General features: G+C 36.1%; 4 protein-coding genes across 4 annotated transcripts; 3 read left to right on the top strand and 1 right to left on the bottom strand.

Moving 5' to 3' along the window:
• The first annotated feature begins 11,733 nt into the window (after positions 1–11,733).
• Positions 11,734–12,454, top strand: LOC141387319 (uncharacterized). Its single transcript, XM_073956858.1, has 3 exons — positions 11,734–11,798; positions 11,879–12,217; positions 12,286–12,454. The coding sequence occupies exons 1-3, from the start codon at positions 11,739–11,741 to the stop codon at positions 12,439–12,441; spliced, it is 555 nt and encodes a 184-aa protein (XP_073812959.1). The 5' UTR covers positions 11,734–11,738; the 3' UTR covers positions 12,442–12,454.
• Positions 12,455–24,368: 11,914 nt separating this feature from the next.
• Positions 24,369–44,417, bottom strand: LOC141386872 (uncharacterized). Its single transcript, XM_073955773.1, has 4 exons — positions 44,407–44,417; positions 43,988–44,300; positions 43,810–43,918; positions 24,369–24,427 (listed from the first exon to the last, which is right to left on the bottom strand). Exons 1-4 carry the CDS (start codon positions 44,415–44,417, stop codon positions 24,369–24,371), a joined length of 492 nt encoding a protein of 163 aa, XP_073811874.1.
• A 6,157-nt stretch (positions 44,418–50,574) lies between these two features.
• LOC141405823 (uncharacterized) lies at positions 50,575–51,302 on the top strand. Its single transcript, XM_073990562.1, has 3 exons — positions 50,575–50,638; positions 50,718–51,056; positions 51,125–51,302. Exons 1-3 carry the CDS (start codon positions 50,579–50,581, stop codon positions 51,278–51,280), a joined length of 555 nt encoding a protein of 184 aa, XP_073846663.1. The 5' UTR covers positions 50,575–50,578; the 3' UTR covers positions 51,281–51,302.
• Positions 51,303–52,521: 1,219 nt separating this feature from the next.
• On the top strand, positions 52,522–53,223 carry LOC141386871 (uncharacterized). The gene is made up of 3 exons (XM_073955772.1): positions 52,522–52,581; positions 52,651–52,992; positions 53,065–53,223. Exons 1-3 carry the CDS (start codon positions 52,522–52,524, stop codon positions 53,221–53,223), a joined length of 561 nt encoding a protein of 186 aa, XP_073811873.1.
• The last annotated feature ends 18,866 nt before the right edge of the window (positions 53,224–72,089 follow it).

Below are 72,089 nucleotides of genomic sequence, written 5' to 3'. Positions count from 1 at the left end.
TAGGGGGTCTCCGACGAATATTTCGCGGTGTTACATGAATTTTTACCAAAACAAACTTTCCACATAGTGGTGTAGGGTATAAAAACAAACTGGCAATTACCTGAATAAATATTTCGTAATGTAAATCTGAACTTAGTGGTTCAAAGATTCTTAATCACGTGATTGCTTAAGTCTGGAGACTTACCCGAATGGCTTGACGTCATACATATTACTCTCTATTACAGAGATTAATGTTAGCAAAACGGAATTTGGTGATCGCTACCAATATCATGCTTGCATAATCATGAATGGTATCGAGTATACAAAATCTAAATCACAACAAATAGTTAAAACCAAAACAATGTTTTCAATTGACCACGCGTATTCTGCATCGTGATAATAATAATTGCATGTAATTAAAAAATCATCATGTTCAATGCCTAATAGACTGCAGGACGAAGTTCGCCGAGTCCACTAGTAATTATATAAAGTAATAATTAGCTACAATTAGGTGTGTATCAAAGTCCACAAACTATATTTTTTCGAATAGAACATTTTCTTTATTATTTTGATATATCATTAAAGTAAAAATATTCAAGTGGAAATGTTGTGGTTTAAAATTATTTTCGTTTTCTTACTTACCCAACAGTCACTTGAAGTTCAGGTATATTTTGAAGAATTCATGAAGGAACACATATTTCCCACTAAAATCTTACAAATATTTTCTTTATTTGTCAGGGCAAAAAAAAATTTTCGTTTTCCTATAATATTAAAAACTTAATCTGTGAACTCTGTACCGATTGGGTGAAACATTACAAGTGTGATTTACGCAACGTATCTGCAAATGCGTTTGCCTTTAATTTCCTCATTGCTCTAAATCGCCAAATGCCATCGAATATCGATGTGAATATTCTGGTCGATGCTAGACCTGTCGGTGGTCGTAAAGTCGTACAATTTTTAAATGTTAAAATCAAAGCTTGTGATGCTTTGAAAAATATGAAAACGAATCCCTTGGTTATGATATTTCAGCAGAAAATGATACGACACAGCAATTTACCGACAGAGTGTCCAATTAAGAAGGTGATCTCAAAGAATGCTGCTGCAGCTTTTTGTTTGAAGTAAAAAATGTATTTCTTTTCTATTTTCGTTGTAGGATACTCTTTATAACATCTCTGATGTGATAATAGATGACAAGTTTATACCTGGATATACACCCAGCGTGGATTATAATGTAACGATTGCTTTTTATCAGGAAAAAATTTATCTCGGCAAAGTGTTTACGGAGTGTTCGATTAAACGTTTGTAATACACAGAAAAACAAAAGTATGAATTTTTTACTAATTCCGTTCACAATTTTTTTGTCCATAATTTGAACGCACCTCTTTTAAAGTGAATGGACAAATTTTTGTATTTATGTACACAATACTATTTTTGCAAAAGTATGAATGTTTTTCTAAAATACAAAAATAAATTTTCTAGAGTACCGGTTTTTTGTGCTTTGCCTATAAAGATGTTGAGTTTTTTTTTTGGTTCTATTGTTTTTGTCTTTCCTCCCCTCTGTAACGGCAAAAATCGGAGCCCCTATATTTTGCACCACCTTTACTGATTTGAAATTCATTTGTTTTGTTTATATCCAACCGAATTAATAAAGGGATTTATTTTAATTTAAAACCATCTGTCTCTGTCACTATCCCGTTAGCCTCACGTGAGTTTAACTCAGCCATTGGTTGAGATAAACAACAACTCCCATAAAGGGAGTTGCTGAGAGAGAAAGCCAATTTAGATCAAAACAAGTTCCCGTTATTCCTATGGAAAACACGTGGTCTACGACCATATAAAAGGCGGACGATTGTCAAATTGGGTCAGTCAGTGCGAGACCTTCAGTGCGTGAACATCGACCCGCGGCAACTTCGTCGAAGTGAAATTGAAAGTCCTGTAAGCATCCATTTAAGTAATAACATGTAAGTAATACCTTGGGGTATCCTTAAGACTCCGAAGTATTCTTGGAAAATCCTTCGATCCTTGGGATATCCTTCGATCCTTGGAATATCCTTCGATTATCTTTCGATCCTTGAATCCTCACGTATCCTTGCTTGAGTATCTATTAAGGTATCTTGCAATAGTATCCCCCAGTACCCTTGTTGAGTACTTACTAAGGTCTCGTGCAGTAGTATTCCCCAGTATCCTTGCTTGAGTACTTACTAAGGTCTCTTGCAGTAGTATTCCCCAGTATCCTTGCTTGAGTACTTACTAAGGTTCCTTGCAGTAGTATTTCCCAGTATCCTTACTAAGGTCTCCTGCAGTAGTATTCCCCAATATCCTTGCTTGAGTTCTTACTAAGGTCTCTTGCAGTAGTATTCCCCAGTATCCATGCTTGAGTACCTATTAAGGTCTCTTGCAGTAGTATTCCCCTGTAACCTTGCTTGAGTACTTACTAAGGTCTCTTGCAGTAGTATTCCCCAGTATCCATGCTTGAGTACCTATTAAGGTCTCTTGCAGTAGTATTCCCCAGTATCCTTGCTTGAGTACTTACTAGGGTCTCTTGCAGTAGTATCCCTCGTATCCTTGCTTGAGTACTTACTAAGGTATCTTGCAGTAGTATTCCCCAGTATCCTTGCTTGCGTACTTATTAACGTCTCTTTCAGTAGTATTCCCCAGTATCCTTGCTTGAGTAGTTACTAAGGTCCCTTGCAGTAGTATTCCCCAGTATCCTTGCTTGAGTACCTATTAAGGTCTCTTGCGGTAGTACTCCCCAGTATCCTTGCTTGAACTTACTAAGGTCTCTTGCAGTGGTATTCCCCAGTATCCTTGCTTCAGTACTTACTGAGGTCTCTTGCAGTAGTATTCCCCAGTATCCTTGCTTGAGTACTTACTAAGGTCTCTTGCAGTGGTATTCCCCAGTATCCTTGCTTGAGGACTTACTGAGGCCTCTTGCAGTAGTATTCCCCAGTATCCTTGCTTGAGTACTTACTAAGGTCTCTTGCAGTAGTATTCCCCAGTATCCTTGCTTCAATACTTAGCAGTAGTATTGCCCAATATCCTTGTTTGAGTACTTATTAAGGTCTCTTGCGGTGGTATTCTCCCATAACCTGGCTTGAGTACTTATTAAGGTCTCTTGCCGTAACAGTAGTTAGTATCTGTGCATCATCCCTCCATCAATCAGGTCTCAGTAGATGTGACATAGAGTACTTACCCAGGTCTCTCCCACGTAGTTAAGAGTACTTATCTACCCTATCTTGTAGGCGATAGGGAGAAGACCTATGCCCCTATAGTTGGAGCATAAAGTCTTATCTCCATTCTTATGGACGGGGCACAGGATACTCACGTTCCAATCGTCGGGTACGCGTTCTTCCTGCCAGATTGTGCTAACTAGCTGATGCATACACCTTATCAGCGTGTCGCCTCCGGTTTTGAACAGCTCGGCTGGTAGGCCATCAGCTCCTGCTGCCTTATTATTCTTCAGCCGGTTTATTGCTGTCTTTACCTCATCTTGGCCGGGTGGTATACATTCAATACCATCTTCTAGGATTGGATCTGAGGTATCTTCGTCGACTTCGCTACTATTGGATACCAACAGTTTGGAAAAATGCTCTTTCCATTTCCTTAGCACACTATCCGTACCAGTTACTAAATTACCTTGCTGGTCTCTACAGGAGGAGGTGCCTGTACCAAAGCCATCAGTTTGATGTTTCACTCTTTGGTAGAATTTTCGGACTTCATTCTGTCTCCTGTACATCTCGATTTGTTCACACTCCCGCTTTTCCATCTCTCTCTTTTTCGTGCGGAAAAGACGTTTCTCCTTTCCTCTCGATACCTCTTTTTTCTCTTCGGTAGCAGCACGACACTCCTGGTCATACCATGGATTCCTTGGTGGAGGTCTCTGGTATTCAAGTACTGATTTTGCGGCTGTTTGCATGGAGTGGGCAATGTTTTGCCATTGTTCTGATATGTTATCGGGACGAGTAGTGCATTGATCAAGCAGTTGGGCCAGTTGAGTGAAATATGCTGTGGCTATCTGTTGTGATTGCAGCTTACCGATGTCCAAATTCCGTGTTGTGTCTGTTCGCACTTGGTGTGCTACGTTTAATCTGGTACGTACTTTTGCTGCAACAAGGTAGTGGTCCGAGTCTATGTTTGCATCTCGGAACGATCGTACATCCAACACGCTTGATGCATGTCTTCCATCTATCACAACGTGATCAATTTAATTTCTTGTTCTTTGATTTGGCAACAGCCAGGTGCCGTTTTGAATATCGGGATGCGTAAATCTGGTACTGCTAACTACCATGTTTCTTGCAGCTGCAAAGTCTATTAGCCTCATACCATTGTCAGATGTTTCACTGTGGAGAATGAATTTCCCGTCTGTTGAACACTATTCATAAATTTAATGAATTTGTTTTTTTTTCTGTGTATGAATTTGAGGAAAATAATAATAAATTCCAACAACAACAACAAACATTTGATGATTGTTTTCTGGATGGCAAGTTCTAGTTCGGACATTGCAGCATTAGGGTTACAATTTTCTGAACTCTGTCTCGCCAATAATTCCAAAGCAAGGTAATCTTTTGCAATCATCGTCAACACCTAGAGTTCTACTTTTCTACTTTTTCGAATTGTTGGAGGTAAATGTTTACTTCGGTGGATTTCATTTTTTGCAATCATCGTCAACACCTAGAGTTCTACTTTTCTACTTTTTCGAATTGTTGGAGGTAATTGTTTACTTCGGTGGATTTCATTTTTATCTCATTGCATGTAATTTTCATTCACTTCGTGAACCCAGATTAAAAAGCCTTGCAGAATTTATCAACAAAGTGATCAAAACGACTTGGATACAGCGAACTTAGAATACTTATGCACTTTGGTCGTTGCTGGAGAGTTGGTAGTTGGAGCCAAACTAAATGCTAGGCATATTAGCTGGGGAGGTAGGGGATGAAAGTTACAAAGCAATGACCCTGGCCGGCTTTAACATGGCAAATCCCAAGACCTAACTTGGTCTCTCTTTCATTTCAAATGGGCACTGAACTCTCCAAGCTGGCACCTCCAAGCTGAAGTCTTCTGTGGACAACAAAATATCTCTTGAGATGTTCTATGAACAATAAAAGACCTCTAGAGGTCTTTCACGTGACCTCTTTTGACCTGCTGTAGACTAAAAACTGTCTCTTGATGTCTTCTATGAGCTACAGAAGCCGTTTTGATGTCTTCTATGGATTACAGAAGATCTCTTGTGGACTTCTATGTACTAAAGGAGGCCTATAGAGGTTTTCTATGGTCTAGAGAAGACTTCTTTTTACTTCCTTCGTTACAAATAGGTACGAGAGCGAAGTAGTTGAACTAATCTTTCTTTTTGTTTTTATCTTTTGGAGGATAAATTGACATAAAAATAAGTGAATTGCTGCGATATAACCAGGATGAGATTTACGTTTATTTAAGAATGTGACCGCATCTGAATGATGAAGGAACCGAACGTGAAAGATCGAAGTAAGTGTGGAATTAAATTAAGAAAGTAAATTATACAAATGAAAGGAATTATATGCACGGTTCATAAGGAACTATATAAATGCAAGAGCCGAATATAGTTCCAATAGTTCCTCGTCCGGAATCTTTGGAACTAGTTCGTTCCGGAACTACACAACTCTAGAAAAAATCTTTGTGTACAGGAACCAAAATAAAGTCCGAAAATTCTATCAAAGTATCTGTACCATCCACCTGTAGAGACCAGCAATGTAATTTGATAACTGATACAGATAGTGTGCTCAGGATGTGGAAAGAGCATTTTTCAAAACTGTTGGTATCCAATAGTTGGGAAGATGACGATGATACCACAATTCCAATCACTGAAGATGGTATTGAATGTATATCACCCGGCCAAGATGAGGTAAAGACAGTAATAAACCGACTGAAGAATAATAAGGCAGCAAAAAAATTATTTTAAAAATCCTCGCTTGGAGGACTTTAGGTCGTTGGGAAAAATTATTTTAAAAAATCCACGTTTGGATTACTTTGTCACGCTTGGTCGTTGGGAAAATTTTTTTTAAAAATTATGTTAAAAATCCTCGCCTGGGGTACTGTAGTTCGTTGGGAAAAATTATTTTAAAAATTCTCGCTTGGAGGTCTGTAGTTTGGTGGAGGACTCTATTTCGCTGGGAGAAATTATTTTAAAAATTTTCGCTTGGAGGACTGTAGTTCGTTGGGAAAAAATATTTTTAAAATCCACGCTTGGATCGCTTGATCACTCTTGGTCGTTAGGAAAAATTATTTTAAAAATCCTCGCTTGGAGGAATGTCGGTCGTTGGGAAAAATTATTTTAAAAATCTATGCTTGGGTCGCTTGGACACGCTTGGTCGTTTGTAAAAATTATCTTAAAAATGATGGTAAAGATCCTCGCATGGAAGACTGTATGTCGTTGGGAAAAATTATTTTAAAAATCTTCGCTTGTAGGACTGAAGTTCCTTGGGAAAAATGCTTAAAAAATCCAAGCTTGGACGAATGTAGTTCGTTGGAAAAAATGCTTAACAAATCCTTGCTTGGAGGCCTGTTGGTCGTTGGAAAAACTATTCTAAAAATCCTCGCTTGTAGAACTGTAGTTCCTTGGGAAAAAATGCTTAAAAACCGCTGGAAGAAATCCTCGCTTGGAGGCCTGTTGGTCGTTGGAAAAAATGCGTAAAAAAATTCAAGCTAGGGGGACTGTAGGTCGTTGGAATAAAATTACTTAAAAAATCCACGCTTACAGGACTATTGGTCGATGGAAAAAATTACTTAAAAATCCACGCTTGGAGGACTGTAGGTCGTTAGAAAAAATATTTAAAAAATCCACGCTTGGAGGACTGTAGGTCGTTGGAAAAATGTACTTAAAAAATCCACGCTTGGAGGACTTTAGGTCGATGGAAAAAATGACTTAAAAATCCACGATTGGAGCACTGTAGATCGATGGAAAAAATTATTATAAAAAGCCACGATTGGAGCACTGTAGATCGTTAGAAAAAATTATTATAAAAATCCACGATTGGAGCACTGTAGATCGTTAGAAAAAATATTTAAAAAATCCACGCTTGGAGGACTGTAGGTCGTCGGAAAAATTTACTTAAAAAATCCACGCTTGGAGGACTGTAGGTCGATGGAAAAAATTATTATAAAAAGCCACGATTGGAGCACTGTAGATCGTTAGAAAAAATTATTATAAAAATCCACGATTGGAGCACTGTAGATCGTTAGAAAAAATATTTAAAAAATCCACGCTTGGAGGACTGTAGGTCGTCGGAAAAATTTACTTAAAAAATCCACGCTTGGAGGACTTTAGGTCGATGGAAAAAATGACTTAAAAATCCACGATTGGAGCACTGTAGATCGATGGAAAAAATTATTATAAAAAGCCACGATTGGAGCACTGTAGATCGTTAGAAAAAATTATTATAAAAATCCACGATTGGAGCACTGTAGATCGTTAGAAAAAATATTTAAAAAATCCACGCTTGGAGGACTGTAGGTCGTCGGAAAAATTTACTTAAAAAATCCACGCTTGGAGGACTGTAGGTCGATGGAAAAAATTATTATAAAAAGCCACGATTGGAGCACTGTAGATCGTTAGAAAAAATTATTATAAAAATCCACGATTGGAGCACTGTAGATCGTTAGAAAAAATATTTAAAAAATCCACGCTTGGAGGACTGTAGGTCGTTGGAAAAAATTATTTTAAAAATCCTCGTTTGGAGGACTTTGGGTTGTTGGAAAAAGTGACTTAAAAAATTCACTCTTGGAGGACTGTTGGTCGATGGAAAAAATTATTTTAAAAATCCTCGCTTGGAGGACTTTGGGTCGTTGGAAAAAATTACTTAAAAAATCCACGTTTGGAGGACTTTGGGTCGTTGGAAAAAGTGACTTAAAAAATTCACTCTTGGAGGACTGTAGGTCGTTGGAAAAAATATTTTAAAAATCCACGCTAGATGGATTGTAGGTCCATGGAAAAAATTACTTAAAAATTCACTCTTGAAGGACTGTAGGTCCATGGAAAATATTACCTAAGGTACTTGTAACAGTTTTTATATGTTCGTATGTTGGTTTTTCTGCTTAATCTGGCTCTGGGTCTATCTCCAGTTCTAGAAATGTTGCTGTTTCTATGGAATGTAACCACTGATCTACTGGAGGTAATTTAGTAAGTTTGGCAAGGCAGTTGTACCGCATGCTGGGCAGATGTTGTGTCCGGTGTCATAGATCCTTGCCCCATATGAATTCAGACGGCTGCACCATCCCGAGCGTAGTTGAGCCAAAACTACTCTGGTCTACTTCACGTCATGAAACCAGATGGAAAAGTATTTCAGAATTAATCAACGAAGTGGTCGAAAATAAGAGTTAGCAAATTATACAAAAAGAAGTCAACGTGTGACATGTTCTCATTCATTCATTCATTCTCACTGAATTCAGCTCATTATGGGCTCAGTGGACACGAAGCATATGTATAAATTGAAAACTTGATAGAAATATTCTAGAGACGAATTTTGCCAATTAAACAAGCATTTCGTAGGAAATATCATCTATCTATATAAAATTGAAATTTGTTTGTACGTTTGTTGGTTTGTTTGTTTGTGCCTTATAGACTCGAAAACCGCTGAACAGATCTTACTGAAATGTTTAGGGTACATTGCTACATGGCCTGGAATGAAAATAGGCAATATAATTTTTTGAAATTTCGCTTTGATCTGGAGATATAGCATCAAAACCGGAGGTACCTCCAAAAAATTTAGATTTTGTATGCAAATATCTTTAGAACTATTATAGATACAATCTTCAAATTTTGTATGTGTGACGGAATTTAATGTAGAAATAAATTTACCAAATTATATTTAAATCGGTTCAGATTTGGATATAGCTCCCACATACATATATTTTCGGCCGATTTCCTTATTTTATGTACCAAACATGCTATTTATGACCAATTTCAATGAAATTTTTAATGTCTGACGGAATTTGTTCAAGAAATAAATGTGCTAAATTATGTCGAGATTGGTTCAGATTTGGATATAGCTCCCATATACATATATTTTCGGCCGATTTCCTTATTTTATGCACCAAACACTCTATATATGTCCAAATTCGCTGAAATTTAGAATGTGTGATGGATATTGGCCTAGAAATATATGTGCCAATTTATATCGAAATCGGTTCAGATTTTGGATATAGCTCCATATATACTTTCTGCCGATTTCATGTATTTGAGGCACCAAACACGCTATTTATATCCAATTTCAATAAAATTTTGAATGTGTGACTGAACTTGGCCTAGAAATACATGTGCCAAATTATATCGAAATCGGTTCAGATTTGGATGTAGCTCCCATATATATTTTCGGCCGATTTTCCGCATTTGATGCACCAAACACGCCATATATGTTCAAATTCGCTAAAATTTGGAATGTGTTACAGAACTTGGTCTAGAAATAAATGTGCCAAATTATATCGAAATCGGTTCAGATTTGGATATAGCTCCCATATATAGTTTCGGCCGATTTCCTGTATTTTATGCACCAAACACGTTATGTATGTTCAATTTCATTGCAATCTGGAATGTGAGACGGGATTTGGTGTAAAATAAATGTGCAAAATGATATTGAGATCTGTTCAGATCGAAATATAGCTCTCTTATATATTTTTGGCCGATTTCCTGTATTTTATGCACCAAGCACACTATGTATGTCAAATTTCGCCGAAAATTTGGAATGTCTAACGCAGTTTGGTCTAGACATAAATGTGCCAAATTATATCGAAATCGGTTCATATTTGGATATAGCTCCCATATATATATTCGGCCGATTTCCTGCGTTTTGTGCACCAAACACGTTATGTATGTTCAATTTCATTGAAATCTGGAATTTGAGACGGGATTTGGTGTAAAAATAAATGTGCAATATGATATCGAGATCTGTTCAGATCAAAATATAGCTCCCATATATATTTTCATGTTTTTGTTGCGTATCACAATGGTTCAGGAATCGATTTTCCTGGCCAAAAATCTAATTTTTGTTTTGTCAAAGATATTTAATTTCTATATGGGATTTGATAGTAAACATATTGAAACTAAGGAAACCACAAAATTAGGTCAACATATTGGAAGGAGTGGGCGTGGTGTGCCCCTAAAAACGAACATTTTCCCCATTTTTAGGAAATACGTAATTTTTGCAAATTTCTGGAGAAAGATGTAGCTATTTCTCGGAAACTATAACAGATATTGTGTTCATTGTTTTTTTGTAAGCTAGGTAGGATTGTGGTCTTTAAAAATCGTTCCAGCAAATTACCGTAGCGCTTACACAACATGAGCTATTTTATTTTTCCTCAGGTACTAAATTTTATGAAATTCCAAATTTAGTGGACTAGAACTTTTGTAGAACAACATGGAACAAAGTTCCGTTTTCACAGAAAGATGCCCGAGAGTCCTCTTTCAGCCCATATATACTTTTGTTCCCGTCCCGTTCCGTCCGTTTAACACTTTTTTCAATTTATTGAAATTACATGGGTAAAATTGTGTGTTTTTCTATACTGTTTCCATATGAATTACAGCTTTTTGATACCAATTAAAATTTTTTTGAGTATATGAGTTTTTATACGAGTTATATAAGTTGTATAAAATCAGAAGGAGTATTTTTTCATTTTTGAAAAAATTAAAATTTTTTTGTAAAAAAAATTTTTTACAATTTTTTGATAAAAATTTTTTTTCCAAATTTTTTTGAATTTTTTTTTTTTAGTTTTTTGGTAATTTTATTGTCTATTTGTTGGTGTTTGACCATCTTTAATACATAGGAAGATATAAAAACCACATGAACACTCAAATTTTTATGAACAATAGTTTAAAAAACTCAAAAGTTTAACTTTGACCTTGAATTTCTCTGCGATTTCCAGACCGAATTTGGCTGCCTATAATTCGTCTGAAAGCTGATTGTGTTATCTGTCTAAGAAAAAAAGAATTATGAAAATATCCGTTCAAAAGTTACAGAATTTTGACCAGAAAAAAACCATTCTGAACCACTGTGCGTATGTCCAATTTCAATGAAATTTTGAAGATATTTAAAAGTCATCATTATATACACAAGTACTTATAGTTGAGAAAGAATTGACGAAGGCTACAGCTTTAAATATTATATCTTTGAGAGACTTCTTAAGAATAATGTTTTAATATGATATAACTAAGTCAATATTTAGTAAAAATTATGAATACGAGTGGGAGTTATCCTAAGAGTAATTTAAGATATCACAAAATGTTAATATGTATATGACCTGGAAATAATAAGTCCCATTTATAAAATAAATTACAACTATTCTCAAACCTAAGGTTCTCAAACCTGGTTCTATTCTTAATTTTATTCACTCCAAATCCAATCTGTACAAATAAAGAGAAATTAGTACTGTAAGAGTATATAACTTGCGTAGGAATACATATAGTCGAAAAGGCTTTAGGAGGAGTGTTACCTCCTGAAACATACAAAAATACCATAGTAGCTCCAAAACATCCCTGAATGGGTAGAGAACGCCTTCATATCTCCTATATTTATTTGTACGCTAAAATATTAAAAAAGCATTCCATTATAATTTATCTATGTCGGGGTAGCAAAGCGCACCGGGTTCAGCTAGTGTCATATAAATAATTACAGCAATAATTATCAGCAATTAGATATGAATCAAAAAATCATTAACAATAATTTTTCCGGACAGACAATTTTCTTTACTAATTTTTGTGTTTGAAATGCCATTTAATTGAAAATATTCAAGTGGAAATGTTGTGGTTAAAAATAATTTTTATTTTTTTACTTATCCAACAGCTGCATGAAATTCAGGTATATTTTAAAGGATTCTACACGTATTCTCTGCTAATCCTCAATTCTATCTAAAAAATATTTTATTTTCCTTTCGCCAGGGCAAGAAAATTTCATATTCCCTTAGAATTCACAATGTAACCTGTGAAGTGTGTAATAATTGGGTGATACGTTACCACTGTGATTTACAAAATGTGACCAACAATGCGTATGCCTTTAATTTCTTAATTGCTCTGAATCGTCAATTGCCATCGAATACCGACGCAAATATCCTTGCTGATGTTAGACCGGCCGGTGGTCGTAAGGTTGTAAAATTCTTAAATATTAAAATGAACGTTTGTAATGCCTTGGGTAATATGAAAACGAATCCATTGGTAATGATATTTCAGGAGAAAATGATACAACACAGCAATCTACCAGCGGAGTGCCCAATTAAGGCGGTAATTTGACTGAATGTGTATTGTTGTTCTATTGAGGAAAAATTATTTATGTTCTATTTTCATTTTAGAATACTCTTTATAACATTTCCGATGTGATAGTAAGCCAAGATCTTATTCCTGGATATGCACCCAGCATGGATTTTAATGTAACCATTGCCTTTTATCAAGAAATAACTTATCTGGGAAAGGTATTTGTTCAGGGTTCTACTGAACGTTTAAATTGAGAAAATAGTAATAATAAATAATAATAACAGCAACAATGGAAATCTTGTTAAGAATATTTCTCACTACTTAAAAAATCCACGCTAGGAAGCCTGTAGGTCCATGGACAAAATTACTTAAAAAATCCACATTTGGAAGCCTGTAGATCCATAGAAAAAAATACGTTAAAAATCCACACTTGGAAGCCTGTAGATCCATGGAAAAATTACTTAAAAATCCACGCTTGGAGAACTGTAGACTCATGGCCCATGGAAAAGATTACTTAAAAAATCCATGCTTGTAGGCCTGTAGGTCCAGGGAAAAATTAATTAAAAAATCCACGCTTGGAGGACTATAGGTCCAGGGAAATAATTACTTAAAATTCCATGCTTGGAGGCCTGCAGTTCCATGGAAATAATTACTTAAAAAATTCACGCTTGGAGGACTGTAGGTCCATGGAAAAAATTACTCCAAGCGTGGATTTTTTTTAATAATTTTTCCCTGGACCTACAGTCCTCCAAGCGTGGATTTTTTAAGTAATTTTTCCCTGGACCTACAGGCCTACAAGCATGGATTTTTTAAGTAATCTTTTCCATGGGCCATGAGTCTACAGTTCTCCAAGCGTGGATTTTTTAGGTAATCTTTTCCCTGGACTCCAAGCCTCCAAGCGTGGATTTTTTAAGTAATTATTTCCCTGGACCTACAGTCCTCCAAGCGTGGATTCCCGGAACTACAGGCCTCCAAGCATGGATTTTTAAGTAATTTTTTCCCTTAACCTACAGTCCTCCAAGCGTGGATTCCCGGAACTACAGGCCTCCAAGCATGGATTTTTAAGTAATTTTTTCCCTTAACCTACAGGCCTCCAAGCGTGGATTTTTTAAGTAATCTTTTCGCTGGACCTACAGGCCTCCAAGCGTGGATTTTTTAGGTAATTTTTTCCATGGGCCACGAGTCTACAGTTCTCCAAGCGTGGATTTTTTAGGTAATCTTTTCCCTGGACCTACAGTCCTCCAAGCGTGGATTTTTTAGGTAATCTTTTCCCTGGACCTACAGTCCTCCAAGCGTGGATTTTTTAGGTAATTTTTTTCATGGGCCATGAGTCTACAGTTCTCCAAGCGTGGATATTTTAAGTAATTTTTTTCATGGGCCATTAGCCTACAGCTCTCCAAGTGTATATTTTCTAACCTCCTGTTTATGTGTCTCGAAACGAAAATGTGTGCGCATGAAACACACCCAAACTTTAGTTTTGGAAATATTATTTCCTTTTCTTTTGCTTCAAAACTAAAAACAAATTTGAAAAACACACTCAAATTTGGTAGTTTTTTTACGCATTCATTTTCTTATCGACATACATAAACTGGCCCTAAGTCATTTTTTTCATGAAAATACAGTCCTCCAAGCGTGAATTTTTTAAGTAATTTTTTCCATGGACCTACAGTCCTCCAAGCGTAGATTTTTTAATTAATTTTGTTCCATGGACATACAATCCACAAGCGCGGTGTTTTTAAGTAATTTTTTCCCTGTACCTACAGTCCTCCAAGCTTGGATTTTTAAGAAACTTTTTCCATAGACATACTGTCCTCGAAGCGTGGATTTTTAAGTATAATTTTCCATGGACCTACAGTTCTCCAAGCGTAGATTTTTAAGTATAATTTTCCATGGACCTACAGTTCTCCAATCGTGGATTTTTAAGTATAATTTTCAATATACCTACAGTCCTTCAAGCGTGGATTTTTAAGTATTATTTTCCATGGACCTACAGTCCTCCAAGCGTGGATTTTTAAGTATAACTTTCCATCGACCTACTTAAAAAATCCACGCTTGGAGGCCTGTAGGTACAGAAACAAAATTATTTAAAAACTCCACACTTGGAGGCCTGTAGGCCCAGGAAAAAATACTTAAAAAATCCACGCTTGGTGGCCTGTAGGTCCAGGGAAAACAATTACTTAAAAAATCAACGCGTGATGGACTGTAGGTCGTTAAAAAAATACTTAAAATATACATGCTTGGAGGATTGTATGTCCAGGGAAAAAATCCACGCGTGGAGTCCTGTAGGTCCAGGGAAGAAATAACTTAAAAAATCCACGTTTGGAGGCCTGTAGGTCCAGGGAAAAAAACTTAAAAATCCACGCTTGGTGGCCTGCAGGTCCAGGGAAAAAAATACTTAAAAAATCCACTGTAGGTCGTTGGAAACAAATACTTAAAAAATTCACGCTTGGAGGACTGTAGGTCCAGGGAAAATTACTTAAAAAATCCACTCTTGGAGGATTGTATGTCCAGGGAAAAAACTATTTAAAAGATCCACGATTGGAGGCCTGTAGGTCGATGAAAAAAATTTACTTAAAAATCCACGCTTGGAGGCCTGTAGGTCGATGAAAAAAATTACTTAAAAATCCACGCTTGGAGGCCCTTAAATTCAGGGAAAAAACTTTAAAAATCCACGCGTGGAGTTTGTAGGTCCAGGGAAGAAATAAATTAAAAAATTTAGGCTTGGAGGCCTGTAGGTCCGGGGAAAAATGACCTAAAAAATTCACGCTTGGAGGCCTGTAGGTCCAGGGAAAAATTACTTAAAACTTCCACGCTTGGATGACTGAAGGTCCATGTGAAAAATTACTTGAAAAATCCACGCTTGGAGGACAGTAGGTCCATGGAAAAATTACTTAAAAAATCCACGCTTGGAGGACTGTAGGTCCATGGAAAAATTACCTAAAAAAATCCACGCTTGGAGGACTGTAGGTCAAGGGAAAAATTATTAAAAATCTACGCTTGGAGGACTGTAGGTCAATGGAAAAATTACTTAAAAAATCCACGCTTGGAGGACTGTAGGTCAATGGAAAAATTACTTAAAAAATCCACGCTTGGACCAGTATGCCAGGAAGCATGGACTTGAAATGGGAAAAATTACTTGAAAAATCCACGCTTGGAGGACTGTAGGTCCTTGGAAAAATTACTTAAAAAATCCACGCTTGGAGGACTGTAGGTCCATGGAAAAATTACTTAAAAAATTCACGCTTGGAAGACTGTAGGTTCATGGAAAATTTACTTAAAAAATCCACGCTTGGAGGACTGTTGGTCGCTGGAAAAAATTACTTAAAAAATCCACGCTTGGAGGACTGTAGGTCGTTGGAAAAAATTACTAAAAAAATCCACGCTTGGAGGACTGTAGGTCCATGGAAAAATTACTTAAAAAATCCACGCTTGGGAGACTGTAGGTCCATGGAAAAATTACTTAAAAAATCCACGCTTGGAGGACTGTACGTCCATGGAAAAATTACTTAAAAAATACACGCTTGGAGGACTGTAGGTCAATGGAAAAAATACTTAAAAAATCCACGCTTGGAGGACTGTAGGTCCATGGAAAAATTACCTAAAAAATCCACGCTTGGAGGACTGTAGGTCAATGGAAAAATTACTTAAAAAATCCACGCTTGGAGGACTGTAGGTCCATGGAAAAATTACTTAGAACATCCACGCTTGGAGGACTGTAGGTCCATGGAAAAATTACCTAAAAAATCCACGCTTGGAGGACTGTAGGTCAATGGAAAAATTACTTAAAAAATCCACGCTTGGAGGACTGTAGGTCAATGGAAAAATTACTTAAAAAATCCACGCTTGGATGACTGTAGGTCAATGGAAAAATTACTTAAAAAATCCACGCTTGGAGGACTGTAGGTCCATGGAAAAATTACTTAAAACATCCACGCTTGGAGGACTGAAGTTCCATGGGAAAAATTACTTGAAAAATCCACGCTTGGAGGACTGTAGGTCAATGGAAAAATTACTTAAAAAATCCACGCTTGGATGACTGTAGGTCAATGGAAAAATTACTTAAAAAATCCACGCTTGGAGGACTGTATTTCCATGGAAAAATTACTTAAAACATCCACGCTTGGAGGACTGAAGTTCCATGGGAAAAATTACTTGAAAAATCCACGCTTGGATGACTGTAGGTCAATGGAAAAATTACTTAAAAAATCCACGCTTGGAGGACTGTATTTCCATGGAAAAATTACTTAAAACATCCACGCTTGGAGGACTGAAGTTCCATGGGAAAAATTACTTGAAAAATCCACGCTGTAGGTCCATGGAAAAATTACTTGAAAAATCCACGCTGTAGGTCCATGGAAAAATTACTTGAAAAATCCACGCTGTAGGTCCATGGAAAAATTACTTGAAAAATCCACGCTGTAGGTCCATGGAAAAATTACTTGAAAAATCCACGCTGTAGGTCCATGGAAAAATTACTTGAAAAATCCACGCTGTAGGTCCATGGAAAAATTACTTAAAAAATCCACGCTTGGAGGACTGTAGGTCAATGGGAAAATTACTTAAAAAATCAATGCTTGGAGGACTGTAGGCCCATGGAAAAATTACTTAAAACATCCACGCTTGGAGGACTGAAGGTCCATGGGAAAAATTACTTGAAAAATCCACGCTTGGAGGACTGTAGGTCCATGGAAAAATTACTTAAAAAATTCACGCTTGGAAGACTGTAGGTTCATGGAAAATTTACTTAAAAAATCCACGCTTGGAGGACTGTTGGTCGCTGGAAAAAATTACTTAAAAAATCCACGCTTGGAGGACTGTAGGTCGTTGGAAAAATTACTAAAAAAATCCAAGCTTGGAGGACTGTAGGTCCATGGAAAAATTACTTAAAAAATCCACGCTTGGAGGACTGTAGGTCAATGGAAAAATTACTTAAAAAATCCACGCTTGGATGACTGTAGGTCAATGGAAAAATTACTTAAAAATCCACGCTTGGAGGACTGTATTTCCATGGAAAAATTACTTAAAACATCCACGCTTGGAGGACTGAAGTTCCATGGGAAAAATGACTTGAAAAATCCACGCTTGGAGGACTGTAGGTCCATGGAAAAATTACTTAAAAAATCCACGCTTGGAGGACTGTAGGTCAATGGGAAAATTACTTAAAAAATCCATGCTTGGAGGACTGTAGGCCCATGGAAAAATTACTTAAAACATCCACGCTTGGAGGACTGAAGGTCCATGGGAAAAATTACTTGAAAAATCCACGCTTGGAGGACTGTAGGTCCATGGGAAAAATTACTTGAAAAATCCACGCTTGGAGGACTGTAGGTCAATGGGAAAATTACTTAAAAAATCCATGCTTGGAGGACTGTAGGCCCATGGAAAAATTACTTAAAACATCCACGCTTGGAGGACTGAAGGTCCATGGGAAAAATTACTTGAAAAATCCACGCTTGGAGGACTGTAGGTCCATGGAAAAATTACTTAAAAAATCCACGCTTGGAGGACTGTAGGTCAATGGGAAAATTACTTAAAAAATCCATGCTTGGAGGACTGTAGGCCCATGGAAAAATTACTTAAAACATCCACGCTTGGAGGACTGAAGGTCCATGGGAAAAATTACTTGAAAAATCCACGCTTGGAGGACTGTAGGTCCATGGAAAAATTACTTAAAAAATCCACGCTTGGAGGACTGTAGGTCCATGGAAAAATTACTTAAAAAATTCACGCTTGGAAGACTGTAGGTCCATGGAAAAATTACTTAAAAAATCCACGCTTGGAGGACTGTAGGACCATGGAAAAATTACTTAAAAAATACACGCTTGGAGGACTGTAGGTCCATGGAAAAATTACTTAAAAAATCCACGCTTGGAGGACTGTAGGTCCATGAAAAAATTACTTAAAAAGTCCACGCTTGGAGGACTGTAGTTCCATTGAAAAATTACTTAAAAAATCCACGCTTGGAGGACTGTAGGTCCATGGAAAAATTACTTAAAACATCCACGCTTGGAGGACTGAAGGTCCATGGCAAAAATTACTTGAAAAATCCACGCTTGGAGGACTGTAGGTCCATGGGAAAAATTACTTGAAAAATCCACGCTTGGAGGACTGTAGGTCCATGGAAAAATTACTTAAAAATTCCACGCTTGGAGGACTGTAGGTCCATGGAAAAATTACTTAAAAAATCCAAGCTTGGAGGACTGTAGGTCCATGGAAAATTTACTTAAAAATCCACGCTTGGAGGACTGTAGGTCCATGGAAGAATTAGTTAAAAAATCCACGCTTGGAGGACTGTAGGTCGTTGGAAAAAATTACTTAAAAAATCCACGCTTGGAGGACTGTAGGTCCATGGATAAATTACTTAAAAAATCCACGCTTGGAGGACTGTAGGTCCATGGAAAAATTACTTAAAAAATCCAAGCTTGGAGGACTGTAGGTCCATGGAAAAATTACTTAAAAATCCACGCTTGGAGGACTGTAGGTCCATGGAAGAATTAGTTAAAAAATCCACGCTTGGAGGACTGTAGTTCCATTGAAAAATAACTTAAAAATCCACGCTTGGAGGACTGTAGGTCCATGGGAAAAATTACTTAAAAAATTCACGCTTGGAGGACTGTAGGTCCATGGAAAAAATGACTTAAAAAATCCACGCTTGGAGTACTGTAGGTCCATGGAAAATTACTTAAAACATCCACGCTTGGAGGACTGAAGGTCCATGGAAAAAATTACTTGCAAAATCCACGCTTGGAGGACTGTAGGTCCATGGAAAATCTACTTAAAAATCCACGCTTGGAGGACTGTAGGTCCATGGAAAATCTACTTTAAAATCCACGCTTGGAGGACTGTAGGTCGTTGGAAAAAATTACTTTAAAAATCCACGCTTGAAGTACAGTAGCTCCATGGAAAAAAATTACGTAAAAAATCTACGTTTGGAGGACTGTAGGTTCGTGAAAAAATAACTTAAAAAATCCACGCTTGGAGGACTGTAGGTCGTTGGAAAAAATTACTTTAAAAACTCCACGCTTGGAGGACGGTAGGTTCATGGAAAAATTACTTTAAAAATCCACGCTTAGAGAACTGTAGGTTCATGGAAAAATTACTTTAAAAAATCCACGCTTGGAGGACTGTAGGTTCATGGAAAAATTACTTTAAAAAATCCACGCTTGGAGGACTGTAGGTTGATGGAAAAATTGACTGAAAAATTCCATTTTTGGAGGACTGTAGGTCGTTGGGAAAAATTACCTAAAAATCCACGTTTGGAGGACTATAAGTCGTTAAAAATGGCCTAACAATCCAGTCTAGGAGGACTGTAGGTCGTTGGGAAAATTTTATTTAAAAATCCACGCTTGGAGGACTGTAGGTCGATGGAAAAAAATTACTTAAAAATCCACGCTTGGAGGACGGTAGGTCGATGGAAAAAATTACTTAAAAATTCCATTTTTGAAGGACTGTAAGTCGTTGAGAAAAATTACTTAAAAAATCCACCCTTGGAGGACTGTTGGTCGGTCCTTGAAAGAAATTCTTTAAAAAATCTGCAGCGTAGTGTAAAGACATTACCATTATATTGATTTCGTATCACGATGACCCCAGCACATTGCTTATTTTGTTCGTCAATTATAATCACATTAAAATGGAAATAAGTAAATAAAAATAATTATTTTGTCTACAAAAATAGATGATCATCAGTTTGTGTTCTGCTGAGTATTCAATTAATCGGTGGCATTTATTATAAATCAGTTAAATAAAAATGTTGTTTTTAAAATTTATTCTCTATTTTACAATACAGAATTGTTTGAAGGAAGCCCAGGTAAAAACGCAGTTAAGGGTTAATTAAACAAGTAAAAAAGTATCAGTCGGCTTTGCCGACAGAGATTTACCCTCAGCCTATGTGAATTGAAATATTAATCTACGGACAGATCGAACATATTTCAGGTCTTTTCAGAATTTTGTGGCCATTTTGTACCTTTGAACTTGCCGACGATAATGTGGATTAGGATTAAAGTTTTGCGGTGGGGCTACTTAAAGGAATATTCGACATAGAAAGTGGATCTGATATTGAGAGTCATATCTTTTTGATATATATTGGGCACACTAGTCATTTCAGTGGGTCATCTTATAACTTTTGGACCAGTATGCCAGGAAGCATGGACTTGTCCACTGAAAACATAATATGACTGTAAACACCAGGAGCACAACGAACAGCATCGGCATTCATTTCCAAAGCATCTTCGAAGAGACCCTAAACTGCATACCGACACGAATGTTGAACTTTTGTGGGAGAGGTACCCTAAGGGGATGAAGAAGTTATCGTGCTCTGCAGCGACTACATATAGGGGTTTTCACAAATTTCGGACTGTTTCCTCTAGAAGTACGGACTCGCCCCTGGAAAAACATGTATCGTCGTAATTGAGGTAGCGAATGCAAGTTGCTTCAACAGAAGTCAAAGTGTCTCGAGGACAGGTCTTAAAGTGAACCTATCCGAAGCCAGCCAGACAGACACACGGACGGACATTGCTAAATCGACTCCAAATTGTCTGAAACACATTTCGTCCAAACATACTTGGGGTCTAAAACCATTATTTCGATGAGGCACATTTTCCCCGTATGAAAGTGTATATACCCTCGTTAGCATAAATGCTTAGGGTATAAAAATCCACGCATGGATCACTGTAGGTCGCTGGAGAAAATTCTTTAAAAATCCACGCTTGGAGGACTGTAGGCCTTTGGAAAGAATTACTTTAAAAATCCACGCAAGGAGGACTTTAGGTTGTTGGGAAAAATTACTTACAAAATCCACGCTTGGAGGACTGTAAGCCCATGGAAACATTACTTAAAAAATCCACACTTGAAGAACTGTAGGTCAATGGAAAAAGTTGCTTACTTTAAAAATCTACGCATGCATGACTGTAGGTCGTTGGAAAAAATTACTTTAAAAACCCAGGCATTGATGGCTGTAGGTCATTGGAAAAAATACTTTAGAAATCCACGCAAGGAGGACTTAAGGTCGTCGGAAAAAATTTCTTTAAAATCAACGCTTGGAGGACTGTAGGTCGTTGGAAAGAATTACTTTAGAAATCCAGGCATGGATGGCTGTAGGTAGTTGGAAAAAATACTTTAGAAATCCATGCAATGAGGACTTAAGGTCGTTGGAAAAAAATTCTTTCAAAATCCACGCTTAGGGGACTTTAGGTCCATGGAAAAAATAGCATACTTAAAAAATTCACGTTTGGAGGACTATAAGTCGTTAAAAAAATTACCTAAAAATCCAGACTTAGAGGACTGTAGGTCGTTGGGAAAAATTTCTTAAAAAATCCACGCTTGAAGGACTGTTGGTCCTTGAAAAAAATTCTTTAAAAAATCTGCAGAGTAGTGCAAAAACATTACTATTATATTGATTTGATATCACATTGACCCATCACAATGCTTATTTTCTTCGTCAATTATGATCACATTAAAATGGAAATAATTAAATAACAATAATAATTTTGTTCACAAAAATTGATGATCATCAGTTTGAGTTCTGCTGCGTATTCAATTCAACTGTGGCATTTATTATAAACCAGAAAAATAAAAATTTTGTTTTTTAAATTTTTTCTCTATTTTAAAATACAGCATTGTTTGAAGGAAGCCCAGGTAAAAACGCAGTTAACGGTTAATTAAAAAAATCTAGTTTAATGCTACCCGCACACCCTTCTCTTGTAGGCCAAGCCAAAAACTGAATTTTTCTTTGAAATAAAAAGTCTCTGCTGTGATGTCTCTACCGATTTGGTAAAACGTAACTATTGTCATGTGCAGAATGTGTCCAAGAATAAATATGTCCTCAACTTTTTCATTGAACTGCATCGTCAGTTACCGCTAAGTACAGATATTGCCCTAATGCTTGATGTTCGACCCATTAACGGGCAAAAGTCGTTAAAATTTATCAATGTAAAACTCAAACTTTGTGATGCGTTGGGCAATTTGAAATTCAATCCCATACTTAAATCAATATTACAAGAATTATTTCGACGTAGCAACTTTCCACTGTAGTGTCCCTTAATGACGGTAAGTTGGGGTGCATTTATGGATAGTTAGTGGGTGTTTTCTTATTTATTTTGGTTTGTTTTTGTTATAGAATGTCCTTTATAATGTAAGCAATATGGTAATTGATGATGGGATTATTCCCAATTATGCTCCAACGTTGGACTATAATTTTACCATGGCATTTTTCGAGCAAAAAACAGAACTTGGTAAAATATTTGCGAAAGGTTCACTTAAACGCGAAAGAAAATAATAATTATTAAATACAAATTAATGATTAATTAATGCAAATTACACATTTGTTGATTAAAGATGATAATATTGAATAAATCGAAACTTGAACATATTGGTAGTGATAACAAATTTCTCCGAATCTTAAAACTTTGGCGGGCCTTCTCTCAATGGACCTGTGGATGTAAATTTTTTGGCATCCCACTACTGAAGATTATGTTGGAGGATCTTATACAATTTATTGATACTTTTTAGGTTTTATTAACTTTAAAAAGACTTGAAAATGTTGTACATACACGCAAGGATTGCAAAAACCAAACCAAATGCTGCATATGCGTAGAAAAAGGGAAGCGTCATGTGAACCACTTGCCTGGTTCCAAAAGCTGCATTCATAATAAAAAACAAACAATATGAAAATTTTACAACTGAACATGCATAGAAGACGAGTTGCAGATACATTTCTACCCCAGATAGTGCGCGAACAAGAGGCTGATATTATGATCATTAGTGAACAATACCCATCAGAAAAAAGTGGTCGCTGGTTTGAGGATGAATTAAAAACTGCTAGAATATGGATCCCAGACAGAAAAAGTATAAACCCTACAAGAGAAGGAAAAGGAAACGGCTACGTATGGATCAGGGACGTACGCAGGATTTCATTTCGGGGGGGGCCCAACTTGCTGTTGATTTTATATGAAATATTGACACAAAGTATAAAAATTCAGTAGAGAAAGATCACAATATTTAGGATACAATTTTAACTTTTTACAGAGTATTACATATAAGTTAAATATAAGATATTTAGAATTGAAATTGAAACCACGTTTGGTATAGTCGCCATATAAAAGTTGCGCCCCGTTTTCAGTATTTTGGATTTGTATTTTGGACCTATATGATTAAAACTATAGGTCAACGTTATGGTATATCCCAGCATTTTAAAAGTACAGAGAATTGCCATTATTTCTGCTATCGCAAGATTTTCAGTATTTTAAAGCTCTTAATCTAATTTTTAGAATATCAGCTGTAATACAGATTTTGGGATTCCTTTTTGTGAAAGAGCCTCCATGCAGAAAGTGGTTAAAATATATCCACGTTTTAATCCAATCCCTACTTAACTATATTCGCGAGTAGGACGAATTGAGTTATACAGGAGTTATAGGGTATAGGGGTATAGTTCGACCCGAACATAACGCCTCATTTTTTTAATTACATATCGAAATACCCATACGACTTCTATAAAGAAGAATAACACGTATCTGCGAGCACAGATTGGACTTCTATACCTAGCTATTGTGTCGATAACCTAAGAATAAACTATTCTTTAATGCCATAAAAACGCCAAATTTGATTAATTAAAAACTTAAGAAATTTAAAAACGGACGATACAGACTACGATTCATAGACTCCAAATCCTTTTCAGAGTACTGTTTGAGACTACAAAACTCATGTTTGGACTAAGCCACAGCATGGTCGATCAAATATCTCAGAAACCAATTGGCAAACTCTAGCTAAGTCGTGACAAAATAATATAAGTCGAAAATTTTCATGATTGTTGTTCCGGCTGCATTCTTTACTTTTGGTATAATGTTAAAGAACGACTTAACTAACTTTAATTGAAAGGTGCTTACACTTGGGAAGTTTTTGCAGTTTCGGAAACTACAATGTTCATAGATGAGAAAAATCCAAAAACAAGAAAAAAAAATCGTTGGATGGATTTTTAAATAAATCGCGGTCAAAGTTCACATATTTAGGTGTCTTTTAGGTTTTCACGGTTTTGCTTGGAAATTGCAAGTCCTATCGTAATGGGACTAAAAATGTTGTAGCTGTACAAATTCTCTACACGATTGGCCTTTACTACTTTTTCCTAAGTTTTACCATTTTTGAGATATAGAAGTTCAAATTGGGACAATGCACTGACTGTATCGCCTCCTTATACAACAATGTCATGTATGGAGTCCTTAACTAACATTAGTTGAAAACGGCTTACACCTGGGAAAATAGGTGGAGGGATTTTTAAATAAATCGCGGTCAAAGTTCACATTTTTAGGTTCATTTTAGATTTTCAGGATTTTGCTGGATGCGGCAAGTCCTATCGAAAGGCAACTAAGGAAAATGTTGTAGCAGTGAAAATCCTCTTTAACATTTTCTTTAGTCCCATTTCGATAGGACTTGTCGTTCCCACGCAAAATCGTGAAAACCTAAAATAACCCAAAAAATGTGAACTTTGACCGCGATTTATTTGAAAATTCCTCCGGCGATATTTTTTTGTTTTTTTTTCATCTATGAATAGTTACTGCTCCCACAAGCCATTTTAGTTGGTCTCCTTAGAATTTAGAGCTTTGAAGCATGGACTTTCCCCCTCAAAATTTGATATCGCAGTAAACAAGACTACAAATGTCAAAAAAGTCCAAAGGATCAGTCTTAAGCTGCACTTATGTTGAAATTTGAGAGGGACGTACCTAAAGATGTTGGCCACACATATTCTCTTGGAACTTGTTGTACATTTGGAAAAAAAATTTATTTGAAGAACTGGACCGATATAATCAATTTTGGGTTCGATATATTTCTGGAAGAAATACTGCGATGTGCAAAGTTCAGATCGAATCGATTACTACCATTTTAGCGAAATTTTTTTCTTTACGAGATCCAAAACTTTGACCAAATCGGTTGATCCGTTCGAAAGTTATCATGCGCTCCAGCCTTCCAGACAACTGAGATACAGACGGACGGTCTGTCCGTCCAAACATATCGCTCATTTACTCAAAGAGTGGCATAAATAAAAAAACGGGTTTTTTGAGTTAGCAATTTCTATTTTTTCTACGACATTTATTTTATCTTGTGTCAAATTTTCATGTTGATATCTCTAAAAATCAACGAGTTACAGCTTGTTTTCTAGGAGTTTGGCATAAATCAACAAAAAGGTTTTTTGAGGTTATAAAGAACTAAAACAATTCGAATCATGCTTGATCTTGCACAGAAATTTAGCACGAATATCTGGCAAAATCTGTACAAAAGATGATCCCAATAGTTATTTTATTTTTTGTGTATTAACCTTTTTAAGTTGGGAAGTCAAATTTTATTCCGCAACATAAAACGCGTTTTTCTCGAAACTTGATTTTTTGAAATATAAATGAGCGATATGTGCAATTATAGGGAACAAATGCAAGTGAGTATGCTATATATAGCAAATTTTAGCAGTTTTTGACGAACTCAAATTCATTTTTCTTCATAATTTTATCCTCTTGTTTAGCAACAAGTAAAAAAAATGTTGGTGAAGGCAGCGAAACAAATTTCTAATTGGCTTTCAATATATAGTCCACGAAGAACGCTTCATACATTTTGTCAAATAGTCATTTTTCATGCACTTCCATTCCCACAATACTGAATTATTTTGGATTCAGGATAAGTGTAAAGCCTCGAGACCTCAATATAGCTTGAATAAAACATAACAAATATGGAGTATATTCATTACGGAATTCGTATTTAATAGTGGAATGATGAGGCATGAAGACGTAATTCAGATTTCATTGGAAGTTTCTCCCGAAGGAGTATACAAACAAAAAATTTGAAAAAAAATCTTACATAACTTGACTTGATGTACATTTTCTGTACAGAAACTTCATATATATAAGATAGATATATAAGTTTTCATTTGAAATCTCCTAACATAAAAAATGTTTATGACAAAGAAAAAATTTAATAATTGGTTATAGTAGCTTAATAAATTTTGTTCGACCAAACCATTTCGGGGGGGGGGGGGGGGGCCAGGGCCCCCCGTGCCCCTTCCCCCTGCGTACGTCCCTGGTGAATAGAAGACACGGATATGGAAACTATTACATTACACAGATGCTCTCCGGTCATGGATATTTCCGAAAATATTTGTTTAAATGAGGAAAGTGTAGTTCCCCATTTTGCCTATACGAGGAAAAAGAAACAATAGACGACGCGGAGCAAACGTTCTTTTCGTGCAATCGATGGGTCGAACTCCGAGCAGAAATTGGAGATATATCTGTCGAAAATATAGTGGAGAAAATGGTAACAGATCGAGAACAGTGGAATGCAATCGCAAGATACTGCGAAGAGCTGTTGAGAAAGAAAAAGCTAGACCTAGATAACGCTTAGAGTAAGCAAACAGCGGTGCTTGGACGCAAACAAACAAGGAGAAGAAGACCACAAGGGCCTGGGAAAGTGGTGCCGAGATGGACGCAGCTCCCAGAAGTGATCTGGTGGGTTTTTAGTCGGTATAAAGATCGAGCCCGACATACCACGATGAGTGACGACTCGCCGTGAATGCGCAAAAGCATTTTCCCATCTGAGCCGCAAAAAATTGTTATTATTATTATTATTGTTATTATTATAAAAGAGGACCGAAAAAAAGAAGACACGTGTATCGGCGTTTTGGAAGTTTACGTCGGGAAGTAACTTGAATAGGCGTGGCAAGTTCCGCCCATTTCTACAGGTTTTGAAATATTCGACATCAGATTCCATGGAATCCTTGCATTTGGTAATATTACTGACAACAATGCGTGGTATCTTTTTATGAAAAAAATAACCCTCATGCGAGTCACTAAAGGGGTCTTTTTGGTCCATTTTTTCAAAAAAGTTTAAAAACTTTAAAATGAGATCGTATCAAATCAAAATATTCTACAACATGTTTTGTCATAAAATTTTACTATAGATCCCTGAATACACCAAAACTCTAAACGCCAGGAATCTGCCAAAAGTAAAATCACGTTTTAGGGTTAATGTTGTACTTTATCAGAGTTTATTACGTTTTGTCCAACAAAACTTCATTCAAATTTGCCAACAAAACACCCAAATATTTTTTGAATAAATTTGTTTTGTTCTTTTTTTGGGTTGATGCATGAAAGTAACATGAAATTTAGTTTTAGACGAACGTTGTTAAAAGAAGAAATATGCTAAGAAAATTACATTACAAAATTAGATATTATAGGTAGAAATTATTTGTTAAACGTTTAGACTCTTAATTAAAATTTATTCCATACTGAGTCGAAATCTCATAAAGTACTTCACATTTTGGGGATTGTGCCAAAAGAAGAAATGCTCCAAATCAAATTTCATTATGAGTCTCTGAACAAAAGAAATTAGTAGCTATAATATTTAACATCTCCAGAAGCTTTCGCTTTTCATATATGATTCAGGACCATATTCTACCGTTTTTATTCACATTTTCGTTATCTGCGGTCACAAAATATATTTTATTGATGTTTGTTCATAATAAATTCTTTCAGAAGATTATGTGTTCTCGATCCAAACTGTTTTTGAAATATCTATGGTGAATATATATAGGGAAAATATTGACAACATAGATCGCACTTTGAAAAATTACGTATTTTAGTACCGTAAACTAAAATAACGTCATCAGGATAAGTCATAGGTTCCTGATATTGTGTGTGAAAATGCGGGGATAGTCTGAAATTTGATTTGGAACATTTCTTCTTTTGACACAATCCCCAAAATGTGAAGTACTTTATGAGATTTTGACTCAGTATGGAATAAATTTTAATTAAGAGTCTAAACGTTTAACAAATAATTTCTACCTATAATATCTAATTTGGTAACGTCATTTTCTTAACAAAGTATTTTACTTAGATATCTAGTTTGTTCTGGGACATACAGTGACATTTTGTGTAGAATATTTCTTCTTTTAACACATTTTTCATGTTACTTTCATGCATCAACTCGAAAAAAGAACAAAACTAATTTATTCAAAAAATATTTGGGTGTTTTGTTGGCAAATTTGATGTATATATTTTCTTGATATATATTGTAAATACATATTTCGTTTAATCGGCAACTTATATTGAAATTTTATAGATAATACTTTTGTCTTTGACGTCTTCTATCTAGAATGAAGTTTTGTGGGACAAAACTTAATAAACTCAGATAAAGTACAACATTAACATTAAAACGTGATTTTACTTTTGACAGATCCCTGGCGTTTAGGTACGATTTAGAGTTTTGGTGTATTCGGGGACCTGTAGTAAAATTTTATGACAAATAATTTTGTAGAATATTTTGATTTGATACGATCTCATTTCAAAGGAGTTTTTAAACTTTTTTAAAAAAAACTGGACCAAAAAGACCCCTTTAGTGACTCGCATGAGGGTAAATTTTTTCATAAAAAGATACCCCGCATTGTTGTCAGTAATATTGCCAAAGACACTTTATACCTAAAATGCAAGAATTCCAAGGAATCTGATGTCGAATATTTCAAAACCTGTAGAAATGAGCGGAACTTGCCACGCCTATTTAGGTTACTTCCCGATACACGTGTCTTCTTTTTTTCGGTTCGCTTTCATAACTTGTTTGGGGTTTCTTGTAATTTTGAAAAAGTTCAATTTTGTTGTACTGTGTTTTGTGACGAGAAATTGGGATTTTTCAAAATCATCTATTTTAAAAAATAAGGCGGTGATGATATTACCTTTGTTCGACTGTGTTACCGAATATTTTTCATTTATACTACAAAAACAAACTGGCAGTTACCTGAATAAATATTGCTTAATGTAAATCTGAACTTAGTGGTTCAAAGATTCTTAATCACGCGATTGCTTAAGTCTGGAGACTTACCCGAATGGCTTGACGTCATACATATTACTCTATATTACAGAGATTAATGTTAGCAAAACGGAATTTGCTGATCGCTACCAATATCATGATTGCATAATCATGAATGGTATCGAGTATACAAAAAAATTCTAAATCACAACAAATAGTTCAAACGAAAAAAATGTTTTCAATTGACCAGCGTATTCTGCATCGTGATAATAATAATTGCATGCCATTTTTGAACCAAAATCATCGGAGTTCGCCCGGTCCACTAGTAATTATATAAAGTAATTATTAGCTGCACTTAGGTGTGTATCAAAGTCCACAAACTGTATTTTTTCGAATAGAACATTTTCTTTATTATCAAAATAATATCATTAAAGTAAAAATATTCAATTGGAAATGTTGTGGTTTAAAATTATTTTCATTTTCTTACTTATCCAACAGTTACTTGAAGTTCAGGTAGATTTTGAAGAATTCATGAAGGAACACAAATTTCCCACTAAAAGCTTACAAATATTTTCTTTATTTGTCAGGGCAAAAAATTTTCATTCTCCTTGAATATTCATAATTTAAGCTGTGAATCCTGTGTCGATTGGGTGAAACATTACAAGTGTGATTTACGCAAGGTATCTGCAAACAAGTTTGCCTTTAATTTCCTCATTGCTCTAAATCGCCAAATGCCATCGAATACCGATGCGAATATTCTGGTCGATGCTAGACCTATCGGTGGTCGTAACGTTATAAAATTTATAAATGTTAAAATCAAAGTTTGTGATGTTTTGAAAAATATGAAAACGAATCCTTTGGTTATGATATTTCAGCAGAAAATGATACGACAAAGCAATTTACCGGCAGAGTGTCCAATTAAGAAGGTGATCACAAAGAATTCTGCTGCTGCTTTTTGTTTGAAGTAAAAAATGTATTTATTTTCTATTTTCTTTGTAGGATACTCTTTATAACATCTCTGACCTGATAGTAGATGACAATTTTATACCTGGATATATACCCAGCGTGGATTATAATATAACGATTGATTTTTATCAGGAAAAAATTTATGTCGGCAAAGTGTTTATTCAGTGTACGATTAAACGTTTGTAATACACAGAAAAACATAAGAATGAAGATTTTACTAATTCCGTTCATAACACTGTGTGTTATTTTTTGAGTCATGGTTTATTAACCACATTCTGATACCACAGCGTGATAGAAGACCAAAAATAAGATAGAAGACCAAAATCAACTTCAACTTTCGCGGTTATGGGCCCACAAAAACCTGAGTCTTTGATGTTAAAAGGGATCATTTTGTCAGGCACATATCTTCTAAACCCCTTGGAATTTGTGAATATACGTGGAGGCAAAGTTATAGCTCTCGTCCTAAAGAATAATAATTGTAAACACATAAAATCCATTTGACCTCATCTTCAAGGTCAAACTCGTCAAGGTCCTATTTCCATTATGGTTTTTTCTCGGATTTTAGTCTATAGATATCAAACCGATCAAAATTGAAGCAAACAACCAACTAAAAAAATGTTCGTTAGATCTCAATAAACAACTTTCTAGGAAATACGAACTCTGTAGAAATGGTTCTTAATGGCCAAAATATCTAAACAAATGCGATTTTTATCCTCTTTTCTTGGTTTCCTCTCCATAGATATTAAACCGTTCAAAATTCAAGAAAACAATCAACCACAATAATTTGGCAAAGACATCAGCAAACAACTTTCTGGAACATACGAAATGTCTATGAACGGTTCTTAAATGCGAAATGAGCCAAACCCTTTTTAAAATATTAGATTTCTATACTTTTTCTACCCTCCACCATAGTATGGAGGGTATATTAAGTTTGTTTTTCCGTTTGTAACGCATTGAAATACTCATTTGCGACCCTATAAAGTATATATATTCTTGATCAGGGTAAAATTCTAAGTCGATCTGAGCACGTCCGTCCGTCTGTGGTAATCACTCTAGCATCCACAAAAATGGAGATAGGACGCTGAAATTTTGGGAAAATGCGTCTTTTGTTTGCAGGCAGGTCAAGTTCGGGCTGGGCTATATCGGTCGACGTTTTGGTATAGCCCCCATATAACGGTACCCCCGATTTATGGTATTTTGACGTTTTTAGCTACATTTTCAGACCGATTTGCCTATAATTTGACATTTAGGGTTCTTAAGTATCAATAAACATATATAACAAAACTTGTTGACATAGGTCCACGTTTTGGTATAGCCCCCATATACCGGTACCCCCCGATTTGCGGTATTTTGACATTTAGGGTTCTTAAATGTCAATAAACTTATATAACTAGTGGACATAAGTCCACGTTTTGGAATAGCCCCCATATAACGTTACCGCCCGATTTCAGATATTTTGACGTTTAAATTCACATTTCTAGACCGAATTAGCTATGATTTGATATTTAGGGTTCTTAAATTCTTAGTGGTCACCACTCCTCTCCACCAAAAATTGTCAAGAAAGGTCGATGTATTGATAAAGCTCCCATATAAAAGTACCTCACGATCTTCAGTAGTTTGATGATTTTAGCTACAATACTAAACCGAACTAGCAGTAATTTGACATTTGAAGTTCTTAGTGGTCGCAACACCTCTCCATCAAAAATTGTCAACATAGGTCCATGTTCGGATATAGCTCCCATGTAACGGTACCTCCCAATTTTCAGTAATTGGCAATTTTAGCTACAATTTTTAATCGAACTAACTGTAATTTGACATTTGAAGGTTGTAGTGGTCACCACACATCTGCATCAACAATTTTCAACATAGCCCCAATATAACGATATTTCCCGATTTTCGGTACTTTGAGGATTTTACTTAAAATGTTTAACCGAACGTAGGTCCATGTTTTTGTATAGCCCCAAAACAAACCTCCCAATTTTCCGTACCATAGCTTTATTTTTTGGACGAACTTTCTGTAATTTGAAATTTAAAAGTCAACAAAAATTCTGCAACAAAAATTGTTCATTTAAGTTCATATTTTCGTATAGCCCACATACCTCCGAACTAGCTGTTAATGACATTTGAAGTTCCCATGTTATGTACAAATTTTCGGTATTTTGAGGATTCTAGCTGCAATTTTTAACCGAATTAGGAGTTATTTGACATTAAAGGCTCCCTTCAAAAACTGTCAACATAGGCCCATGTTTTATTATAACCCCTATATAACAGTATCTCCCAATTTCTAGCGCACCAAAAATTGTCAACAGTTATCTAACTAGGCACCATAAAAAAGGGCCTCCCGAATGAAGTATATGTACATGTACATTATCTCACATTTTAACGTACTCACTTAAAGTTGGGGACAGGAATGAATATTTTATGGTGGAGGGTATGAAAAGTTCGGCCCGGCCGAACTTAATGCTTTTTTACTTGTTGCTCCTATTTTGGTCCACAGATACCGAACCGCTCAAAAATTAAGGATACAGTCAACTACAAAAATGTACCTAAGATTTCAATAAACAACTTTCTTGGAACGGTTCACGGTGGATTTCATTTGTCCAGAATTGATGTTCTTTATGACAAGAGCTACAACTTTGCCTCCATGAGCAAATTAAAATTCTTCGCGGTTTAGGAGATATGCGCCTGCCAAAATGCTTACTTTTGACTTAATTTTTCAAGGATATTTTTGATGTCCTTTTTATCCTGGAATGCAATAATTTATAATTATTATATAAAGCCTATGCTCTCCTCTTTAATATTACAACAATACCAGCATCGTAGGACGATTACAAGTATTTTAAATATTTTTTTGAAAAATGTTGACCTTTGAAATTTGTTTGACCTCTAAAAGGTCAAAACGATGAGAAAACGAAAAATTAAAAATACCATTATACTCCATTTTGCCTATACTTTCAAATGTATATAGTCCGGTTCAAGTGTAACAAAATTTTTTGTCGGACGGTGTTATCTTTAGGACGAGAGCTACAACCTTGCCTCCACGAGTAATCCCAAATTTAGGGCGGTTTAGAAGATATGTGCCTGACAAAATGATCCCTTGTAACATCAAAGCCTCAGGTCTTTGGGGGCCCATAACAGCGAAAGTTGAAGTGATAGGGAAAAACGCCAGGACACGTGTCTTCTTATTTTTGGCCGTCTATCATGCTGCTGTGTCAAAATATGGTTAATAATTTTCGTGCCGCATAGTGTAATTTTTTGTTCATAATTTGAACGCACCTCTTTTAAAGTGAATGGACAAATTTTTGTATTTATGTACACAATACTATTTTTGCAAAAGTATAAATGGTTTTCTAAAATACAAAAATAAATTTTCTAGTTTACCCTACATTGCTCACTATTTTATTTATTTTTTTTTTTTTGCTGCCAAGAACCGGTTTTTGTGCTTTCAATCATTTTTGATCGGTTTGATATCTGCAGTCTAAAATCCGAGAAAAAAAATATAATGGAAATTTGACCTTGATGATTTTGACCTTGAAATGATCCCTTTTGACATCAAAGCCTCAGGTCTTTGGGGGCCCATAACAGCGAAAGTTGAAGTGATAGGGAAAAACGCCGGGACACGTGTCTTCTTATTTTTGGTCGTCTATCACGCTGCGGTGTCAAAAGATGGTTAATAACACTGTACAACACAAAAAATAATTACAAGATAATTCGGCCAGATTATGAAAGAGGACCGAAAAAAAGAAGACACGTGTATCGGCGTTTTGAAAGTTTACGTCGGGAAGTAACCTGAATAGGCGAGACTATTTCCGCCCATTTCTACAGGTTTTGAAATATTCATCATCATATTCCTTGGAATCCTTGAATTTTAGGTATAAAGTGTCTTTGACAATATTACTGACAACAATGCGGGGTATCTTTTTATGAAAAAAATTAACCCTCATGCGAGTCACTAAAGGGGTCTTTTTGGTAAATTTTTTTATTTGTCATTTAATTTTTACTATAGGTTCCCGAATACACCAAAACTCTAAATCGTACCTAAACGCCAGGATTCTGTCAAAAGTAAAATCACGTTTTAGGGTTAATGTTGTACTTTATCTGAGTTTATTACGTTTTATCCCACAAAACTTCATTCTAGATAGAAGACGTCAAAGACAAAAATATTCAATATAAGTCGCCAAATAAATGAATTATGTATTTACAATATATATCAAGAAAATATATACATCAAATTTGCCAACAAAACACCCAAATATTTTTTTTTAATAAATTTGTTTTGTTCTTTTTTTTGGGTTGATGCATGAAAGTAACATGAAATTTAGTTTTAGACAAAAGTTGTTAAAAAAAGAAATATTCTACACAAAATTTCACTATAAGTCCCAGAACAAACTATATATCTAAGTAAAACACTTTGTTAAGAATATTACGTCACAAAATTAGATATTATAGGTAGAAATTATTTGGAAAACTTTTAGACTCTTAATTAAAATTTATTCCATACTGAGTCAAAATCTCCTAAAATACTTCACTTTTTGGGGATTATGTTAAAAGAAGAAATGTTCCAAATCAAATTTCATTATAAGTCTCTGAACAAAAGAAAAATTACGTATTTTATTACTATAAACTAAAATAACGTCATCATAGGTTCCTGATATTGTATGTGAAAATGCGGGGATAGTCTACGGCTATTGTCCAGTGAATATATCCGACAAACGAGTCCTAACATCCATGATTTTGGCATGGTCCTAAATACTATAATGATGGCAACTACTCCTGCTCTGACAAAATTGACTGAATTGCCCATTATTTTATTTATTTTTTTTCTGACAAGAACCGGTTTTTGTGCTTTGCCTATAACAGGGACGAGCTTCTTTGCTTAGATCAGCCAAGATCACCCATATACGTTAACGTGACTACAACAACAGCATATGTTCTCATTTTTTTTCATCTGCCGTGGTTTAGCAAAGGAATGGCTCGCTCAGATAGACTAATGCACAAAATATTTTGAGCACCACCGGCTTAGATCGTATAGTGAGGGCGCCCACTGAGTTGTGTTTGCATTTGCTTCTCTCTCTCACGTACAGTGAAAATGAATGAAAACAAACAAAAACATAATGTGGTTGTTGCTTTTTTCACTCATACGTTCATACATGTCTTCGCTTTGGTTGTATTTCTGTGGTCGTCGCTGGCCTATAAAGATGTTGTGGTTTTGCTTCTATTGTTTTTGTCTTTCTTTCCCTCCATCGTATCTACATGCACATTGACTCCGTTTCAACAATTGTTGTTGCCCAGCTAACATTTTTTTCCGAATTCGGAACGAAACTCTGCACAAGTATCCGATTCTGATTTCGAATTCCTTCAGAAATCGGAACAAAATTGTGTGAAGGTGCCCACGAATTCGGAAAGTTTTATCGGAAAAAAATCGGAAGGAATATTAGAGTTTCTTTCCGAATTCTGAAAGAATTCGTAAAAAACTCGAATGAAAAAAAAGGGAAATTTTAAGGGAATTTTCGATTATCTGCACAAATTCGGAAAAAAATCTGAAGGAATATTCGAAAATCGGATGTGGTGATTTTTAACGTACAAAAACCACTGTTTAAGCAGGAATGTCGACTGTTTCAAGGTAAAAATCGCTACAAACCTATGGTGCGTCCCTGCTCTCAGCACTCTCACTCTTATACTCTCAGCACTCTCTCAATGGTCTCGCGAGCAAAATTCCCGAACTTTTGCTGAGAGTGCTGAGAGTATAAGAAATTCAAAAAAAAGGGAAATTTTTCTGTTTAGTTTGCATGCTGTAGCTTGCTTTTTAGTTATTTGGCAGATGTTAAATGAGTAAGACGTAACGGAACAAATAAATAACAAGTAAAAAAGTATCAGTCGGCTTTGCCGACAGAGATATGCCCTCAGCCTGTGCAAATTGAAACACTTTTTTCAAAAAAACTTAAGTATTTAGGGGTTTCAAAATGTTGGTCGTATGAACCGACAAAAATGTTGAATAGGATTAAAGTTCAAAAATTTTGCGGAAAACGCACTTAAATTAATGGACCGACATATACCATGGGGGTGCCATAGGGGTTTTTACACCCTTAGGGCTGTTTTCTCAAGAAGTATGGACTTGCCCCTGAAACAATTTTTACCATCGAAATTGAGGCAGCGAATGTAAGTTGCTTCAACAAAAGTCAAAGTGATTCAATAGCAGGTCTTACAGCGTGTTTTTGTAAAAATGCTTGCCTGTCACACGTACCGTTCGTACTAAAACGTATACGTTCAAAATTTGGTTCTTGTAAAATTTTACGAACCATTCGTTTTTATCTAAAAGCTTTCGTCTATTTCATAAAAGCTTTTATATTTCAGGGTTTCCATGATACTTATTTTGTGAATTTTGCATAGGCATCTGCACGTAAAATGTGTTACTTGATGGCAACCCCGATAAACAGATGACAAACAAAAAATAAGAAAAAAATGTAATCAAATTTGTCAAAAAACAAGTAAGAAAGTATCAGTCAGCTGAGCCGACAGAGATATACCCTCAGCCACGTACCCGAAGAAAAAAAGTTAACACAATACTTCTGTAGGTTTTTTAGCTGTTGGGAAAATTTTCCAGGATGGAAAGGGCCACAAAAAACTACATGTTGCAACAAAATTCAGAATGATCCAAGACGAGTGCATTTTTTCCAAACTTTGGGTAGGGTGTACCCATAGGAGTGATCCGATGTAGTACATATTCGGACCTAATACAAATCTGTAGGAAATATTTTTTTCTTTATTAGTCTATGGATATTTTCCTTACAGACTATTGTTGTACTTAATTTTCTGAATTTAAATATATTACAATTTTACTTTTCAATTTACAAAGTTTAAGCTCAATCGATTTCTCTCTTAAAGGGTTATTTTACACATTAGCCAGTTTAGGTGGTGCCGGTAGGATTTTCTGGACCTTTTTGGGTCATTATCTTAGGAAGTATGGACTTTCCCACGAAAAAAATTACAACGTCGTAACAGGGGCCGCAAGTGCAACCTGCTGTGTCACAAATTAATAAGATCAGAGAGGAGTTGTTAAACTATACTTTTTCCAAATTTTGTGTGGGAGGTACTCAAATGAGTGGACCGATATAGTCCATATTAGAACTCGATCTATGCCTGAAAGTAATATTACCAATAGCAAAGTTTGGCTCAATTCGGTTATTCCCTCCTAGAGTTATCATGCCCACAATCTTGGCGAAAAATTTTGAAACTTTGTGGGGGAGGTACCGGAATGAGTGGACCAATATGGTCTATCTTCGAATTTAAACTAAGTTTGGACAAACTATTGAAAGACCCAAACATTTAACCAAATATGTTGATCCGTTCGAGAGTTATCGTGCACTCCAACTACGACACATGATATTATATGGGTTGTTTGCAGTTTTCGTGCTGATTTCTGAGGATATATGGACTTGCTCCTGAAAAAAATTATATCGTCGTAATGGGGGTGGTGAATACAAGTGGCTGCAACAAAAATCAAAGCGATTCGAGAGCAGGCCTTAAACTGCACTTAAGCAAAATTTTGTGTGGGAGGTACCCGAAAGAGTGAACCAATAGGGTCCATATTGGAACCTCATCAAAGTATGGACTAATTCGGTTACTCCCTTCAAGAGTTATCGTGCGGACAATTTTTCCGAACATTTTTGAACTTTTGAGAGGGAGGTACCTGAAGGAGTGGACCGATATGGCCCATCTTCGAACTTAAATCAAATCTGGACAAAATATTTCGATACCCAAAATTTGAACCGAATCGATTGATCCGTTCGAGAGTTATCGTGCGCACCAGCCAGCCAGACAGACAGACAAACGGACAGACAGACAGACGGACGGACATTACTAGATCGACTCAAAATTGTCTGAAACGGATATCGTACAAACATACTTGGGGTCTAAAACCATTATTTCGATGAGGCACATTTTTGCCCGTATCAAAGTGTAAATACCCTCTTTAGCCTAAAGGCTGAGGGTATAATAATTGTGATAATATGAAGAAACGGATGTGCATTCCCTTCCAGTTTTCGTGTGTTTTGTGACATTTATTACTCAAATTATTTAATTTTCATTCAAAACGATGGGTCTTTTCCATTCGTTTATTTTTGACGTATTCGTTCGTGTAATTTTTTTACGAAAACCAAAAAATTACGAAAATAAAAAGCTTTCATTTGTTTGTCACACGAATACAAACGTCAATCGCTATGAAAACCAAATTGTGTCTTCGTTCATGAAATCGACGAACGAATGGGCAAAAACTTTTTACAAAAACACGCTGTTAAAGTGAACTTATCCAAAATTTTGTGTGGGAGGTACGGGATGGAGTGGACAAATATAGTCCATAGTCGAACCTGATCTATATCTGGTAGATATCATGAGAATGTGTAAAGTATGGACCAAATCGGTCACTCCCATCAAGAGTTATCGTGCGCACAATTTTTCCGAATATTTTTGAACTTTTGTGGGGTAGGTACTTGAAGGAGTGGATCGATATGCCTTATCTACAAACTTAAAGTAAGTTTGGAAACAATATTACGAAAGCCAAATTTTAGCCGGAATCGGCATTTCCGTTCGAGAATTATCTTGCGCTTCCACCCATAAACATGCTGTCATAGGGTTTGTTTTTCAACTTTCAGTCTATTTTTGCAGGAAGTATGGACTTGCCCTTGAGGAAACTTGTACCTTCGTATAGGGAACAGTGAATACAAGATGTTACAACAAAAACCAAGGCGATTCGAGAGCAGGTCCTAAACTGAACTTTTCCGAAATTTTGTGTGGGAGGTACTCGAAGGAGTTTACCGATTGAGTCCATACTGGAACCTCATCTAAGTCTGCTAGAAATTTCATAATGTGCAAAGTATGGACCAAATGGACCGAACATTTTCGAACTTTGAACTTGAACTAAGTTTGGACAAAATATTACGAAAGCCAAATTTTGGACCGAATCGGCAGATCCGTTCGAGAGTTATCTTGCGCTCCAACCACTACACACGGGGTCATAGGGTTTTTTGTAACTTTCAGGCTATTTTCTCAGGAAGTAGGGACTTGCCCCTAATGAAACTTACAGCGTCGTAAAGAGGACAGCGAATACAACTTGCGTAAACAAAAATCAAAGCGATTCGAGAGCAGGTCCTAAACTAAACTTGACCGAAATTTTGTGTGGGAGGTACCCGAAGAAGTGGGCCGATTGAGTCTATATTGAAACCTCATCTAGGTCGGGTAGAAATTTCACGATGTGCAAAGTGTGGACCAAATCGGTTACTCCCTTCAAGAGTTATCGTGCCCACAAATTTTCCGAACATTTTGGAACTTTTGTGGGGGAGGTACCGGAAGGAGTGGACCGATATAGCTCATCTTTGAACTTAAACTAAGTTTGGACAAAATATTACGAAAGCCAAAATTTGAACCGAATCGGTTCATCCATCCGTTCGAGAGTTATCGTGCGCCCCAGACAGACAGACGGACGGACTTTGCTAAATCAACTCCAAATTATCTGAAACACATTTCGTCCAAACATACTTGGGGTCTAAAACCATTATTTCGATGAGGCAAATTTTGCCCGTTTGAAAGTGTATATACCCTTTCTAGACTAAAGGCTGAGGGTATAATAATTTCAAAATAAAATAAAAAAACTAATTTCAAAATAAAATAAAAAAACAAAATTTTTATAGAACAAATAAATTTATAAAAAATATAAACAGAGTTTTGAATATAAGTAACTTTTTCTTGCTTTAAAGAAGATTATTTTGAAATTAATGAATTGGTTCATATTTTGCAAAAGAGAATAGAGATACATATATCCCATGTTTTTGTTTCATTCAAAAAAGAAACCAGTATTTATTGCTTTATGAATTAGGTTCATACAATGTAAAAATTTGAACATTGGAAACAATTTTTGAACACTATTCATAAATTGAATGAATTTGTTTTTTACGTGTAGGAATTTGAGGAAAATAAGAATAAATTCCAACAACAACAGCAAACATTTGATGATTGTTTTTTGGATGTCAAGTTCTAGTTCGGATATTGCAGCATTAGCGTTACAAAGTTTCTGAACTCTGTCTCGCCAATAATTCTAAAGCATGGTAATCTTTTGCAATCATCCTCAACACCTAGAGTTCTACTTTTCAATTTTTCGAATTGTTGGAGGTAAAGGTTTACTTCGGTGGATTTTATTTTTATCTCATTGCATGTAATTCTCATTCACAAAGTGGTCGAAACGACTTGGATACAGCGAACTTAGAATACTTATGCACTTTGGTGGAGAGTTGGTAGTTGGAACAAGCTAAGTGCTAGGCATATTAGCTGGGGAGGTAGGGGTGACATAGGGGATGAAAGATACAAAGCAGTGACCCTGACCGGCTTTAACATGGCAAATATCAGGACCTAACTTGGTCCCTCTTTCATTTCAAATGGACACTGAACTCTCCAAGGTGGCGCCTGGGAAGCTGCCTTGAACAACCGTTAAAGATAGTTAGCTAACATATACCGCGCGTTTACCCATAAGAACGTTTTACACAAAAAAAAAAAAAAATATTTCAAGAATTTGTACATATTTTCGTTCGTGATTTTTCATACTGTAAAGTTTTTGTTTATTTCCATCCGAAAGCCGCTATTTTTTCAAAAATTTGTAAGATTTTCATGAGATGCAAAATCACTTTCCTATTTTTCCCCATATTCCACTATTTGCTCTCATATTTCCTCTCTTGTTTGGTAAATGCTCTCAACATTGTTCTCGTTTTCTTTTGAATGGTCTCGCCGTCTCACCATCGTATTGACAATGTATCAACAAACCACACCCTCACATTGAGACTATATCAACAAACCACACCACACACAACACATACCTAAACTACAACAATTTTGTTGTTATAACAACTATACTTAACTGACAAACTAAACAACTACAGTGCGTTTTGTGTCGGAGAAACAAAGTGTTTGGCTGTATAGTTCGCAACTACAAATTTCTAATTTCTTAAATATAAAGGCAACATCTAATATCTCAACCTAGTGCTGATAGACTCACCATGTGTGTACATATGGTTCGTATTGTTCTGCTATGTTTACAAGACGATAACAACTACAGTGGAAATCATTAGAAAAACGGTTAAGTTACAATAATATAAAATAAAAGAATTAATGAAAGTAGCAAAATTTGCCTCTGGTTTGGTTGGTGGTGTGTGGTGGTTGTTAGTCAATAATAACAAAAACAATAACTTGCCAAAATGTTTTTTTTTCAATCTCTCAGAAAAAACAGTATTTTTTCGCTTTATGAAAGGCGTTCATAAAATGCAGAAATTTGAATCTTGGCAAGACTTTATGAACACTATTCCTGAAATGCAGTAATTATTTTTTGCTGTGTAAGGACCATGATCTGCAAATATGCACCTGGAATTTTTTGAATTCTTTATGCCCTGGAAATACGCTGGATTGAGAAAGACGTCACAAAAACACATAAAGGTGAGGCACTGTATTATAGCAGCCATTAAAAAGGACGAATTTGTTTGTGGATTTGTATGGATTATAATATAACGATTGTTTTTTTATGAGAGAAAAAAAATTTCTCGGCAAATGTTAAAACATGTGGAATACAGGTTCAGCCCGGTAGATGATAAACATGATTTTCAAATTTTTTTAACATCAGTCTTATTTGTGTCCATACCCCACCAAAAAAAGGACGAGTTAACCACAGATGTGTATTACGAGCGATTAGAAAATAACATGTGAAGTATCTGACAAAGGAACGAAGGCTGACAGACAGCGGCGTAAAACATGGTGATGACAGCAAATTTATGCATCTTATGGTCTTCTATGCACTTCAGAAGACCTTTTAAATTGTTCTAGGGACTGCAAAAGACCTCTTGAGGGGCATTCTATGGACTACAAAAAATATCTCATATTTACTACAGAAGGCCTCTTGAGTACTTTTATGTACTACAGCGACCTCTTGAGGTGTTCTTTGGACTACTGGAGTCCTTGAGGCTCTCTATGGACTACAACAGACCTCATGGACGAGGAAAACCTCTTGAGGTTTCTATAGGGGCCTTCTATTTGCTACAGATAATTCTAACGACAGAAAAAGACCTTTTGAAATCTTCTGTTGAATACAAAAGCGTGGATTTTTAAAGTAATTTTTCCCTGGACCTACAGTCCTCCAAGTGTGCATTTTTTAAGTAGGTCGATGGAAAAAATTATTTAAAAATCCACGCTTGGAGGAATGTAGGTCGATGGAAAAAATTACTTAAAAATCCACGCTTGGAGGAATGTAGGTCGATGGAAAAAATTACTTAAAAATCCATGATTGGAGGATTTGGAGGTCGTTGGAAAAAATTACTTAAAAAATTTACGCTTGGAGTATTTGGAGGTCGTTGGAAAAAATTAATTTAAAAATCCATGCTTAAGTAATTTTTTTCCATCGACCTTCAGTCCTCCAAGCGTGGATTTTTTAAATAATTTTTTCCATAGATCTACAGTCCTCCAAGCGTGGATTTTTATACCCTCAGCACTTATGCTAACGAGGGTATATACACTTTCACACGGGCGAAATGTGCCTCATCGAAATAACGGTTTTAGACCCCAAGTATGTTTGGACGAAATGTGTTTCAGACAATTTGGAGTCGATTGAGCAATGTCCGTCCGTGTGTCTGTCTGTCTGGCTGGCTGGAGCGCACGATAACTCTCGAACGGATGTATGAACCGATTCGGTTCAAATTTTGGCTTTCGTAATATTTTACCCAAACTTAGTTTAAGTTCGAAGTTGGGCTATATCGGTCCACTCCTTCCGGTACCTCCCCCGCAAAAGTTCGAAAATATTCGGAAAATTTGTGCGCACGATAACTCTTGAATGGAGTAACCGATTTGGTCCATGCTTTGCCCATCGTGAAATGTGTACCAAACTTAGATAAGGTTTCAATATGGACTCAATCGGTCCACTCCTTCGGGTACCTCCCACACAAAATTTTGGAAAAGTTCAGTTTAGGGCCATCTCTCGAATCGCTTTGATTTTTGTTTTAGAAACTTGTATTCACTACCCTCCATACGACGGTACAAGTTTCATCAGGGGCAAGTCCATACTTCCTGAGAAAATAGCCTGAAAGTTGCAAAAAACCCCTATGACACAGTGTGAAGTGGTTGGAGCGCAAGGTAACTCTCGAACGGATCTGCCGATTCGGTCCAAAATTTAGGCTTAGTAATATTTTGTCCAAACATAGTTTAAGTTTGAAGATAAGACATATCGGTCAACCCCTTCAAGTACCTCCCCCACAAAAGTTCAAAAATGTTCGGAAAAATTGTTCGTACGGTCACTCGTGAAGGGAGTAGCCGAATTGATCTATACTTTACACATCCTAATATATCTACCAGATATAGATCAGGTTCAAATATGGACTATATTTGTCCACTCCATCCAATGCCACCCACACAAAATTTCGGATAAGTTCACTTCAAGACCTGATATCGAATCACGTTGATTTTTGATGAAGCTACTTGCATTCGCTGTCTCATTTACGATGGTAAAAGTTTTTTTTTGAGGCAAGTCCATACTTCTTGAGCAAACATCGCGAAGAGTGTAAAAACCCCGTATGGCACCATATGTTGTGGCTAGAGATCCACTTCCATAACGGTCAATGTCGATCCATTCCTTTTAGTATCTCCTTCTCAAAACTTTTGATCTTTAATCCTAATCAACATTTTTGTCGGTTCAAACGCCCAAAATTTTTAAACCCCCCTAAATACATACGTATTTTGGGAAAATTTTTTTTCAATATACACAGGTTGGGGGTATATCTCAGTCGGCAAAGCCGACTGATACTTTTTTACTTGTTAAGTAGTTTTTTTCCATGGATTTTAAAAAATTTTTTCCATGGACCTACAGGCTTCCGATCGTGTATTTTTTATGGTTACATTGAAATCCAAGCTGGGTGCAAATCCAGGAATAAGATCTTGGCTTACTATCACACCGGAAATGTTATAAAGAGTATTCTAAAATGAAAATATAACATAAATAATTTTTTCCCCAATAAAACAACAATACACGTTCAGTCAAATTACCGCTTTAATTGGACACTCCGCTGGTAGATTGCTGTGTTGTATCATTTTCTCCTGAAATATCATTACCAATGGATTCGTTTTCATATTACCCAAGGCATTACAAACGTTCATTTTAATATTTAAGAATTTTACAACCTTACGACCACCGGCCGGTCTAACATCAGCAACAATATTTGCGTCGGTATTCGATGGCAATTGACGATTCAGAGCAATGAAGAAATTAAAGGCATACGCATTGTTGGTCGCATTTTGTAAATCACAGTGGTAACGTATCACCCAATTATTACAGACCTCACAGGTTACATTGTGAATCCTAAGGGAAAATTAATTTTTCTTGCCCTGGCGAAAGGAAAATAAAATATTTTTTAGGTAGAATTAAGGATTAGGATAAAATACATGTAGAATTCTTTAAAATATACCTGAATTTCATGTAGCTGTTGGATGAGTAAAAAAATAAAAATTATTTTTAATCACAACACTTCCACTTGAATATTTTCAATTTAATGGTGCTTTGAAAAACAAACGTTTGTAAAGAAAATTGTCTGTCCGGAAAAAAATATTGTTAATGATTTTTGCTATCATTTCTAATTGCTGATAATTATTGCCGTAATTTTCAATTTATACAAATGCTTCGAGCCCACTGAGCCCATAATGTGCTAAATTAAGTGAGAATGAATGAATGAGAACATGCCGCACGTTGACTTCTTTTTGTATAATTCGCTAACTTTTATTTTCGACCACTGTTGATTCTGAAATACTTTTCCATCTGAGTTCACGAGGTGAATTAGAATTACAATCAGAGAGAAATTAAAATATTCCCTATGTTGAAATGCTTCTTCATCTGACTTCATAATGTAAATGAGAATTTCCTGCAGAGCTACATTCAAAGAAAATGCATCTAAGTCAACAATATCCATTATGATGGTGTTCAATTATGGTCAATGGACGGTCAATTTACTTGGTTCTGACCGGATATGATTGCGAAAGTTGAAGTTGGAAAAGTTGATCTCCCGGTGTTGAGGATGATTGCAAAAGAGTAGCATGCTTTTATAATTGCCCCGCCCTTTTTATTGTCTTGATGAGCATCAGCTGCCACGACAAACCAGAGTAGTTTTGGCTCAACTATGCTCGGGATGGTGCAGCCGTCTGAATTCATATGGGGCAAGGATCTATGACACCGGACACAACATCTGCCCAGCATGCGGTACAACTGCCCTGCCAAGCCTACTAAATTACCTCCAGTAGATCAGTGGTTACATTCCATCGAAACAGCTACATTTCTAGAACTGGAGATAGACCCAGAGCCAGATTAAGCAGAAAAATCAATATACAAACATATAAAAACTGTTACAAGTACCTTAAGTAATATTATCCATGGACCTACAGTCCTTCAAGAGTGAATTTTTAAGTAATTTTTTCCATGGACCTACAATCCATCTGGCGTGTATTTTTTAACTCATTTTTTCCAACGACCTACAGTCCTGCAAGCGTGGATTTTTTAAGTAATTTTTCCAACGACCTACAGTCCTGCAAGCGAGAATTTTTAAAGAATTTTTCCCAACGAACTACAGTCCTCCAAGCGAGAATTTTTATAATAATTTCCCCCATCGAAATACAGTCAAGCGAAATTTTTTAAAAAAGTTTCTCCCAGCAACATACAGTCCTTCATGCGAGGATTTTTAAAATAATTTTTCCCAACGAACTACAGTCCTCCAAGCGATGATTTTTAACATAATTTTTAAAATAATTTTTTCCCAATGATCAAGCGTGACCAAGCGGCCCAAGCGTGGATTTTTAAAATAATTTTTCCCAACGACCTATAATCCTACAAGCGAGGATTTTTAAAGTAATTTTTCCCAACGAACTACAGTCCTCCAAACGAGAATTTTTAAAATAATTTCTCCCAACGAACAACAGTTCCCCAAGCGAGAATTTTTAAAATAATTTTGGCATAAGATGAGTTGAGCCGCTCAGCTCCGATCGTGATGAATTTTTTTTCATAGGTAGATCGACAATATACAATATATAATTTCTTTTTGGGAAATCCATACTTCCCGAGATATGGTCCTTTGAAGTTCAAAAATTCCTTAGGTTAAAGCCCAGCTACTAAGAAAAAAAATTAAATAAAAAAAAAACATTTTGTTCCCGTGCCCTAGATTTGCTCCTGTCCATAGGCCGGCAATTTAAAAAATGTACAATTTAAAGAAAAAATTTTAGCTGAGCGGCTCAACTCAACTTTCTCCATAATTTTTCCCAACGAACAACAGTCCTCCAAGCGAGAATTTTTAAAATAATTTCCCCCAACGACATACAGTCCTCCATGCGAGGATTTTTAAAATATTTGTCCCAACGACCTACAGTCCTACAAGCGTGGATTTTTAAAGTAATTTTTCCCAACGAACTACAGTCGTCCAAACGTGAATTTTTAAAATAATTTCTCCCAACGAACAACAGTCCTCCAAGTGAGAATTTTTAAGATATTTTTTGCTACCTTATTATTATTCAGCCGATTTGTTACTGTCTTTACCTCACCTTGGCCGGGCGCTATACATTCAATACCATCTTCAGTGATTGGAACTGTGGTATCATCGTCATCTTCCCAACGATTGGATACCAACAGTTTTGAAAAATGCTCTTTCCACATCCTGAACACACTACCTGTATCAGTTATCAAATTAAATTGCTGGTCTCTACAGGTGGTTGGTACAGATACTTTGATAGAATTTTCTATAGGCCTCCTTTAGTACATAGAAGTCCTCAAGAGATCTTCTGTAATCCATAGAAGACATCAAAAGAGCTTCTGTAGCTCATAGAAGACATTAAGAGACAGTTTTTAGTCTATAGCAGGCCAAAAGAGGTCACGTGGAAGGCCGCGGACTACGGCAGACCTTCTGAGGTCTATTTGGGATACAGAAGACCTTGTGAGGCCTTCCATGGATTACAGAAGATGTCTTGAGGTCTTCTATGGACCACAAAAGACCTCTTGATGTCTACACAGCCCTCTAGACAACCGAAGATGTGTTGAGGACTTCAATGCACCATAAGAGACCTGTTGGCCTTCTATAGACTACATAGGACTTATTGAGGTCTTCTATGGACTACAATAGGCTACTTGATGACTTCTATGTACTAAAAGAGGCCTTTTGAAGTCTTCTATGGACTACAGAAGACCTTTTGGGGACTTATATGTATAAAAGCAGACTTCTACCGACAAAAGAATATATTCTGAAGTCTTCTGTGAACTACAAAAGATCTCTTGAGATGTTCTATGAACAATAAAAGACCTCTGGAGGTCTTCCACGTGACCTCTTTTGGCCTGCTATAGACTAAAAACTGTCTCTTGATGTCTTCTATGAGCTACAGGAGATCTCTTGAGGACTTCTATGTACTAATGGAGGCATATAGAGGTTTTCTATGGTCTAGAGAAGACTTTCTGAGGTAAAAGAGCAAATGGAATAGTGGGAGTGTGAAAAAATCATTGTGTACAGGAACCAAAATAAAGTCCGAAAATTCTATCAAAGTATCTGTACCAACCAACTGTAGAGACCAGCAATGTAATTTGATAACTGATACAGATTGTGTGCTCAGGATGTGGAAAGAGCATTTTTCAAAACTGTTGGTATCCAATAGTTGGGAAGATGGCGATGATACCACAGTTCCAGTTCCTTAAGATGATATTGAATGTATAGCGGCCTGACAAGGTGAGGTAAAGACAGTAATAAACCGGCTGAAGAATAATAAGGCAAAAAAAAAATTATTTTAAAAATCCTCGCTTGGAGGACTGTAGGTCGTTGGGTAAAATTATTTTAAAAATCCTCGCTTTGATCGCTTGGTCACGCTTGGTCGTTGGGAAAATTTTTTAAAAGTTATGTTAAATATCCTCGTTTGGAGGACTGTATTGTGTTGGGGGAAATTATTTTAAAAATTCGCGCATGGAGGATTGTAGTTCGTTGGGAAAAATTATTTTTAAAATCCTCGCATGTAGGACTGTAGTTCGTTGGGATTTTTTTTTTTGAAAATCGTCGCTTGGAGGACTGTAGTTCGCTGGGAAAAAATATTTTTAGAATCCTCGCATGGAGGACAGCAGTTCATTGTCACGCTTGGTCGTTGAAAAATATTATTTTAAAAATTATGTTAAAAATCCTCGCCTGGAGGGCTGTATTTCGATGGGAAAAATTATTTTAAAAATTATCGCATGGAGGACTGTTTGTAGATCATTGGAAAACATTATTTTAAAAATCCACGCTTGGATCGCCTGGTCACGCTTGGTCGTTGGCAAAAATTATGTTAAAAATCCTCGCATGGAGGACTGTATGTCATTGGGAAAAATTATTTTAAAAATCTATGCTTGGATCGCTTGGTCACGCTTGGTCGTTGGGAAAAATTATTTTAAAAATTATGGTAAAAATCCTCGCATGGAAGATTTTTGGGAGAAATTATTTTAAAAATTCTCGCTTGGTGGGCTGTACTTCGTTGGGAAAAATTATTTTAAAAATCCTCGCTTGGAGGACTGTAGTTCGTTGGGAAAAATTATTTTAAAAATCCTCGCTTGGAGGCCTGTTGGTCGTTGGAAAAAATGCTTAAAAAATTTAAGCTTGGAGAACTGTAGGTCGTTGGGAAACTTATTTTAAAAATCCAGGCTTCTAGGTCCATGGAAAAATTACTTGGAGGACATTTGTTTCTTGGAAGAAAATACTGAAAACTCCACCGTTGGGGGATTGTAGGTCTTTGGAAAGAATTACTTTAAAAATCTAAACTTGAAGGTACTGTAGGTCTATGGAAACAATTACTTTAACAATCCTCGCTTAGATGACTATAGGACCATGGAAAAAGTTCTTTACAAATTCACACTTGGAAGACTGTAGGTCGTTGGAAAAAATTATTTAATTATTTATTTACTGTAGGTCGTTGGAAAAAATTACATTAAAAATCCACTCTTCGACGACTTTTGATCGTTGAAGAAATATTTTTCAAATATATTTTTCTGTAGCATAGTGTAAACATTACCGCCAAGCCAAAAACTGAATTTTCCTTTGAAATAAAAAGACTTTGTTGTGATTTCTCCATAGATTTGGTAAAACCCAATTAATGTCATGTGCAGAATGTGTCCAAGAACAAATATGTAATCAACTTTTCCAGTGATCTCCATTGTCAATTACCGCTAAGTACAGACATTGCCCTTATGCTAGATGTTCGTCCCATTAACGGGCAAAAGTCGTTAACATTTATCAATGTATAACTCAAACTTTGTGATGCTTTGGGTAATTTGAAATTCAACCCCCATACTAAAGTCAATATTATAAGAATTACTCCGACATAGTAACTTTATTTATTTGGAAAAAATACTTAAAAATCCACGGTTGGAGGACTGTATGTCGTTCGAAAAATTACATAAAACAGTCCACGCTTTGAGGACTGTGGTCGTTGGAAAAAATTACTTAAAAATTCACGCTTGGAGGACTGTAAGTCGTTGCAAAAATTACTTAAAAAATCCACTGTTGGAGGACTGTATGTCGTTGCAAAAATTTACTTAAAAAAGTCCACGCTTTGAGGACTGTGGTCGTTGGAAAAAATTACTTAAAAAAGTCCACGCTTTGAGGACTGTGGTCGTTGGAAAAAATTACTTAAAAATCCACGTTTGGAGGACTGTAGGTCGATGGAAAAATGACTTAAAAAATCCACGTTTGGAGGACTGTAGATTGTTGCAAAAAATTACCTAAAATATTCACGCTTGGAGGACTGTAGGTCGTTGGAAAAAAATATTTTAAAAATCCACGCTTGGAGGACTTTAGGTCGTTGGAAAAAAATTATGAAAACTGTCATTGATCCTTATATGATCCATATGCATTCGGACGGCTGCAGCTTCCCGAGCGTAGTTGAGCTAAAACTAGTCTGGTTTTTCGTGGCAGCTGACGCTCCTCAGGGCAGTAAAGGGGGGGGGGGGATGTTCTCCGAGGGCCGCATTTAGTCTCCACAGCAATTCTTATCAACACAGGGAGATCAAAATTATCAACTTCAACTTTCGCAATCATATCGGAGAACCAAGTAAATTGACCGTCCATTGAACACCGTGATACTGGATACTGTTGACTTAGATGTATTTTCTTTGAATGTAGCTATGCATGAAATTCCCCTTTACATTATGAAGTCAGATGAAAAAGTATTTCAACATAGGGGATATTTTAATTTCTCTTTGCTTGTAATTCTAATTCACCTCGTGAACTCAGATGGAAAAGTATTTCAGAATCGACAAAGTGGTCGAAAATAAGAGTTAGCGAATTATACAAAAAGAAGTAAACGTGCGACATGTTCCCATTCATTCATTCTCCCTGAATTTAGCTCATTATGGGCTCAGTGGGCTCGAAGCATATGTTTAAATTGAAAACGTGATAGAAGTATTCTAGAGACGAATTTTGCCCATTACACAAACATTTTGTAGGAAATATGATGTCATATAAATAATTACGGCAATAATTATCAGCAATTAGATATGAATCAAAAAATCATTAACAATAATTTTTCCGGACAGACAATTTTCTTTACTAATTTTTGTGTTTCAAATGCCATTTAATTGAAAATATTCAAGTGAAAATGTTGTGGTTAAAAATAATTTTTATTTTTTTATTTATCCAACAGCTGCATGAAATTCAGGTATATTTTAAAGAATTCTACATGTATTTTATCCTAATCCTCAATTCTATCTAATTTTTTTTTATTTTCCTTTCGCCAGGGCAAGAAAATTTCATATTCCCTTAAAATTCACAATGTAACCTGTGAAGTGTGTAATAATTGGGTGATACGTTACCACTGTGATTTACAAAATGTGACCAACAATTCGTATGCCTTTAATTTCTTCATTGCTCTGAATCGTCAATTGCCATCGAATACCGACGCAAATATCTTTGCTGATGTTAGACCGGCCGGTGGTCGTAAGGTTGTAAAATTCTTAAATATTAAAATGAACGTTTGTAATGCCTTGGGTAATATGAAAACGAATCCATTGGTAATGATATTTCAGGAGAAAATGATACTACACAGCAATCTACCAGCGGAGTGCCCAATTAAGGCGGTAATTTCACTGAATGTGTATTGTTTTTCTATTGGGGAAAACTTATTTATGTTCTATTTTCATTTTAGAATACTCTTTATAACATTTCCGATGTGATAGTAAGCCAAGATCTTATTCCTGGATATGCACCCAGCATGGATTTTAATGTAACCATTGCCTTTTATCAAGAAATAACTTATCTGGGAAAGGTATTTGTTCAGGGTTCTACTGAACGTTTAAATTGAGAAAATGGTAATAATAAATAATAATAACAGCAACAATGGAAATCTTTTTAAGAATATTTCACACTATGGAAAAAATTACTTAAAAAATCGACGCTTGGAAGCCCGTAGTTCCATGGAAGAAATAACTTACAAAATCCAAGCTTGGAGGACTGTAAGGCCATGGAAAAATTACTTAAAAATACACGCTTGGAGGACTGTCCATGGAAAAATTGCTTACTTTAAAAATCTACGCATGCATGACTGTAGGTCGTTCGAAAAAAATCATTTAAAATTCCACGTAAGGAGGACTGTAGGTCGTTGGGAAAAATTACTTTAAAAATCCACGCTTGGAGGACTGTAGGTCGCTGGAAAAAATGACTTAAAAATTCCACGTTTGGAGGACTGTAGGTCGTTGGGAAAAATTACTTTAAAAATCCACGCTTGGAGGACTGTAAGTCGCTGGAAAAAATGACTTAAAAATTCCACGTTTGGAGGACTGTAGGTCGTTGGGAAAAATTACTTTAAAAATCCACGCTTGGAGGACTGTAGGTCGCTGGAAAAAATGACTTAAAAATTCCACGTTTGGAGGACTGTAGGTCGTTGGGAAAAATTACTTTAAAAATCCACGCTTGGAGGACTGTAAGTCGCTGGAAAAAATGACTTAAAAATTCCACGTTTGGAGGACTGTAGGTCGTTGGGAAAAATTACTTTAAAAATCCACGCTTGGAGGACTGTAGGTCGTTGGGAAAAATTATTTTAAAAATTCCACGTTTGGAAGACTGTAGGTCGTTGGGAAAAATTACTTTAAAAATCCACGCTTGGAGGAATGTAGGTCGTTGGGAAAAATTACTTTAAAAATTCCACGTTTGGAGGACTGTAGGTCGTTGGGAAAAATTACTTTAAAAATCCACGCTTGGAGGACTGTAGGTGGTTGAAAAAAATGACTTAAAAAATCCACGCTTGGAGGACTGTAGGTGGTTGAAAAAAATGACTTAAAAAATCCACGCTTGAAGGACTGTTGGTCCTTGAAAAAAATTCTTTAAAAAATCTGCAGCGCAGTGTAAAAACATTACCATTATATTGATTTGATATCACATTAATCCATCACACTGCTTATTTTGTTCGTCCATTATGATCACATTAAAATGGAAATAATTAAATAACAATAATAATTTTGTCTACAAAAATAGATGATCATCAGTCTGTGTTCTGCTGAGTATTCAATTAAACTGTGGCATTTATTATAAACCACTTAAATAAAAATGTTGTTTTTAAAATTTATTGTCTATTTTACAATACAGCATTGTTTTAAGGAAGCCCAGGTAAAAACGCAGTTAAGGGTTAATTAAAAAATTCTAGTTTAATGCTAACCGCACACCCTTCTCTTGTAGGCCAAACCAAAAACTGAATTTTCCTTTGAAATAAAAAGTCTCTGCTGTGATGTCTCTACCGATTTGGTAAAACGTAACTATTGTCATGTGCAGAATTTGTCCAAGAATAAATATGTCCTCAACTTTTTCATTGAACTGCATCGTCAGTTACCGCTAAGTACAGATATTGCCCTAATGCTTGATGTTCGACCCATTAACGGGCAAAAGTCGGTAAAATTTATCAATGTAAAACTCAAACTTTGTGATGCTTTGGGTAATTTGAAATTCAATCCCATACTTAAATCAATATTACAAGAATTATTTCGACGTAGCAACTTTCCACTGTCGTGTCCCTTAAAGGCGGTAAGTTGGGGTGCATTTATGGATAGTTATTGGGTGTTTTTTTTAATTTATTTTTGTTTGTTTTTCTTACAGAATATCCTCTATAATGTAAGCAATATGGTAATTGATGATGCAATTATTCCCAGTTATGCCCCAACGTTGGACTATAATTTTACCATGGCATTTTTCGAGCAAAAAACTGAACTTGGTAAAATAGTTGCGAAAGGTTCACTTAAACGCGAAAGAAAATAATAATTATTAAATAAAAATGAATGATTAATTAATACAAATTACACATTTGTTGAATAAAGATATTAATATTGAATAAATCGAAATTTGAACATATTGCTAGTGATAACAAATCTTAAAACTTTGGCGGGCCTTCTCTCAATGGACCTGTGGATGTAAATTTTTTGGCATTCCACTCCTGAAGATTATGTTGTAGGATTTTATACAATTTATTGACACTTTTTAGGTTTTATTAACTTTAAAAATCTAAGTTTAGAAGACGTTGGTCCTTAAAAAATCATCGTAAAGATTTAGGTCCGGAAAACTGTTAGTCCTTGAAATGACATATTTATGTTTGCAGGACTGTTGGTCGGTCATTCATAAAAATTACTTTAAAAATCTGCGCTTGGAGGAGTCTAAATACTTGAAAATGTTGTTTTAAATCCAAGCTTGCAGGTCTGTAAAGCACTGACCAATAAAACGTGAAATTTAGGAGGAATCTCTTAGATAACTTAAGAGGCGGTATAAGTCGATAGGTTTACAAACTCAATAATGAGCGCCTGGTCGAGGTCTTTGGCAATCAAAGTTAGAAGAGATGGGGGAGAGACTTTCGCTGGGAAGATAAAGGGGATGGTACTCTATTTGACATGACAATCTCTTATTGGCTGACTGATTCCAATAAAATCCAGGAGGTTAAACTTCCAGGAGTCTTCCAAAAAACCCCGTTTACTGGATGACCTATGATTGAGGTCATCCAGAAAAACTTCCATAGGATTAAGGCAACAATTAATGTTAAGTTTGTTTTTCCGTTTGTAGCGCATGGAAATAATCACTTTCGACTCTATATGGTATATATATTCTCAATCAGGATAAAATTCTGTGTCGATATAGCCATGTCCGTCTGTCCGTCTGTTGTAATCACTCTAGTGTCAGTCATGGGCTATAGCGGCCCACGTTTTGATATAGCCCCCATATAAAGGTACCTCTAGATTTTCGGTATTTGGACGATTTAGGCAAAGTCTTCGAACGAACTACCTTTAATTTGACGTTTTGGGTCCCCAGAGGTCACAAAATATTTCCAAATTTTAGCTACATTTTTAATCCAAACTATCTGTAATTTAACATTTGAGGTTCTCAGTGGTCACCATACATATCCAACAAAAGTTGTCAACATACGTCTATGTTTTGATATGGCCCCCATATAACGGTATCTCCCGATTATCGGTATTTTGAGGATTTTAGCTGCATTTTTGGACCACAGAACGGCCCCATAGAACGGTACCTCCCGATTTTCGGTATTTTTAAGTTTGTGGCCCCAATATCTCAACGAAATGGTTGAAACTTGGTATTCAGTCTTCGTTAAGGGAATAGAACATTTCATCTGAAATTTGCCGTTTGGACTCGGCGATAAACTGTAGGTCCCACATCATTGAGCTAATATGAATCGGGGTGCACTCATTGATATGAGAGAAGTCTCTCTCTGTTATTATTAATATTAATATTATTATTATTATTATTATTATTATTATTATTATTATTATTATTATTATTATTATTATTATTATTATTATTATTATTATTATTATTATTATTATTATTATTATTTTTATTATTAATATTATTATTATTATTATTATTATTATTATTATTTTTATTATTATTATTATTATTATTATTAATATTATTATAATTATTATTATTATTATTAATATTATTATTATTATTATTATTATTATTATTATTATTATTATTATTATTATTATTATTATTATTATTATTATTATTATTATTATTATTATTATTATTATTATTATTATTATTATTATTATTATTATTATATTATTATTATTATTATTATTATTATTATTATTATTATTATTATTATTATTATTATTAATATTATTATTATTATTATTATTATTATTATTATTATTATTATTATTATTAATATTATATTAATTATTATTATTATTATTATTATTATTATTATTATTATTATTATTAATATTATTATTATTATTATTATTATTAATATTATTATTATTATTATTATTTATTATTATTATTATTATTATTATTATTATTATTATTATTATTATTATTATTATTATTAATATTATTATTATTAATATTATTATTATTATTATTATTATATTATTATTATTATTTATTATTATTATTATTATTATTATTATTATTATTATTATTACAGAAAATTTGTTCCATAGACCGAACTAAGAAAAGATCTACACTCCTCTCTGTTTTTCGCTTGACTTTTTGGAATACCGCGCCTTTCATTTCTTCATCCACTTGTATGCTCCATCCAAGCTTAGGCCTGCCGATTCTGCGTGCACTGCCATGTGGCATGTATTCATACGCCTTTTTAGCGCGTTCATCATCGCTCATTCTTACGATATGGCCTAGTTAAAGCAATCGTTGCATCTCGATACCTTTAACTATATTCATGTCTTTGTATAACTGATATAGCTCGTGGTTCATACGACGTCGATATTCACCGTCAACGCAAATCGGCCCGTAGATCTTTCGAAGAATTTTTCCTCTCAAAACACACCAAACACTGCCTTATCTGCTTGCGCAAGTACCCATGCTTCGGAGCCATACATTAGCACGGGTAGTATCAGCGTTTTGTATAGTGTTATTTTTGTTTGACGAGATGTGGTTTTGTTTCTAAATTAAATTACTAAATTACTTAAACCATAGTAGCATCTGTTGGCCAATACAATTCTTCTTCTTATTTCCCAACTGATGTTGTTTGTTGCGTTTATGGCAGTGCCGAGGTAGACGAAGTCTTTAACTACCTCAAAAATTATAGGTACCAACTTCCACAGTTGGTCCGAGCTCTTTGGACGTTTGCGCGTCGACACCATCAATTTGGTCTTTTCGCCGTTTACCGCCAGACCCACTTTCGCAGATTCTGCTTCGCCCTTCCTAAAGGTATCAGTTACTTCCCTTACTGATTGTCCCATGATGTCTTTGTCATCAGCATAAGCAAGTAACATGTGGCTATTGGTGTAAATTGTGCCATTTCTTTTGACATTTGTATTACCGTTTCCAGCAAAATGTTGAATAGGCCACACGAAAAGCCTTTCTCCCTTTCTGAAACCTCTTTTGGTACTGAACTGTTCGGAGAGGTTCTTTCCAATTTTAATTGAGGACCTAGTATCAGTTAAAGTTATCTTACAAAGCCGGATGAGCTTTGCGGGGATACCAAATTCAGACATTGCATGGAATACCTTTGATCGGAGGGGACCTTCGAATGCTGCATTATAATCGACAAAAAGGTGAAATGTGTCGATCTGCATCTCTTGGGTCTTCTCCAGGATTTGCCGCAGGGTAAATATCTGGTCAATGGTGGACTTGCCAAGTCTAAAGCCACATTGGTATGGTCCAATTATTTCGTTGACCATTGGTTTTAGTCGTTCGCCATCTTAAAGGCAATAGGGAGAAGACGTACGCCCCTATAGTTGGAGCATACAGTCTTATCTCCTTTCTTGTGGACGGGACACAGGATGCTTAGGTTCCAATCGTCGGGTACTCGTTCTTCCTGCCAGATGGAGCTAACTAGCTGATGCATACACCTTATCAGCGCGTCACCTCCGGTTTTAAACAGCTCGGCTGGTAAGCAATCGGCTCCTGCTGCTTTATTATTCTTCAGCCGTTTGATTGCTGTTTTTACCTCATCTTGGCCGGGTGGTATACATTCTATACCATCTTCTGGGATTGGATCTGTGGTATCATCGTCTTCGCTACTATTGGATACCAGCAGATTGGAAAAATGTTCCTTCCATATCCTGAGCACGCTACCGGTATCTGTTACCAGATTACCTTGCTGGTCTCTACAGGAGGATGTGCCAGTTCCCAAGCCATCAGCTTGATGTTTCACTCTTTGGTAGAATTTTCGGACTTCATTCTGGCTCCTGTACATCTCGATTTTTTCACACTCCCGCTTTTCCATCTCTCTCTTTTTCTACGGAAAAGACGTTTCTCCTCTCTCCTTTTCTCCCGATATCTCTCTCGTGCGCTACGCGTTGCTACTGATTGTAAAGTAGCTCTATATGCCGCATTTTTCTCTTCGGTAGCAGCACGACACTCCTGGTCATACCATGCATTCCTTTGTGGAGGTCTCTGGAATCCAAGTATGGATTTTGCGGCTGTTTGCATGGAGTGGGCAATATTTTGCCATTGTGTTGTTATGTTATCGGGACGAGGAGTGCTTTGATTAAGCAGTTGGGCCAGTTGAGTAGAATATGCTGTGGCTATCTGTTGTGATTGCAGCTTACCGATGTCCAACTTCCGTGTTGTGTCTGTTCGCACTTTGTGTGCTACGTTTAATCTGGTACGTACCTTTGCTGCAAACAAGGTAGTGGTCCGAGTCTATGTTTGCACCTCGGAACGATCGTACATCCAACACGCTTGATGCATGTCTTCCATCTATCACAACGTGATCAATTTGATTTCTTGTTCTTTGATCTGGCGACAGCCAAGTGCCCTTATGAATATCGAGATGCTTAAATCTGTTACTGCTAACTACCATGTTTCTGGCAGCTGCAAAGTATATCAGTCTCATACCATTGTCAGATGTTTCACTGTGTAGACTGAAATTCCCGACTGTTGGGCCAAAGATATTCTCCTTTCCAAATTTTTGCACTTCGACTAGAATAATTTGAATGTCATGGGCAGGGCAACGGTCATAAGATCTTCTATGCGCTCGTAAAATATATCTTTGGTCTGTTCGTCCTTGTCTTCAGTGGGAGCATGAGCGCAAATAAAGCTGATGTTGAAGAATTTTGCTTTTAATCGAATTGCAGCGAGTCTTTCATTCACTGGGGTTAAGCTGGAGACCAGATGTTTTAACCTCCGACCAACTACAAATCCGCAACCAAACTCATGTTTTACGTCATGGCAGCTATAATACAGAGTGTTACCTTTAGGTATTGTTGTGACGCCTTTCCCAATCCATCGTATTTCCTGTATGGCAGTAATATCGGCCTTGTACTTTTCAAGTACGTCTGCCAATGCGAAGACTGCACCTTCTCTATAAAGAGTGCGAACATTCCAGGTGCATATTCGCAGATCATGGTCCTTAAAACGTTTGCGGGGTTCGTCAACTTTAGAGGGTTTCTTTTTCTTTTCTTTCGTTTTTATACCCTCCACCATAGGATGGGGGTATATTAAGTTTGTCACTACGTTTGTAACTACTCGAAATAATCATTGTAGACCCCACAAAGTATATATATTCTTGATCAGCGTGCAATTCTACATCGATATAGCCATGTCCGTCCGTCTGTCCGTCTGTCCGTCTGTGGAAATCACTCTAGCGTCCGAACGGATTGACGTAGGTTGATGAAATTTTGGGAAAATATGTTATATTTACGTAGGACTTTTGGTATTGAAAGCGGGCTATATAGGTCCACGCTTTCGTATAGCCCCCATACAAAATGACGCGTGACGCGTCCGTCGTTTTAAGGAATTTTTAAGATATTTGGTTTATTTTACCACCGAATTGGTTGTAATTTGATACTTTGTGTCTCCAGAGGCCAAAAAATATTCCTACCAACGTTGGGCTATATAGGTCCACGTTTTGGTATAGCCCCCATATAAGGCCCCATTTAAAGTACGCGTCATTTTAATATATTTTGGATGTATTAGACCCATTTGACCATAGAATTGGTTGTAATTTGGTATTTTGTGTCTTCAGAGACCAGAAAACATTTCTACCAAAGTTGGGTTATATAGGTCCACGTTTTGGTATAGCCCCCACATAAGGCCCCTTATAAAGTACGCGTCATTTTAATATATTTTGAATGTATTAGACCCATTTGACCAAAGAATTGGTTGTAACTTTGCATTTTGTGTTTCCAGAGGCTAAGAAACATTTCTACCATAAAATGTTTATATAGGTCCACGTGTTGACATAGCCCCCATAATACAATATCTCCCGATTTTCAATATTTTGAACGTTTTAGCCTCATTATCACACCGAGATGGCTGAAATTTGGTATTTAGTCTTCTTTAGGCGTATAAAACTTTCCCCCAGAAATTTGTAGGTATAGGTCCACTCCATCATATAGCCCCCATAGAACGGTACCTTCCGAATTTCGGTATTTTGAAGGTTGTGGTCACATTAATCCACCGAAATCGCTGAAATTTGAGGTGGAGGGTATAAAAAGTTCGGCCCGACCGAACTTAACGCTTTTCTTACTTGTTTCATAGTAGGCTGTTTTTTCTAGAGGAGGGTTACTAACCCGACGCCCAAACCCAAGTTTTTAACGTTCTTATGGGTGAACACGCGCACATGTTAAATTACTACCTTTAACGGGTGTTAAAGGCAGTTCACAAGGTGACACCACGGGGAGGTCAGTGTCCTTGAGATGAAAGAGGGACCAAGATAAATCCTTGGCTTTGCCACGTTTAAACCGGTCAGGACCGTTCCTTGGTATCTTCCATCCGCTACGTCACCCTATTATTATTTATTATTATTATTATTATTATTATTATTATTATTATTATTATTATTATTATTATTATTATTATTATTATTACTATTATTATTATTATTATTATTATTATTATTATTATTATTATTATTATTATTATTATTATTATTTTTAAATAGTCAGGCTTAATCCCATAGTCGTTGTTTTAATATTTTATTAAAACAACTTCAATTTATAAGTGGGAAAAAATTGGTGATGTTTACCAAGGGGTAAGGCAGGGAAGACTATACTTTCAGATCTCGCCACAGATCTTCATCAGTTCCCTTGTTTCTCAACAAGAAACTTTTTATACCCAAGTGTCAATTGCCCGCTCAAATAGATACGTGTGCGAAGAAACACTTTGATCGAGAATTTCTTTGGCACTACCTAAACTCTAGCAATTTCAATTGCAAACAAAACCAAATCTTTCCCACTGCTATGCGTTTGTTGATTCTCAGCGAAAAACACATAACTAATTTGTTGGTATTGCATACTACTACAGCAATAAACAACATTTCGACGGTGCCTGGTCTCACAATTAGGAGGGTTGGCGTTTTTTTATTTGGGATGACAACTTCTATTTTGGATGTAGTCTAGTCAGCTGATTGATAACCATGTGTAGCAAGTTAGCTTGCCATATGTAAGATAACAAAGAGTGTTAAGGACCTCTCCATAAGATTGTATGGTTGATGCGTTTGTACTTTTACACTCTAGTCTAAGTAAGGTTAAGACAAATTATAATACCTAGGTCTTAAAATTACTTTACTTTAAATAAAACTATGCATATTAAGCGTTCGAACAAGCAACACGCTGTGTGTCGTTTCTTTAGAAATATCCCAGTTTATCAGTGACTCTTTCAAAAGTTAAACAACGTGTGTCGTTAAAGTGGTTAAATGGTGGATATGAATATGGCTTCCAGAAGAAGTGGTAGAAAAACGAAACGGAACTCTCTGCTACAATCCGAACTAGGGAATAGTGGCGGGCGCTTGTAAGAAGTGCAGAGAAGAGTTTCTCATTGCTATCAGTGCTCAATTATGGAGTTAATGGGAATGCTGGGAAGGGGAATATAATGGGCCTAACCAAATGTTGTGTAAAGAAGTTCCAAATAAATAAATTCAAAACATCATAAAAATGTTCCACGGCCGAAACAATTAAAAAAACGCATTTCATATATAATTACAGCAATAATTAAAAGCAATAATTATCTGATATTGGGTATGTATTTTAAAACAATTAACCATATTTTTTTCGAATAGAAAAATGTCTGTATTATTGTTTGTTTTCGAAATATCACTAAACTATAAATATTCCAGTGGAAATGTTGTGGTTTAAAATAATTTTTAGTTTCTTACTTATCCAACAGTTACATGAAGTTCAGGTATATTTAAAGACCCGCATACATGCTCCAAATTCAAAACCTATTTGACACAAATTTTCTGCTTTCTCCAGGGCAAAAAATTTTCATTTTCATTTGGAAAGGTATTTATTCAGGGTTCTATTAAACGCGTGATTTAGAAAGTGGAGAAAAATAATAATAATATATAACAACAACAGCAAATGAAATCTATTTCACTACCTTAAGTAAATTTGTATTGTATCGAACACATTAGTTGATAATTGTTTTTTTAATGGTAAGTTATAGTTCGGACATTGTGGAATCAGAAAAAAAATACTTTAAAAAAATTACTTTAAAAATCCACGCTTGGAGGACTGTAGGTGCATGGAAAAAATTACTTTAAAAATCCACGCTTGGAGGACTGTAGGTGCATGGAAAAAATTACTTTAAAAATCCACGCTTGGAGGACTGTAGGTGCATGGAAAAAATTACTTTAAAAATCCACGCTTGGAGGACTGTAGGTGCATGGAAAAAATTACTTTAAAAATCCACGCTTGGAGGACTGTAGGTGCATGGAAAAAATTACTTTAAAAATCCACGCTTGGAGGACTGTAGGTGCATGGAAAAAATTACTTTAAAAATCCACGCTTGGAGGACTGTAGGTGCATGGAAAAAATTACTTTAAAAATCCACGCTTGGAGGACTGTAGGTGCATGGAAAAAATTACTTTAAAAATCCACGCTTGGAGGACTGTAGGTGCATGGAAAAAAATACTTTAAAAATCCACGCTTGGAGGACTGTAGGTGCATGGAAAAAATTACTTTAAAAATCCACGCTTGGAGGACTGTAGGTGCATGGAAAAAATTACTTTAAAAATCCACGCTTGGAGGACTGTAGGTGCATGGAAAAAATTACTTTAAAAATCCACGCTTGGAGGACTGTAGGTGCATGGAAAAAATTACTTTAAAAATCCACGCTTGGAGGACTGTAGGTGCATGGAAAAAATTACTTTAAAAATCCACGCTTGGAGGACTGTAGGTGCATGGAAAAAATTACTTTAAAAATCCACGCTTGGAGGACTGTAGGTGCATGGAAAAAATTACTTTAAAAATCCACGCTTGGAGGACTGTAGGTGCATGGAAAAAATTACTTTAAAAATCCACGCTTGGAGGACTGTAGGTGCATGGAAAAAAATACTTTAAAAATCCACGCTTGGAGGACTGTAGGTGCATGGAAAAAATTACTTTAAAAATCCACGCTTGGAGGACTGTAGGTGCATGGAAAAAATTACTTTAAAAATCCACGCTTGGAGGACTGTAGGTGCATGGAAAAAATTACTTTAAAAATCCACGCTTGGAGGACTGTAGGTGCATGGAAAAAATTACTTTAAAAATCCACGCTTGGAGGACTGTAGGTGCATGGAAAAAATTACTTTAAAAATCCACGCTTGGAGGACTGTAGGTGCATGGAAAAAATTACTTTAAAAATCCACGCTTGGAGGACTGTAGGTGCATGGAAAAAATTACTTTAAAAATCCACGCTTGGAGGACTGTAGGTGCATGGAAAAAATTACTTTAAAAATCCACGCTTGGAGGACTGTAGGTGCATGGAAAAAATTACTTTAAAAATCCACGCTTGGAGGACTGTAGGTGCATGGAAAAAATTACTTTAAAAATCCACGCTTGGAGGACTGTAGGTGCATGGAAAAAATTACTTTAAAAATCCACGCTTGGAGGACTGTAGGTGCATGGAAAAAATTACTTTAAAAATCCACGCTTGGAGGACTGTAGGTGCATGGAAAAAATTACTTTAAAAATCCACGCTTGGAGGACTGTAGGTGCATGGAAAAAATTACTTTAAAAATCCACGCTTGGGAGGACTGTAGGTGCATGGAAAAAATTACTTTAAAAATCCACGCTTGGAGGACTGTAGGTGCATGGAAAAAATTACTTTAAAAATCCACGCTTGGAGGACTGTAGGTGCATGGAAAAAATTACTTTAAAAATCCACGCTTGGAGGACTGTAGGTGCATGGAAAAAATTACTTTAAAAATCCACGCTTGGAGGACTGTAGGTGCATGGAAAAAATTACTTTAAAAATCCACGCTTGGAGGACTGTAGGTGCATGGAAAAAATTAGTTTAAAAATCCACGCTTGGAGGACTGTAGGTGCATGGAAAAAATTACTTTAAAAATCCACGCTTGGAGGACTGTAGGTGCATGGAAAAAATTAGTTTAAAAATCCACGCTTGGAGGACTGTAGGTGCATGGAAAAAATTAGTTTAAAAATCCACGCTTGGAGGACTGTAGGTGCATGGAAAAAATTAGTTTAAAAATCCACGCTTGGAGGACTGTAGGTGCATGGAAAAAATTACTTTAAAAATCCACGCTTGGAGGACTGTAGGTGCATGGAAAAAATTACTTTAAAAATCCACGCTTGGAGGACTGTAGGTGCATGGAAAAAATTACTTTAAAAATCCACGCTTGGAGGACTGTAGGTGCATGGAAAAAATTACTTTAAAAATCCACGCTTGGAGGACTGTAGGTGCATGGAAAAAATTACTTTAAAAATCCACGCTTGGACTCTGGACTCTGGGTGCATGGAGAAATTACTTTAAAAATCCCTGCTGGGGGGTTTGCTGGGGTAGAAGTCATCTCAAAGATCTCATTGCTACTCGAAAGACCTCAAGAGATCTTCAGTTGCCTAAAGAAGGTCTCAAAAGGTCGTCTAAAGAAGACCTCAGTGCCTCAGGATATTTTTTATTGTCTATAGTAGGCCTCAGATATCTATTAAAGACCTCAAAATCTCTTCGGTCATCTAATAAATTATCAGTAGGTTTTCATTTGTTTGTAGAAGACCTTGAAAAGCCTTATGTTATCTATAGAATACTTGAAGTGGTCTTCTGTGGTCTACAGAAGACCTCAAGTGGTTTTAAATTATCTACAGATTATCTTAAGAGGTCTTCTGTTGTCTAAAAAAGGAACGCAAAACCTCAGGAGATGTTCAATTGTCAGTGAATCACCTCAAGAACGGTAGGTTTCTTGAGGTCTTTCACATACCACAGAAAACCTACTGAGATATTCTTGCATGACAGAAGAGCACATGAGGTCTTCTAAAGACAAGGGGTCTTTTGTAGACAATAGAAAGTCTGATGAAATCTTGAGATCATAGTCAGACAAAAGAGGTCTTCTATAGACAACAGAAAATATCTGGAGGTCTTTTGTAGCCAACAGAAGACCACTTAAAGTATTTTATAGACAAAATAAGACCTCTTGAGGTATTCTATAAGAACAAAGAAGCCCTTGAAGTCTTCTTTTGACGACTGAAGGCCTCTTAAAGTCTTCACATCTTCTTCAAACGACAGACGACTTCTTAACGCCTTTAATAGACAACCGATGATCTGTTGAGGTCTATCGAAAACAATAGAAAATCTCCTAAGGTTTTTATAGACAAGAAATGACATGTTGAGGTTTTCTATAAACAACAGAAGGCTTCTTGAGGTCTTCTATAGGTAATATAACTCCTTTTAAGGTATTCTAAAGACAACCAAAGACCTCTTTGTGTTTTTATAAGTAAAAAACCTTAAGGAATTCATAGACAATATAATACCTCTCGAGGTCTTTTAAATATAAAATAAGGCAACATAAGACCTCTTGGTGTTTTTAAAGGCAACAGGAGAATTTAAAGAATCCATACACAACAGAAGGCATCTTGACACCTCAATAGACAACAAAAGACCTCTTGAGGATTTCAATAGACAACAGAATGCCTCTTCAGGTCTTCTATAAGATACAAAAGAACTTAAGTAGTCCATACATAACACAAGACTTATAGTGGTCTTTTATAGATAAGAGAATATCTCTCGAGGTCATCTATAGGCAACAATAGACCTTTTACAGTTTTCTATAGACAACAGAAGATCTCTTGATGTCTTCTATGGACAACAGACGAGTTCTTCAGGTCTTCTATGGACAACAGGTCTTCTGTGGCAACAGGAGAACCCTTGAGGTCTTCTATGTATAACTGAAGACCTCTTGAGGTATATATGTATAATAGAAGACCTCTTGAGGTATTCAGTTGACAAGAGAAGGATTCTTTAGGACTTCTTGGTCAACAAAAGAGTTTTTCAGGTCTTCTATGGACAACAGAAGAGTTCTTCAGGTCTTCTATGGACAACAGAACACCTCTTGAGATCTTCTGTGGACAACAAATAGTCAGTTGAGATCTTCTAGCAACAGAAGAACTTAAGTAATATATGCGTAACAGATGACTTCCAGTGGTTATCTATAGATAACAGAATATCTCTTGAGGTCTTCTATAGGTAACAGTCGACCTCTTAAAGTCGTCTATAGACAACAGAAGATCTTTTGAGGTCTTCTCTGGGCAACAGAAGACTTTTTGAGGTCTTCTATGGACAACAGAATACCTCTTGTGATCTTCTGTGGATAACATAAGACTTCTTGAGGTCCTCTATGGACAATAGAAGGTCTCTTGAGGTCTCCTGTCGACAACAGAGGAAATCTTGAGGTCTTTTATAGACACCGAAAACCTCTTGTGGACTTTAATAGACAACAGAAGAGCTCGTGAGATCTTCAGGTCTTCTATGGACAACAGAAGCCCTCTTGAGATCTTCTGTGGACAACAAATAGCCTATTGAGATCTTCTAGTAACAGAAGAACTGTTAAAGTCTTCTATAGACAACAGAAGATCTTTTGAGGTCTTCTCTGGACAACAGAATGCCTCTTGTGATCTTCTGTGTATTAAATAAGACTTCTTGGGGTCCCCTATGGAAAATAGAATGCCTCTTGAGGTCTCCTGTTGACAACAGAAGACATATTGAGGTCTTTTATAGACAACAGAAAACCTCTTGAGGATTTCAATAGACAAAATAAGATCTCTTATGGTCTTTTATGGACAACAGAAAACCTCTGGACAACAAACGCCCGTCCAATGGACATCAGAAGACTTCTTGAGGTCTTCTATGGACACCAGAAGACCTCTTGAGGTTTTTAATAAATAAGATAAGGCCTCTTTAGCACTTCTGTAAGCAACATAAAACCTCTTAAAGACTTCTATAGACAACGGAAGTCCTTTTGGGATCTCCTTTAAATAACAGAAAACCCCTTGGTGTCTTCTATAGAAACAGGAGACCTCTTGACATCTTCTATAGACAGTTGACAGCAGAAGGCCTATTTAGAACTTTTATACACAACAGAAGACCTCTTAGGTCTTCTATTGACAATAGATAACTGAAGGCCTCCTGAAGTCTTTAATACATAACATAAGTGCTCTTGCGGTTCTTTTATGTATGACAGAAGAACGCTTGATACAACATAAGACCTCATGAGGTTTTCTATAAACAACAGAAGGCTTCTTGAGGGTTTTTTTAGTTAACAGAAAACCTGTTGAAGTCTTCTACAGACAAAAAAGAGCTTTTGAAGTGAACAACAGAAAACCTTCTGATCTTCACTACGCGGGTTGGTGTCGGCTTGAGGTAATCGGGTTGCCGTCGGCTCGTCAGTTGTTGGATGTAGCTCGGCTCTATACTACTCGGTTTGTGAAAAGACTCAATAAATTAACGTAACTTAACTACTCGGTTTGTTGTCGACTCGGGACAATCGGGTTGATGTCGGGTCGCTGCAATCGGGTGGCTGTCGGCTCGGTAGTTGTCGGGTATGACTCGGCTGTATGCTACTCGGATTGGTGTCGGTTCGGCAGTTGTCAGGTATGGGTCGGCTCTACGCTACTCGGGTTGGTGTCGGCACTGGGCAATCGGGTGTTCGTCGGCTCGGCAGTTGTCAGATGCGCTCGGCTCCGCACTCGGGTTGCTGTCGGAGACCGGTTAATATGGAGAAGCTGGCTACGAGCGTTGTGCTGGCTATGAGCTTGGAGCTTGCTAAGAGGCTTGGAGCTTGGAGTTTGCTAAGAGCTTGATCGAGTCGTAGCTGACGAGTCCCGAGAGTGCGGACACGCCACACGTCTTGTAGAACTTTTTCGGCTGGGGATCGACATCTGCGGCGGAGATGAAATATACATTCGGGTGGTAACACGAGGCGACTGAGAATTATGCAGCATTGATTGTCGTTAAATCAGAGTTAAATTTGTCGTAGTTGATGGTAATGAGTGTGTGTAGGAGCGTATGAAACGGTCAAGTTACAAGACCTATTTAGGTCTTTTACAGACAACAGAAGACAGCATGAGGTCTTTCAGAGACAACATAAGATTTGTTGAAGTCTTCTATAATCAACAGAATACCTAAAGGGATTTATAGGCAACGGAAGACTTGTCGTGGTCATTTGTAGACAACTGAACACCTCTTGAGGTCTTTTAATGATAACTGAAGACCTCTTGAGGTCTTTCGATGACAACTGAAGACTTCTTGAGATCTTACGTCGACAATAGAAAATCTTCTCAGGTCTTGAGATCTTCTTTAAACGACAGAAGACCTATTTTCGTCTTCTATATACATATAACGACTTGTGGAGGTCTTCTGCAGACAATAGATAGCCTCGTGAGGTCTTCTGTAGGCAACAGAAGACCTCTTGAGGTATTTCGTTGACACCTGAGGTCTTGAAATCTTCTTTAGACAACGTAATACCTTTTACCCATATAATGTTTTATTTACCATGGAAAAATACTTTAAAAATCCACGCATGGAGGACTGTAGGTAGTGGGAAAAATACTTTGAAAATCGACGCATGGAGAACTGTAGGTCGTGGGAAAAAATATTTTAAAAATTCACGCTTGGAGGACTGTGTACCAGTGTGGTCGGCGAGTATAAGTGCAACACGATGGAAAAATATTCAAACCTGTCAGAATGCCGCCCTGAGAACCGCAACAGAGTGTCGCCTCATGTCTTCATGGACGAATTCACAAACATACACAACAACAGCAAAAAAGCTCGGATCAAAAACTGTAAAAACAAATAAATAAATTCAAAACTTGATAGAAATATTCCATGGTCGAGTTTTTAAATTAAAAAATCATTTCATATATAACTACACCAATATTTATTTAAGGCAATAATTATTTACGATTAGGTTTAAATTTAAAAACAATTTACCCAATTTTTCCGAATAGAAAATTTTCCTTATTACACTGTTTGTCATTTTTGAGACATGGTTTATTAACCACATTCTGACACCACAGCGTGACAGAAGACCAAAAATAAGAAGGCACGTGTCCCGGCGTTTTTCCCTATCACTTCAACTTTCGCGGTTATGGGCCTACAGAAACCTGAGGCTTTGATGTCAAAAGGGATCATTTTGTCAGGCACATATCATCTAAACCGCTTGAAATTTGGGATTACTCGTGGAGGCAAAGTTGTAGCTCTCGTCCTGAGGAATGATAATTGTGAACACCTAAAATCCATTTGACTTCATCTTCAAGGTCAAAATCGTCAAGGCCCAAAATCCATTATGATTTTTTCTCTGATTTTAGTCTGTAAGTATCAAACCGATCAAAATTTAAGGAAAGAACCAACTAGAATAATTTTTTATTTTAAAGTTTTTGCCTTTTTAGGGGCGAAGGCCATTATTTGTGAGATTTAATTAATTTAATTAATCGAGCTTTTTTATGACCTAAGGAGATTACATTGAAAAATTGATATCTAGCGAAGTCCTACACACACACACATCAACCACTATGCGACGATCGTTTCGTTAGCTGGTTAGGCTAACATCATCAGGCATATTAATGTGTTGTTGTTGCTAGACAATTTTCGCCATTTGGAGCTCCTATTTATACATCCAAGATTGCAAATTTTGCATTTGTGAAGTTCAAATTGCAGCTTTTTATTTCCAAAGACGACTCATTTGTCCCCCTTCTATTCCAGAAATCAATTTTTTCAATGTTACATTCATATTACAGTCGATAGCTTTTTTCCATCGTAGACTGTATATATGTCTTTCAAATCGAAAGATTTTTTAAGTGGATTGTGGTTTAGAACGCTAAGACGTCAGCAACATTGTCTGTTAGTTGGCGACGACCCAGGTTCGAATCCCAGCCGGGCTCAGCTGAATGTTTTATTTTAAAGTTTTTGCCTTTTTAGGGGCGAAGGCCATTATTTGTGAGATTTAATTAATTTAATTAATCGAGCTTTTTTATGACCTAAGGAGATTACATTGAAAAATTGATATCTAGCGAAGTCCTACACACACACACATCAACCACTATGCGACGATCGTTTCGTTAGCTGGTTAGGCTAACATCATCAGGCATATTAATGTGTTGTTGTTGCTAGACAATTTTCGCCATTTGGAGCTCCTATTTATACATCCAAGATTGCAAATTTTGCATTTGTGAAGTTCAAATTGCAGCTTTTTATTTCCAAAGACGATTAATTAATTAAATCTCACAAATAATGGCCTTCGCCCCTAAAAAGGCAAAAACTTTAAAATAAAACATTCAGCTGAGCCCGGCTGGGATTCGAACCTGGGTCGTCGCCAACTAACAGACAATGTTGCTGACGTCTTAGCGTTCTAAACCACAATCCACTTAAAAAATCTTTCGATTTGAAAGACATATATACAGTCTACGATGGAAAAAAGCTATCGACTGTAATATGAATGTAACATTGAAAAAATTGATTTCTGGAATAGAAGGGGGACAAATGAGTCGTCTTTGGAAATAAAAAGCTGCAATTTGAACTTCACAAATGCAAAATTTGCAATCTTGGATGTATAAATAGGAGCTCCAAATGGCGAAAATTGTCTAGCAACAACAACACATTAATATGCCTGATGATGTTAGCCTAACCAGCTAACGAAACGATCGTCGCATAGTGGTTGATGTGTGTGTGTGTAGGACTTCGCTAGATATCAATTTTTCAATGTAATCTCCTTAGGTCATAAAAAAGCTCGATTAATTAAATTAATTAAATCTCACAAATAATGGCCTTCGCCCCTAAAAAGGCAAAAACTTTAAAATAAAACATTCAGCTGAGCCCGGCTGGGATTCGAACCTGGGTCGTCGCCAACTAACAGACAATGTTGCTGACGTCTTAGCGTTCTAAACCACAATCCACTTAAAAAATCTTTCGATTTGAAAGACATATATACAGTCTACGATGGAAAAAAGCTATCGACTGTAATATGAATGTAACATTGAAAAAATTGATTTCTGGAATAGAAGGGGGACAAATGAGTCGTCTTTGGAAATAAAAAGCTGCAATTTGAACTTCACAAATGCAAAATTTGCAATCTTGGATGTATAAATAGGAGCTCCAAATGGCGAAAATTGTCTAGCAACAACAACACATTAATATGCCTGATGATGTTAGCCTAACCAGCTAACGAAACGATCGTCGCATAGTGGTTGATGTGTGTGTGTGTAGGACTTCGCTAGATATCAATTTTTCAATGTAATCTCCTTAGGTCATAAAAAAGCTCGATTAATTAAATTAATTAGAATAATTTTTGTTAGATCTCAATAAACAACTTTCTAGAATATACAAACTCTGTAAAAACGGTTCTTAATGGCCAAAATAGCTAAACAAATGCGAATTTTATCCTCTTTTCTTGGTTTCCTCTCCATAGATTCTAAACCGTTCAAAATTGAAGAAATCAGTCGACCATAATAATGTAGCAACGATATCAGCAAACAACTTTCTGGAACATACGGAATGTCTATGATACACAGATACCGAACGGCCCAAAAATTAAGGATACAGTCAACTACAAAAATGTTCCTTAGATTTCATTAAACAACTTTCATCATGAACGCAGATGAATAAGAATTTCAGAATTCATCATCAAACTGGCCCAGGATCAGGGTTAGCGAATAGTAAAAGAGAAGTGGGCATGTGAAAAATTCGCAGTTGGTCCGTAGCCTCGAAGAAAGTGTAGTCGTTGAAACTTTAACCACCATAAAATTATCACTTATTATAACATCATCATAGTGGCGATTGCTTCGATGTATTTTTTTTTTTAATTTGTCTCTGCATGAAATTCTCATTCAGTACATGAACCCAGATAAATAAGTATTTTTCGAATTGTTTGTTTTGTTTATTGTTGAAGGTTCAATCTCATTTGATTGCTTGAGTGGAGTATTCTCCCATTGGATCAACTTAATTTATTACCCTCTATTACAGAGAGTAACGAACTGACAGTGTTGCAAAATTTTACTGATCGCTACCAATATCATGATTTTATCCCGGCTAAGGGCATTATCAATTGGCTTCTCCGTTTTTGAAATGATGCCTTTTTAGCGAAAAACCGAACTCTTTAAGTGTCTAGTATTCCCATATGAATGAGAATCACATTCACTTTTCGGCTTTTCCAAAGAAACACCAAAATCACAATATTCTGCAACATGTCAGCACGTATCAACTAAGAATTCGTCGAATTCTGTGAGTTGAAAATAACATCACCACAGTTGCCTGTGAGGTTGTTATTGGAAGTTTGTTTTTAACAAAGTTCCATTTGCGCGTGCCTCCGCTGTTTTTTGTTTGTTTTGTTTGTTGTTCAAGATTCAATCTCATTTGATTGCTTGAGTGGAGTATTCCCCCATTGGCTCAACTTCATTTATTACCCTCTATTACAGAGAGTAATGGTTTTCAAAACGAACGAATTCATTAACAACATTGTTGAGAAGATGTGTAAAAGGAACGTCTGGACCCAACTCTAACGAAATAGGCTTATCGTTAATCGATCTCTATATGTAATAAGGAGTAGAATGAAAAGGAAAGAAAGGGGTTATTTTTCTTGTTTTCGAAAACAAGAGATAGATCTGATCTTTTGTTTATAAAAAAAATCCAATAATATTCTTCGTATGGCATCATCGAATAGTCTGAAAGATTTTGACTTCTTGGGTGAACGCTACCGAATTATTCTGGTCTTGGATGTAATCACCGCAATGACTCGTGTGTTACAGATCTGTCGCAAAAGTTGATCGAACTTGATTCATTAGAAGAAGAAAAAACCTCAGTAATGATAGGGCCAATGATCCCAGGCCGTCTTCGTGTGACAATCATCGAATCCACTGAGGGATTTTGTCTTCTTGGATGAAAATTACGGGATTATTTTGTGTGGTTTATGTTGTAATCACAGCAACTCGTGT

The sequence above is a fragment of the Musca autumnalis genome, unplaced genomic scaffold, assembly GCF_047663935.1.
Source record: "Musca autumnalis isolate F117 unplaced genomic scaffold, ASM4766393v1 scaffold_5, whole genome shotgun sequence".
Classification (NCBI taxonomy): Eukaryota; Metazoa; Arthropoda; class Insecta; order Diptera; family Muscidae; genus Musca; species Musca autumnalis.
Note: the sequence above shows the minus strand (reverse complement) of the source record. Positions and strands in the feature narration are given on the sequence as shown.

Excerpts from the sequence above, each read along its gene's own strand:
- LOC141405823 (XM_073990562.1), top strand. The coding sequence starts at position 50,579 with ATGTTGTGGTTAAAAATAATTTTTATTTTTTTATTTATCCAACAGCTG. Across the intron at positions 50,639-50,717 it reads AACAGCTGCATGAAATTCAG|GGCAAGAAAATTTCATATTC; the intron begins GTATATTTTAAA and ends TCCTTTCGCCAG. Across the intron at positions 51,057-51,124 it reads CGGAGTGCCCAATTAAGGCG|AATACTCTTTATAACATTTC; the intron begins GTAATTTCACTG and ends TTTTCATTTTAG.
- LOC141387319 (XM_073956858.1), top strand. The coding sequence starts at position 11,739 with ATGTTGTGGTTAAAAATAATTTTTATTTTTTTACTTATCCAACAGCTG. Across the intron at positions 11,799-11,878 it reads AACAGCTGCATGAAATTCAG|GGCAAGAAAATTTCATATTC; the intron begins GTATATTTTAAA and ends TCCTTTCGCCAG. Across the intron at positions 12,218-12,285 it reads CGGAGTGCCCAATTAAGGCG|AATACTCTTTATAACATTTC; the intron begins GTAATTTGACTG and ends TTTTCATTTTAG.
- LOC141386871 (XM_073955772.1), top strand. The coding sequence starts at position 52,522 with ATGTTGTTTTTAAAATTTATTGTCTATTTTACAATACAGCATTGTTTT. Across the intron at positions 52,582-52,650 it reads ATTGTTTTAAGGAAGCCCAG|GCCAAACCAAAAACTGAATT; the intron begins GTAAAAACGCAG and ends CTTCTCTTGTAG. Across the intron at positions 52,993-53,064 it reads TGTCGTGTCCCTTAAAGGCG|AATATCCTCTATAATGTAAG; the intron begins GTAAGTTGGGGT and ends TTTTTCTTACAG.
- LOC141386872 (XM_073955773.1), bottom strand. Across the intron at positions 43,919-43,987 it reads CGGAGTGTCCAATTAAAGCG|AATACTCTTTATAACATTTC; the intron begins GTAATTTGACTG and ends TTTTCATTTTAG. Across the intron at positions 24,428-43,809 it reads AAATACACGATCGGAAGCCT|GTGTAAGCCGTTTTCAACTA; the intron begins GTAGGTCCATGG and ends CTATTTTCCCAG.